The 60,968-nt window shown below is 38.2% G+C and overlaps 3 protein-coding genes, 1 long non-coding RNA gene and 1 other non-coding gene across 5 annotated transcripts; all 5 read right to left on the bottom strand.

The window, feature by feature from the left end:
• Window positions 1-1,980: 1,980 nt before the first annotated feature.
• LOC103423934 (AP-2 complex subunit alpha-1-like) lies at window positions 1,981-15,384 on the bottom strand. Its single transcript, XM_070819004.1, has 27 exons — window positions 14,653-15,384; window positions 11,832-11,963; window positions 11,010-11,135; window positions 10,675-10,737; window positions 10,500-10,597; window positions 10,189-10,396; window positions 9,450-9,521; window positions 9,276-9,368; window positions 8,591-8,692; window positions 8,299-8,396; window positions 8,046-8,127; window positions 7,848-7,936; window positions 6,931-7,036; window positions 6,783-6,848; window positions 5,867-5,973; window positions 5,668-5,772; window positions 5,345-5,465; window positions 5,051-5,233; window positions 4,673-4,909; window positions 4,334-4,414; window positions 4,035-4,199; window positions 3,841-3,927; window positions 3,615-3,740; window positions 3,148-3,228; window positions 2,994-3,065; window positions 2,665-2,744; window positions 1,981-2,593 (listed from the first exon to the last, which is right to left on the bottom strand). Exons 1-27 carry the CDS (start codon window positions 14,782-14,784, stop codon window positions 2,446-2,448), a joined length of 3,060 nt encoding a protein of 1,019 aa, XP_070675105.1. The 5' UTR covers window positions 14,785-15,384; the 3' UTR covers window positions 1,981-2,445.
• A 10,977-nt stretch (window positions 15,385-26,361) lies between these two features.
• On the bottom strand, window positions 26,362-30,928 carry LOC103423945 (protein RETICULATA-RELATED 1, chloroplastic-like). Its single transcript, XM_008362020.4, has 7 exons — window positions 30,347-30,928; window positions 30,131-30,229; window positions 29,716-29,936; window positions 29,122-29,191; window positions 28,776-28,855; window positions 27,653-27,717; window positions 26,362-26,889 (listed from the first exon to the last, which is right to left on the bottom strand). Exons 1-7 carry the CDS (start codon window positions 30,863-30,865, stop codon window positions 26,696-26,698), a joined length of 1,248 nt encoding a protein of 415 aa, XP_008360242.3. The 5' UTR covers window positions 30,866-30,928; the 3' UTR covers window positions 26,362-26,695.
• Window positions 30,929-31,136: 208 nt separating this feature from the next.
• TRNAS-GCU (transfer RNA serine (anticodon GCU)) lies at window positions 31,137-31,218 on the bottom strand. Its single transcript has one exon. It is a non-coding gene; the product is annotated as a tRNA-Ser (tRNA).
• A 3,334-nt stretch (window positions 31,219-34,552) lies between these two features.
• Window positions 34,553-39,294, bottom strand: LOC103407814 (BTB/POZ domain-containing protein At3g44820-like). Its single transcript, XM_008346687.4, has 3 exons — window positions 38,478-39,294; window positions 37,336-37,405; window positions 34,553-36,821 (listed from the first exon to the last, which is right to left on the bottom strand). Exons 1-3 carry the CDS (start codon window positions 38,525-38,527, stop codon window positions 35,043-35,045), a joined length of 1,899 nt encoding a protein of 632 aa, XP_008344909.3. The 5' UTR covers window positions 38,528-39,294; the 3' UTR covers window positions 34,553-35,042.
• Window positions 39,295-41,013: 1,719 nt separating this feature from the next.
• LOC139194192 (uncharacterized) lies at window positions 41,014-43,315 on the bottom strand. Its single transcript, XR_011578960.1, has 2 exons — window positions 43,174-43,315; window positions 41,014-41,933 (listed from the first exon to the last, which is right to left on the bottom strand). It is a non-coding gene; the product is annotated as an uncharacterized lncRNA (long non-coding RNA).
• Between the last annotated feature and the right edge of the window lie 17,653 nt (window positions 43,316-60,968).

Raw genomic sequence — 60,968 nt, 5'->3', positions numbered from 1 at the left:
CTCATGTAACCTCTTTCTATACCCAACTTATTCTCTACACTCATATTATTTTTAATTAAAGAATTAATATCTCTTTAAACCCAAGTTTATTACCTAAACTACCTTCTCAAACCCAAATCAAAATGTGAAGTTATCTTTACACCCATTTATAAAATAAAATCCCAAATTGAATTGGACTTAACAGAAGAAAAAACAAATATCCCCTCATAGCTAACTAGCTTGAATTTGGGTACATAAGAAAACGTTCTATATGTTATTGGCTTATTGAACGTTAATAATTTGAAGAACTGATCAGTTTAATTTTTCAGTTGAAGGTATATCTGTATATCTATCTATACATCATGTCCACAAGAACCCTAAAATTATAATTATGACAATCGAGACTTAGTTGAACTTTATTTAACGTGGATCTGAAGTGTTGGTTTTGAATTCTATACGTACATTTACTGATTCGTGAGTGATTGACTCGCCAAATGCATTTTTGCCAAATACAGTTACGTCGCTATTTAGCATAAGCAGTGTTGTAAACCCTCTTAATGGTGCATAAATTGAGAATGCCCAATAGCTCGTTGTTGCTAGTGCATATAGGGGTCCTAAACTGACTCGTTGCAAACCCATTTTTTATGAATTGTTCCCAAATTTTCTTGAAAGTTCCCTTCTCCACAATTCAAAGCTCAAGAGGGCCGATCGAATTGCTTCTCCTCGAGACCACATAGCAATGATCCAAAAATGATGCATCCATTTCTCTACAACATTCACTAAGAACTCTCTCTCTCAACTTCCCAGTGGTTGATCAGACCCTTTCTGGGCCACCATTTGAAGGTCATTTTCAGTGTTTTTGTCAATGTTTACTGTCAGTATTGATAGTGTTTTGTAAAAATGGTGATTTTGTATGGTAGGGTTTGAATATTAGGTGTGGGTCTATTGATAAATTTTAGTTTTAAAGTTAATTTTGTTTTCTACTCGATGGTAATTATGTGATAGGGTAAAAAATATAATTTTCATTTACAATTTAAGTTGGGTGTAGAGAGAGGTTATATGGGTTCAAATAAAATTTCTCTAAATGTTATTATAACCCTTTTTTCTCGTCAAATGTCTGTAAAAAATAAAATGAAAGCCCGCAATGTCTTAACAGTTTATCAAAATATATTTTTGAAAAGTTTTAGACAACATATCTCATAAGATATATAATTTTGTCACTACACTTGTTCCTTAAGATATTAAAGGAAACTAAAAAATCCTCTCAAGTTAGGTTTATTCGAAATAGTATTGCACAGTCAATAATCGAAAGAAAAAGAGAGCGGACTATTTGTTTTTTCTTTGATCCAATAGCTTTCGGAATCTCCCAATTTATTTAGAGCATCTCCACCACTGTTGAATTTCTAATTGTCTTTTAATCTGGACCATTGGTTTTCGAATCTGAACGTTTAATCTAAACTCCTCCAACGCAAAAAAGAAATTGTTCTTTTGTGGTCAGCTGCCACATGGTAGAATCCTGACCTTCCGAAGGTTATAATTTTGAAAATCAACAGCTTGGATTATGTTTACAGTAAAAAATTCAGAAAATTACTAAAAATAACCAATTTTTTTCTATAAATACCCAACCATATTCTTCTTTCTTCACACCACAACTGAATTTTTGTTTTACTACATTTCTATTATTGGAATTAGACTTTAATTAGGTTTGTTGTAATGCCCACGTTCAGTAAAAAAATTTAAAAAAATGTATATGCGAATAGTAATCGCCCTTACCCTTCCTCCTTCCAGACTGATCAACTTGCACAAAGGCAATTACTGTTTGAAATGAATGATAAGAGCAATTGTACTGCCCTGGCCTTCTAATTACGATTGCCAATGCTCTTATAATCTTGCAAAAGTCATCCACCTAAATTATTACTCCCGTACAAGGACAAGTTGTGGTAAATCTATAGCTTACAAACTAATTGGGGTTCTACAGAAAGAAACATATCACACTGCACATCACCCAATCGTTTGTATTACTGAGAAAAACAAATTTATGCATCAACAACAAACAAATACAAGCTTCCACTACAACTAATCTACTTCATGTTATCTTACATTCTCCTGCCAAGTCCCCGTAACTACAGAAACCAATCCGCTGCCGCTGGGAAGGGGAAAAAAAATGTGAAACGAGAACGAAAAAAGAAAAATACCCTCACCCCAAAACCGAGAAAATTTCTCACGCAGGCACAATTGCATTGTACATAAAGAATCTAAAAACCCCGACCAACCACCCGTGGAGATATCCACTCACACTAAAGCTGCCCGCACAAATCAGCTCACACTTCAATTCCGCCAGCCCTTGCAGTGGGATTTTCTTTATCCACCACTTGAACTTTGCGCGAGAGAGACCACTGGGCGGGTTGTATAAATCAGATTTACGAGTGTATAATGAACAAATCCTCACACACCACCTTCACTTTGTCACAGCAAGCCGGCCAGCATAGCCCCAGGGTCCGTTAATGCTGAAACTGGACTGGTAGGTTGAGCTACTGGAGGTGCTGGTGGCACCGGTCCAGGTGCGCGAGCTGTAGGCATGATAACTAATTGTTCCTTGATGAACTCCTTCAACCTACACATCACTCAGAGGTCAGAGGATTCTATCTTCCAAAAGCTGAAAAATTTAACGTTAGCAATACATACTCGAGCGTTAATGTAGGGTCCCCTGAAGCAACTGTCATACGCAACTGTGTTCTGTCTGCTGGATCTGTTTCTATTCTAACCTGAGGAGCATAAACAAGCAAATTTCAGTAACCTGTTGCAATTCTAAAGTGTCATTTTGTCATAAAGTTATGGATAATTCCTAAAGCTTAATAAAATTCCTATACAAGGGAAAGGCCAAGCAACGTAGTTTTGTATCTATAACAATAAACCGACAATTGGGGTTTCAGCTGTGCCATAATAGCGAAAGTGGTGGAATCAAATCCACCAATTAAATTCTATAGTCCTGGAAACAAACATAAAATTCTTACCAAGCAAAGCATGGCCCGTGTACTTTCTGAGTAAAACGTTGTACTTGCAACAAGATTATTTGGATTTGGGTCCTAAAATAGAGAATAAATTAGCCACCACCTTAAATAACTGGCAGACTAGCAAGTAGAATTTAAACATAGGAAGGGAACTTACAAGTGCCGGACAAACCAGCAACCGAAAACTGTTAAGTAGATTCGCCATTTCTACAAGTGGCATTGGTTTGACACCTCTAACCTGCACCGTTTACTGGAAAATATCACCACATTGCTAAATAAAGTAGCTAGCCAATGCATAGGAATTTAACCTCAACCTGGGATTAGCGATAAACCGACTGAACAATGCTAAAAATTTACTACAAAATGGTTAGCATGTGTTTCCTATTCTGATGTGTAACAGTTAACAGGTTCTATCATCCTGCTTTCCAGTAGATTATGACACTTCACCATAAACAATTATATTAATTATTCAGAAAAGGATGAACTGAGAGAGACTAATAAACAATTATGTCATCAGAATTCACTCTGTCAATATAAATGGTTGTCAATCATTTTCAACAAGTAAAAGGAATTTCTTCTTCAACACAAATATAACAAAATTTTACAAATCCTTGACAGACATACCACTTCTTGAAGCTTCAGAGGTGGCCCTGAAAGTGATCTCCACTGAGGAAAGAACTCTTCAGCAGACACTGGAATAGGCTGAAGAAATTTATTTAAGACAGCTGGGAGGCGAAGCTTGACATTGACCTACAAAAGGGTTACTATAAGTATCCACAACAAATATCATACGACCTATGGTCTGCTTCATAGGACACTAAAAAACACAAGAAATTTTTAGTGTAAGTACCATATTGTTACCAAACTTGTAGGAAAAATCAAGAACTGCTACATCCCTGCTAGGTCTGAGATTCACAAGTTCAAGCGGGCATTGTACCTACAGAACCGGAAAAAAAAAAGAAAAAAGAAATACACAAAGCTAATAAATATGAGAAAGAGAGAGATCAACCACCAAAGCTTAATTACAAGAGTAACATTTAATACCTGTGCCCTGGGAGGAATAGTATCCGGTACTAGTGAGAGCTCCATTTTCAAATGAGAGGGAGGTAATATTATAGCCTGAACTGACACAAGTGGTGAAGTATTTTTGTTTCCCAAGAAAAGAACAAGACATCCTTGATGTAGCCGCCACTCGGCTTTAATTCCAATCTGGCATAACATCACATGAATGTCACTAAAAGCCTAATAAGGCCTTGATGAATTTTCATAATCTCTCTTGAAGAAAAAGTGGAAACTATCACATCTATAAACAAGAAAAATAAGGTTATAATTTGGGGGAAAACCTGAATATTAGGATCTTCGTATAGAACACCACTATCTTTCAAGCAGAGAGCATGAAACCTTTCAGCAATATTTCCTATTGGCTGCATTTAAGAATTGTAAAATTAGTTACACGTATTAGAAAATAAGTATAACCGACAAAAAACAAGAATCAAAGGCAAACACATTTATCTAATAGTTAGCGCATTAAGCTACTCACAAAACACAATTACTGATTGATAGTCCAATTTAGAGAGCATAATACACTGCATTTGGAACACTTTCAAGTTCCACCTACATCTTAGAACTTAGAAGGAATACAGCACACAGAAATGATTGCAGACAATGTTTACAGAAAGTACCTGAACAGAATTTTGCTCCTCATCAACAGGCACAATTGCTGAAGCATCCACGGCATCTGGATCACCTCCTAATCCAGGGATTACATTCTGCTGAGGCTGACCAGCAGTAGCAGGAGGGCCTTCAATAGCCAGGGGACCCAATAGATCACCAAGGATATCTGCTGAAGGTGCCTGAGGATCAACTTTACTCAAAGTACCATTTTCCTGAGACGACCCTTGGTCAGTTGAATTGTGATCCTGTAACAATACCCAAACATGCATCAATATTCACTCAAAATGAGACATAATATTTGTATGTGAAACTACAATATGCATACCTTATATACACAGAATGAAAGAAAAATCAGAATCGTTATTGAAAAGATAAACAATACTAACCGCATTACTGCTCATGCTGGGCATCTTGACAAGATCAAACTGGTTGACAGGCGGGGTCCCATTAGCAGGGCGTTGGTCGGTCACAACCAAAGCACTCGATGTTTGCTGCTGGGCCCGCAACTTGATAGCACTTTGTTCCGCTGTATCAACTTCTGTATCTTCAGCCTTCTTGATCAATGCAGACTACATATTAAACAAAAATACATGTATTAAAGTTTGTTTCAATAATTTCCTAGAAATTGATAGTGTTGTGAACTAGCTGATCATCTGAAGGAAAGTGCAAAACAAATGTACCTGCCGCTCAGGAAATTTAGGCATTTCAGCCAAAATATCCACCAGAGCTGCACCTCTCCTACTTAAGGCAAGGTATTCAGCAGCTCTTTGTTGTATCTCAACATCAATGCAACTCTCATATCTGAATGGAAGAAATTATGAGCCAAGGAAAAGCATAGAATTTAATAGCAAAAGAGAACCAAGTCATGAAAGTAAAGATGCAAAATACAACCCCACTTGTTGCTGAATATTGCTCAAATCAACCATGCAAGAAAGAAAAACACAGAATTTGAAAACAAAAAATAACCAATTCATGAAAGTAGAAGTGCAGAGGGCAATCTCACTTGTTGAAAATTGACCAGATCTGATTCTGTAGTTCCTGATCTGGAGGTTGAGTGTGCATAAAGATCTTAGCATATGTTGAAAGAAGAATAGGTACCGTAGATGTCCTGCAAATACATCATACAGTCTGTAAGATATATACATAAATGATAACTGGATTTAGCAAGACTAAGAAACAGAGAAAAATTTAAGTTCCCTTACGTCACAGCAGGAAGCTTCTCATGTATGACGCTAAATAATTCCTTTGGACTGCACCCAGGCCGTCTGGCCAAAAGGTGGCCAAATTCTCCAATGATATATGCACTGACCTGTTGCATGTGTATTGATTCCAAGCAGATCAAGACATTTATTTTATTTAGATGGTTAAATTTGGTAGAAAAATATGCAAGAGAAATAATGAACACTAAAGATTGGAACATTGAAATTGAAATGATACTCTTGAAAATCAGGTGTTACATATATATTCTGCCCCAAGACGAATTTGCAACTTAGAACCCAAAACCATAGGACTCTTTTTAGAACATAATGAGAATCTCCATCAAGAACGATCTTACAATTCTCAACCTCCCTATCTTTCTATTTTTTTATATAAGACATGCTAATTTTATTTATTACAGAAAGAGAAGTAAAAAAGGTACAATATCAGTGGACAAGTAGTGACCTTATTAAATACCTATTGGCAGCACGGCGTATGACATCATGCCAATGAAATTTCTAATGTAACTCCTAGCAAAGCCAATTCTGACTTCCTTGTGTAAGCTAAGCTCTCCTGTATGACATCATGCCAATGAAATTTCTAAAGAAACTCCTAGCAAAGCCAATTCTAACTTCCACTTCCTTATGTAAGCTAAGCTAAGCTAAGCTAAGCTCTCTCTCTCTCTCTCTCTCTCTCTCTCTCTCTCTCTCTCTCTCTCGTATGCCAGAAAATATTCTTTTTCAAGACTGAACTTGGGACATCGATCATGTTGATTTTGGCCAGAATGTCAATGTGTAGTCCAGATTCACATTCTGACAACACGAGTCTTACAGAGAACATGTTACTTAACCCAGCATACAATAATCTCTTTCGTATTTAATTAAAGCTTGTCTGGAAAATCAAATCATAGTCTATACGCACCTTAACCATAGTCTCATGTATAGCAGGTTTGTCTAGATACTCCCTAGCTTTTGCTGCTGCATAAGGCTGATCAAGTGAATACCATGTCAGTCATATAGTTACTAAGATGAACATATGTATAAATAAAATTGCACTAAAGCACTCTAACCTGTAAGTCTTCGTTATTTGTAACAAATTGCACAACACGAAACCATATATCATCACTAACAAAGTCTCCAGCCTTGTCAATTAATTGAAGAATCACATCTACATACCTGGACAATATCATTATGCAAACCATTGGCAAAGGTTTACTTCCCATAATACATTTACTTCAAGAGTCCACAAATAACAAAAGAGATGCCCAGAATGATCCAGAAGAATAGAAGTAATTAACAGAATCAACCACCCAGTCAAAAAATTGATTGATACTAACTTTTCAAATATATGTGTGTGCGCAAGTGCGTGTGTGTAATAAACTCAATAAAGCCTAACCCTATCTAACCCGAGTAGCAAAGTAGAATACAACGTAAACAAGAAACAAAGAAGCTAGGTAAGTTGATCTGTTTTCACCATTCAGTCACATCTTAGGTCATCTTAGGTATATTTTGTACTAGACATTGATGGAAATAGTAAATGTAGTTTCAGAGTAAAACGTCACATAATGAGTCAAAGATATGTCAAAACAAAAACGGAAACACATTTTCAAAAGGTCATGAAAATCACCACTTTTATAACAGTAACCTACATATCTCATATATCCTCATAAGCAAAACATGAGTTTAAATTAAAACAAGAGTCACCATACATGTTATGAACCTCATGCTTCTCTGTCTCTTCACCTATTATTCCCTGAGTATCTACTCATCTTCTCTTTGTTTTTCACTGTCAGCTGCCTACCAGGTTCTACATCACATTGGATATTTTAGTTAATTCTATCCCCAGTTGGTTAATAACTCAGAATCATAGACCTGTTTTCAGATTTCTTCACGGGCGTATTTATCCAATATCGTATTCCTTTCAGAGAAGGACCATGCTTTTCAAACGAATTGGATATATGAAGAACAAAATGAGATCGACTCTTACCAAGAAAGATCAGGGGCAAACTTTTCTGCAAGAATGGCAGCCTTAAGAGACAATTCTTCACGCATGGCAAAATCTGCTGTGCTAAGATACTGAAATGCAAATGAAATTTAGAGAAAATAAATGTGTGCTAATATACACAAGAGACAATCTACCAAAATCCTATAAAACCAACTAGACCACACCAAGCATTGGATGTACCTGCAATAATTCTTCGACTATATCTTTTGCATTTGAAACATCACACATACCATAAAGCAAGTCTAGAGCACGCCTACGTATACTGAGCATATAATTCAATGTCAGTAAGCAAAAATGGTTTAAGATATAGAAAAAGGGAGCACTAAAATAAGAGCGGGTACAAAACAAAACAAAAAAAAATGATGTTTTTTACAGAAAAAAATCCAGATATCTAACATGTTCAGCAAGTATCCAAACAGATAACAATTGAAACCTGATATCTGGATCCTTCAATGAGGTGATGATCTGAGCCTGATGTCTCTTGATGATATCTTGCACATCAGTCACCATTAACATGCGGGTCATATTTTCCTACACAAGCAATGTGACTTCAAATCATGCACATATCCAGCAGCAACATGTTTACTCTTCTAAGCTATAGTCACAGTTTCCTTTGTTTTCTTCAGTCAAGGTTTGCATTAAAATGAATGAAAAAAAATGTATGATTTATCAATTGATAATTTTTTAATAAGAATTAAGAAACCATAAGTGTTTTCACCACTTACCAAACCAAGATATCGGATATTTGGTTCTCGGACAGCAATAAATTTTCCAAGAAGGGCAACACACTGAGACATCATCTCCTTTTCAGCATCAAGATGCATGACCTAAAATTGGGCAATGATAATGCAAAGTACATAAGAATTACTTGTCTTTAAAAAAATTATAGATGAAACACGTGTTGTGTGTGCTCTGGAGAAAAGGAAACAGAGTTGCAAAGATAGCTAGCAAAGAAAATATTCTGAACTAATTTAAGTAAAAGTGTCATAATCTCGGATGACTGCACAAACGCAAATTTATAAACATTTAAAAAATATTGATTAACCTTCAAAGGGGACGGGAGGAATAATCAAGAGTAAACCAATTTTACAAATTTATAAGGGAAACTGTTCATATGATTCCACGCACATACATGCATGGCATGCCTGCAAATAATAAATGCTTTATAGACGTATGCACAGGGACCATATTTTGTTGCTTTCATTTGCAGCACAAAAGGCTTGAATTTAGTGGAAGTCAATGCCAAAAACAACCAGACGATACAGGAATTACAAAGGAATTAAAAACAGTCAGTCAAATAGGTGTACCTATATGCAAGTATAACTTTCTAAGCACATATTAAAAGGAAACTCTCAATAAATGGTGCCTGAATACCACAATCATATATAAAAAGTACTGCAGAAAGCTTACAAGAGCGAGGGCTTCAAAGAGAACAGCATGTGATGCATTGTTCTTATTAACATTTTTCACAACATCAGTACCCATCAAAATCCGCTGTAAGACCTGAAATCACCAGTACAAGGTTTAATAGATGAAAAAAATATAACACCAAAACTGATAATAAGTTATTGACAGAAAATGGACCTCAAACAATGATCTTCTGGTATTTGGATCTTCGACGGTTGGAAAATACTGAAGAGCCCTCATTGTCCTGACCTGTCCTAACAAAAATTATAGTATAACACAAATTCGTTTATACGCACCCAATGCTACAAACTACTGAATGCATTACATTCCAGCTCACCATTTCACCCGAGCAATGCCTAAAGCCAAGCCTTATGGGGTGTAGTGACTATCCAACAAAGTTAAATGATAAAGACAATGCCCCAGTAAATTGTCCAGGCACAGCAAGAAAATAAAAATATTCTCAAGTACTGGCCGATGCCACTTAAAGATGATTCAATATCATCGGAGTTTTGAACCCCAGAAAAAGCTTTTGCCTAAAAAACTACAATTAAATCCGAAGAAGACAAAATGATGCCACATCTGCTAAATTTTTCTTTTATTAGGATGCTCTAGAAGTTTAAGCTGTCAGGCTGGTTGAGTTATAATCTAAAGTAGCAAGGATCATGCTGGGTATATGGTACTCTGCCCCATGCAAGAAGAAAATGACAACGTCCACTGTAATTGGTGGAAGGTTCAACAACAAGAGGAGATGGCACAGAAAAAAGACATAAAGCAGAGGTAGCTACAATCATTTTAATAAAATAGATTTGACAGGATAAATCTGAATCAGAAGGATAGGCGGCTGAATTTATTTGATATCCAGTACATGCAAAGAAGTCTGACAAATAAAACAAAATAAAATGTATATATTATGAACCTGAAGCCAGGGAGATGGGATGCCATAGTAGGTGTACTCTTGTGGAATATCCTGGTTCCTAGCAAGTCGTTCTAATATTTTAACGCATTTTGGCAGACAACTCCAGTAAGCATCATAGTGGTTTGATACAAGGGCAACAAGAAGGCTCATAGATGATGTTAACACACCAAGATCACGTTCATCTAAAAGTTGTGCCATCCGGTCAGCCCTAAAATAATAGAAAAAGAGAGACCCATCAAATAAGCTCAAAAGGCAATAGTATTGGAAATTGGAATAAATCCTGTAGTGAAGAAAATCCCATGTTCACGTACCAGCCATCTACGTTCACAACATCAGGATTTTTTCTATACAAGCGCAATAAACATAGTGCAGCCTTTTTTCTCACAAGTGGTCTGTAGCTGCTAGAAATCTGAATAAAAAACACTTAGTCAACAGCATAATTTTCTATTAATTTCAACCAAACATAAACAATCCACTTCCCCTTACAAGCAATTTTTGAACATCAGGTGCTAATGACTCCGCAAATTCTCGGCCACCAATATTCCCAACCTACAGAGCAGAATACAAATGAAATAATGATTGGTACATTAGGGACACAAGAATAATAAGACAAACAAAAGACAGCATGGAAGCAATAGGTTCAGAAAAAACCTACACAAATAAAATGTGCAAGATATTACTCAAAAAATAGTTATTTAAATTGTATATTATTATGGAAGACAAATAGAAGATAAAATCATATCTCATCATTATCACTAACAATTTCAACATAAAATTGATTAATATGTTCTGAACACCTAACAGAATTTCTATGGCCATACCATAGTCAACGCCAAACATTGGAAAGTCTCATTCCGACCAATGATGTCATTGCGCACCGTATTTATCGCTATTCTCAGAAAATCATGGTTCTCATTGAGCAAGCATGCTGTTACAATGTATCCAACCTGCAATAAATGTTCGCATAATTGAAAGTCAATTAGAGTGTGAGATTAACTTTTTTTTTTGGGAGACGGAAGATAAAGCAGTATAATAGAATTAAAGGTTTTGGTTACTATCATTGAAAATTAATCACATGAGAAGAAAACTATGCATTTTTTTAAAATTTTATATTATAAAAAAGGCATGCAGAAGTACCATATAATACTATATTCTTATAAGTATAAAACTGGACATGGGAGTCCAGGTCAGCAGGTGAACTTTGAGCAGCATGGTGTTCACAAAGTTAACCCACTCGGGGTCTTGGCATGAGAGCAAGAGGTAATATTGTAGAAAACAATTCATAGCACCTCAAATTCAAACACCAGACCTACTTGGTATATGAGTGACGAATGGTGACACTGAAACACGTCTATCACTGTTTCCATTGGTTAATATACAAGAAAAGAAAATGAAGAGGATGGGTTTACTTCCTAGACTTGCAAGCTATATTTCTATACATGCAAGCACAGTGGAAAAATAGTGCTGGAGCTCATTTGGGAACAGCTTTTAAATGACTTAAACTGCTTTTAATCCTGGAATAGCACTTCAAGTGCTTTGGGAACCCAAAAATATTTTCTCTAGAAGCGCTTTCAATCATTTAAAAGCACTTCCCAAACTAGCCCCTAGTCTATTTTTAGATTAATATGAAAAGAATGTATCACCTGCTTTTCTGGATACTTAGGCGCAGATATTAGAGAAACTGCTTCCATGTGCCCAAAATCCACATCATAGCCCAGCATATAAATGTAAAGCATTTTCCAGACATATTTCTTCTTTTCATAAGGTGTCAAACCCTGTTGATAAAATTAAAGATAATTTTCATTAACCAGTCACCCTTTTGGTTAGCTAAATAGCATGAGCACGCAGTAAAAAAACAGATACAGTGTTGAGTAATATAGTGATTTTCATATGGAAATAGACCTCTCCCAATTAAGAAAAAGATACAATATCCATCTATGTCCCAACCTATGCCACAGAATCTATGCAAAACCAAAGAGAAGACAGTATAGGATTTGTGTTGCAAGATAACTAATGTCAAAAACATTATTGAGAGAGAGACAGAAAAGACAAAAGAGAACAATGTATTTGCTATTTTTTTATTATATAACATTAAATTAAAATAAAAAGGTACAAATCAGAGCAAAAGATAATTGATGTCAAATGACCATTGACAAGAGAGAGAGAACAATAATTTAGCAACTTTTTATGAGCAACGAGTAATTAAAATGAAAAAAGTACAATGCAGAGGACAAGATAACCACCATATAAAGATCCGAAATCCACAAACTGCCAAAAAACATTTAAAAACAACACTAATCCACCTAATTAACAGCACATAACAGTACCAAAAGACAAACTTAATCTTCAGCTCCTCTTCCCCAAATGTATGAAACACCCGCCTATGTCCTCCAAGCAAATTGCCCAAAACACAGTCATCACACAACATCTCCCTCAACCTTCACTCTTCTTCCTCTGACCAAAAACTTGTGTCATTCACAAAAAAAATGATGTACAGGGAGCTGGAACAGCAGCACCAATAGCTAACAGAAGTCGTCAACAAGGCAGTACAATAATTGTTCCCAAACACAGAATAATAACTTTTGATTGACACCATGAAGAAAGAATCAGAAGATAGAAAAATGCTTCAAATTTTCATGAGTTAAAAATGAGTCAATATAAGTGCACATCTTTGCTGGCCAAACCTAAAATCCACAGATGCTGCGACAATCTTTGGTATAAGGCTAAAACAGACAACATACAACAATTAGCTGCTCCACAGCCGATGATTTAAGTTGCCAAATTTACAGTCCAAGAATAGATCATTAAATCTATGGTAAGTTGAAAAAATGTAGAGAAATTATATTGCTCACTGACTCAACAGAAATACAAGAGTGGTGGTGACACATAACATATGACGTGAGTGTGCAGAACTACTAGAAAAGGTCAACAACAAATCAAAATCGCTTCAACCATAGTCAATATCCAACCACAATTTTGAATTATAATAGACAACCCAAGAAGAAGAAAAAAAGACAGTAAATGCCCCCTGTGTCATATCATCCCTTGAAAAAAGAATAACAGATGCATTAACATAACTGACTGTTTGGTCATGCAAATGAACTTCAATAGAATCTATGACATGGTACTATATAGAAGGGATGAATGTAGATCAGGGAGTGTATTCCGGAATAAGACATGGATACATGACACTTTCTAAGACTAGCCCATGTACAGCGGTACCCTTGTGGAATACCACCCCATGGTCCCTCACATTTCTTTAAACTTTAGGGTCTGACAACATGTTGATAACATTTTATCTTCAACACAGGAAAGATTAAGCTTTAATAAAAATATTTATATCTCTGATTTAATACAAACATCCATTTTACAGTGATAGTAGTTTAAAGATGACAGGTGACATTTATCTACTTTTAAATCCTTTACAGTATATTTGCCGACATGTAAAAGATTTAGTCAGTCATCAAGTTCAGTTCAATGGATAGAAACAATTCATGTTCTAATCACAAGGGTACCAAAATGTGATTACAGATTGAGTCTTAAATTCAGTATAAGAACAACAAGGTATACGTTATTAAATGGATGAATTTCAATCCAACTTGACATTTTCAAAATGGATGTTGTGTGACCTTAGAACTACAAACAATAGAATTTAAATGAGGGAACACTGACACATTTTAGCTGAAGCAATGCCACAAAACGTCAAGACTATCCCCATGTGTTCTCCAATCTCCCTAGGCACAGACTAGGTTTCACTTCCCATCTTATTCCCTCTCATAACAAGAATTCAGTTCGAGATTACAAAACCTATCATATTTACTAGATAAACATTAACTAAAACTCCATAAGGTTCTATGTTATTCATCAGAAAGACTAAAAGCAAAGCAAGTGAAGGCGAACACCTCTGGATTTTCATGCCTATCATTTGAAGCCCATCAACTGCAACTCTCCCTTCATTGAGCTGATTATATTAACCTCAATGGTATTTATAAAACCAAGGAATATATGCGGTACAAAATTCCTATTGCCTCTCTCGAATAACGAGTCCACATCAAAGCTATTTCTAAATAAGTTTGAAAGCCAAAAGGGGAATGCCGATGCCACCAAATTCACCGCAAACGCCAATAATTGTATACACTATGTAACCTTTATTTTGGAATCAGAATCCACCTCAAGCTCACTTCACATTTTCCCTTCCACATACTAATAGAAACCCAAAATTGCAAATTTTAAGTTTCCTACCCAAAATTCCAAAATCTCAGTTTCCTTTCATTTCTCAGACTTTCTCAGCAGCCAAGCAAACACCTAGAAAAACCCAAATACCTAATTCAAACAATGAACCAATTCCTCCATGCCCCAGATCAAAATCCTCATTCGTTTCCCAAGCCCCGAACTTAACAAGAACGAATTTTGCAACGCAACAATACACTCGAAGAGTGAAAACCCTAAACCTAAATGACTAACCTTTTCGTTTTTGAAGCGTGTACGGACATTCCCCAGCTCCTTATCGACCCGGAGCCTCTCCTGCTCTTTGTTCTGACAATTCCGAATGTCGCTGATGAAAACAGAGAGGCCTCGCATGCCTGACAACGCCATGGCCGCCCAGATCCAGCCCTACCGATACGCACCCAGAGAGAAAGCCGCCACTCCTCAGCTCCCCCAAATCCAATCGAGATCCTCCTGGGTCCTGCTTTGGATCAAAGGAGCAGCAGAAATCGAACACTGTCAGGGAAGATCAGCAACTCCTCCAAATACGAAATCGGAAAAATGGGTTTGATCTAATTGTATGTGCTGGTCTTTTTAGATAGAGAAAGTGGAGGGAGTGAGAGAGAGAGGGAGAGAGAGAGGGAAGGTGGACTGAGAGGAAAATCGAGAAGAGAAAAGCCGTCGGTCAGTGCTGGAAGGGAGACGACTTTTATTCAGCGTTGCCCAATTGAAATCATTTCAGTTATACCACCTAATACTTCCATCTTCTTTCTTCATTTTTCCCCATTGCAATTACTTTTGCCCAAAAACAAATATGCAATTACATAATCAGTTTATCAAAATTCTTTGTTTTCTAGTATCGCGATAATGCTAGAGTTAAATAGTTAGTTGTTAAAATAAAGAAAATCGGTGAAGATTGAATTAACAAAAAGGTCTATAAGTATGATTGTTTTTCGTTACAGTTGTAAAACATCACCGGCATTTAAATTCTTTTTTAATTATTCATCCTAAATTTGGGTTTTTATAATTTTTTTTTATAATTTTGGAGGTTTTTTTTTTTAACACTTTTTGCTAAATGCCCAATTATGCATGTGATTCCTTGTAGGGGCCTACAACCGCAAGGTTCAAACTTATGGGTATATTTTTCCAAATCTGACACGACATCGAATTGTCTAGTCCAAATTACTTATTAATAGCTACTTAGTACTACAGTTTAGAAAAATATTATTAGGTTACAAAATAAAATCATAGACAATAATATAATTTTGCACTAACTATTTTGCGGTTTGTTTCTCTCATTCACATGTTATCATAGCATATTTTCACTTTAGAAAATAAAATATAAACATCTTCCACATTCTCTCTCTCCCCTTTCACATTTCTCTCTTACATATATTTTTTTCCCATCTAAATCTTTTATATTTACTCACACTAAGAAAATTGCTCAAGACTTAACTGCACTAACAGATAAGTTTTTTATCCATCAATTTTTAAATTAATTTTCTCTTTTCTCTACTGGTATTGCTTTAGACCATCTCCAATCCATGGGGTTAAAACCTAAAATTTTTAACCCATAAACAATTTTTTGCTTCAACCCTTTTGGGTTAAAATTTCAACTCGAGATTTAAAAAAAAAAAATTAATACTTTTTTTCTTAAAGTAACTTTCAAAAAATATATATATGTGGACTCTCCTAATTTAATTTATGAACATTTTAACGTAAAAATATATAGATTCAGATAAATATTGAAAAATCACTAATCCGACAACTATGAAATAATATGGAACACATGAAGAAAAAAAATTAATTATTTAGCTGATGGACATAAATTTGGACCGCTAGATTTTTTTTTTTTATTCAATAAATATATAAATATAAAACTAAAACAAAATACACATATATGGTGGGTCGGCCCATTAACCCAGGAAGAATTTTGGGCTAAATTTGCCCCAAATATGAGTTTGGGTTAAAACTCATATTTGGCCCAAGGATTGGAGCAAGTTGAGGTAGATTTAGAAGCTTAAATTTGAGTATTACTTCAAGGGTTGGAGTAGGTCTTACAAATGCTAACTTGGTAACTAAAGGTATTCGCCGATTACTCTTTAAATTTGTAAATTATTTTCAATTTTATCCTCAATTTTTTATTTAGCCAATTGTGCCTTAAACTTATATAAATAGTCAATTTCTTCCTCACTATCATATATTAAAAAAATTTCACCTATTATTTCGTCCCTATTTATCACGTAAACAACAAACGTAAGCCACTAAAGAAGGCAAAATGACTTTGTTTCCCTCACCAATGCCCACCACCGCAAACAATTCTATTTTCCCTCTGAGTGATATAGGTCTAATAGCAACTACTCATCTAAAGTACGGCAAAGTGACGTTCAAATTTTGTCCACATGACGAATAAAATTTTGGATGTAATTTTGAGTATTCTAACAACAAGGAGATAAGTGGCTATTTATAAAATATCAGGGATTAATTGATTGAAAAAAAATAGTTATGGATAAAAATTGACAGTGTTTCACATTTCCAAAGAGTAAATTGGCTAAAATTTGTTTAAGTGAGACTCAACTAGAAATGTTACTAAATTAGGATTAAGTACAAAAACACAATTGAGACTAGTTGAGTTTTATAGGGATGTTGATGTAGTTAAGCCTAAAAATTAAGGGCTTATTTGGAAATACATTTAAAATAGTGATACCATTTTTTGTGAATATGTTTTTGGAACCAATCCTTAGTAAAAATGTAAATGATCGTAGAAAAGCACTTGAAGTGTTTTCTGGAACCCAAATTCTTTCCTTTAAAAGTACTTTTAATCATTTTAAAAACACTTCTCAACGAGCCTTGAGACCTTACTATATAAATAATTTAAAAAAAGTTACAAATTCTTGCAATATTGGTGCCTCTATCAAATCTAACCCTCAAATCAAATCTAGCCCTCAGGTTAACTTTATATTTTTGACTTAGCACTTAGTCGGCCCATTTTTTGCACGCATGTATAGGATTAAATGGACAAAAAATGCCATATTGATAGCGAATACAAACTTTTGTTATGGCAAAACATAGTGGTCATTTAATAACTACTCGTTTTTAGTTTTTGGGTTTTGGTTTTCACTTTTTCCTTGTTAAAAACTAAAAACTGAAATATTGTTTGTAACTACTTTCAGTTTTCATTCAATAAAATGAAAATTGATATCCAAAAAGTGAAAATTCAAGGCCAAATTTTGAATACTCAAGAAAGTAGTATTTAGTTTTTGGGTTTTTTTATAACTGACTGAAAATAGTTACCAACAAGATTTCAGATCTCAAAAAAGTGAGAACAAAAAAAGTGAAAACGTAATTGTTATCAAGCGGCCCCTAAGAAAGTAGATTTTGTTATAGCTTTATTTTAATGTGACAAGGGAGAGAGGGAGCATGGCAGAGAGAGTAGAGAGAGATGTGTTTGTAAGGTTGTGTAGAGGATGTATTATTTCTCCTACGCAATGCCTTTATTTATAGTAATAATGGGGGAAGAATCCTTCTCCTCCAAAGAATACAAGTCCTAATAGGGAAGAATGATTAGTATCGAATCTAATATAGGATTTACATAAACACACTTAAATACAATGTTTATAACACTCCCCCTTGAGTGTGTAAATACTCAAGTAGATTCGGCATCATGTAGAGTTGTCGGCACTAATTATGGGAACACGCTAGTCTCAAAGTAAAGTAGGAACTTACACATGGAACTAAGTCTCACAAAAAACCCAATGGCTATGGTAAAACCCGAGTAGGAAAAAAAAATCCATAGTCTAAGGAAAAATGCATGAGTAATGCAAAGTCAAAGAAAACGTCTATGAGACGTCATCAGGGATATGATCAACCCAAGGTGGGTGATTCATCAAAACCTCATTAGGTAGCAAAAACCCAATGGGAAAAATGCTCCTAAACGTAGGGAAAAATAGTACATTAAGATCAAGCAAGTATGTTTCATGATACTCGTTTGAGACATAACTCGTTTGAGAACGCGCCTTGTGCGGATTAGATAAGTATCCTACATTGGCATAACCAAAAAGGCGAGGTTTGACTCGAGATAAGGGGGTGTAGCATCATTCGAGGACCTATAGAGATAAAACAAGCCCAGATTTGTAGTACCCTTAAGGTAACGGAAGATGTCTTTAACACCAGTCCAGTGTTTGCGCGTTGGTGCATTACTGTATCTTGCCAAAAGATTAACATCAAAGGAGATGTCGGGTCTAATGCATTGAGCTAAGTACAATAAAGTGCATATCGCACTTAGATAAGGAACTTCAGGCTCCAAAATCTCTTCATCATCCTCTTTCAGACTAAAGGGATCTCGTTCCGCATCTAGTGATCTAATGACCATAGGAGTACTCGAAGGCTTCGCTTCATCCTTGTTAAAGTGGCTCAACAACTTCTGGGCGTAGTTCGATTAATGTACTAAGATTTCATCTGAACAGTGCTCTATCTCAAGATTGAGACATTATCAAGTCTTTCCTAGATCTTTCATCTCAAATTCTGACTTTAGGTGCCCGACAGTTCTCTCGAGATCTTCAGGAGTTCTGATGAGGTTCATGTCGTCGACATAAACTGCAAAAATTGTAAAATCGGAATGTGACTTCTTAATGAACACATAAGGGTATAGTTCATTGTTCACATATCCCTGACTAGTCAAATACTCACTTAAACGGTTATATCACATTCTTTCGGATTGCTTCAAACAATAGAGTAAGTGTAAGTCATTCGGAAACTTTCATATGAATTTCCGTATCAAGATCCTTATAAAGATACACAGTTACTACGTCCATCAGTTGTATACTTAGTTTTTTAGAAACTACCAAACTGATAAGGTAGTGAAAAGTAATCACATCTATAACAAGTGAATAAGTTTCTTCATAGTCAATCCCATGGCATTGTGAGAAGCCTTGCGCAACAAGACGAGCTTTGTAACACACAATTTCATTCTTCTTATTACGCTTCTAAACGAAAACCCACTTGTAGCCAACGGGTTTGACATATGGAGGAGTATGAGCTACAAGTCCAAACACCTTATGTTTTGCAAATGAATCGAGTTCGACTTAGATTGCTTGTTTCCAGTTTGACCAATCAATTCTACGTCGACATTCATCAACGAAATGAGGTTCAATGTCAACGCTTAACATGATCTCAGTAGCTACTGCATATGCTAATGCATCATCGATGATCATCTAATTTCTACACCAAACATCATCCAAGCTAGCATAATAAACCGAAATCTCACAATTTTCGAGAAGTGGATTCATCTCTTCAAGGACGCTTCCGTAATATAGAATTTCCCCATGAGTTGGATAAAATGAGTAGGCGACAGTCGGATTCACGGTAGGCTCAGCAAGAGCCTGTGCCTTGGGTTTTCTCTTATGGGAGTGTGAATCCTTTAAACCAAGCGGTTTACCACGCTTTTGTGTAGGGGCAGAGGATTGGCTAGCTGTTAATGTACGTGGATTGACCAAAGTGGCATCCCAGGCCTCCAGGAGGGAAGTTCGTCGTACATTTGGTACATCTATCTTTGCAAGCACATTCGCAGCTAGAATATGTGATCTTGTCACTCGCGCTAGATCGGTGAAAGCATTCGACATACTCTGAGCTACGCTCTGAAGATCTAATATGTGCTACACTTCAGTTTTAGACTGAATGGTGTGAGGTTTTAAATGAGACAAAGTGGGAATTGTCCATGATAATTCGCATCAATCTTCAAGAACGGTGACGTTCTTTTCTCCCTCTAACGACGGGAAGACTGTCTTATAGAAGTAACAATCCACGAAATGAGCGGTAAACAAATCGTCTGTCAAAGGTTCTAAGTAACGAATAATTAAAGGAGAATCATATCCGACATAGATTATCATCATTCACTAAAGCCCCATTTTTGTACGTAAAGGCAGTGAAATCGGCACATAAATTGCATAACCAAAAACGCGCAGATGCAATATGTCAGGTTCGTATCCGGTAAGCAACTGAACGGCGTTATACGGTTGGGTCGCAACAGGCCTCAGGCGGACCAACATGGCTACGTGCAATATTGCATGGCCTCAAGCAGTGATCATGAGCTTGGTATGTATGACCAACGATCAAGCAATCATTTGTAAACGCTTAATGAATGCCTCTACCAGGCTGTTCTGGGTGTGAACATGGGGTATTGGATGTTCAACTTCAACCGTAACCGACATGCAATAGTCATCAAAAGTTTTAGATGTGAAATCTCCAACATTATACAATCGAATAGATTTGATTAGATAATCAGGGTGGTGAGCCCTGAGTTTGATAACATGAGTCAACAGTTTAAAGAATGCATCGTTCCTTGCAGACAACAAGCACACGTGTGGAAGCGTCAACCAACAACAACAACAACAACAACAAAGCCTTTTCCCACTAAGTGGGGTCGGCTATATGAATCCTAGAACGCCATTGCGCTCATTTGTGTCATGTCCTCCGTTAGATTCAAGTACTCAAGTCTTTTCTTAGGGTCTCTTCCAAAGTTTTCCTAGGTCTTCCTCTACTCCTTCGGCCCCGAACCTCTGTCCCGTAGTCACATTTTCGAACCGGAGCGTCAGTAGGCCTTCTTTGCACATGTCCAAACCACCGGGACCGATTTTCTCTCATATTTTCTTCAATTTTGGCTACTCCTACTTTACCTCGGATATCCTAATTCCCAATCTTATCCTTTCTCGTGTGCCCATACATCCCACGAAGCATCCTCATCTCCGCTACACCCATTTTGTGTACGTTGATGCTTCACCGCCCAACATTCTGTGCCATACAACATCGCTGGCCTTATTGCCGTCCTATAAAATTTTCCCTTGAGCTTCAGTGGCCTACGACGGTCACACAACACGCCGGATGCACTCTTACACTTCATCCATCCAGCTTGTATTCTATGGTTGAGATCTCCATCTAATTCTCCGTTCTCTTGCAAGATAGATCCTAGGTAGCGAAAACGGTCACTTTTTGTGATCTTCGCTAGATTGCTCCGGTCATTAGTGTGGATAAGTATATAAATTGATAGAGATAGAAAAGCAAACACAAGATGTACGTGGTTCACCCAGATTGGCTACGTCCACGGAATAGAGGAGTTCTCATTAATTGTGAAGGGTTTACACAAGTACATAGGTTCAAGCTCTCCTTTAGTGAGTACAAGTGAATGATTTAATACAAATGACATTAGGAAAAATTGTGGGAGAATGATCTCGTAGCCACGAAACTTCTAAGTACCGGAGTGTGGTATCGTCTTGACTTGCCTTATCTGTCTCATAGGTAGATGTGACATCTTCTCTGGAAGTACTCTTCCTCCATCCAGGGGTAGTATCTGTAACTGGTGGAGATGCACAAGGTAATGTATCAATTTCACTTGAAGCTTACTTGTAGTTTCATGCTTGGTCAAGCGAGATACAAACCATGTAGTAGGAGTCCCCCAAGTCGCCGAGCTGGGGGATCTGCTAAAAGAGGTGACAGACAAGGTAAGCAATCAGAGCTCCGACTGATTGTTCACATTCTCCCTATCTTGCAGGCAGCATGAAGGATAAAGAGAAGAAAAATGAGGAGAGATGATATGGGATACTTTTGCTTTTGAATAAGTAACTTTCCACAAGCTTATTCTTGAACTGGGCTGGAGGGTTTTCTGGTTTCCTCCAGAGTATAAGGCCGACTGAAGAATTTGAGGGTCAAAACAAGTCCATCAAATCTAGAGTACGTTCGACCCTGCTGATATGGGATACTTTTGCTTTTGATAGAGTAGTGGATGTATCGGCACGTGTGCTGTTACACTTGTCTCCACATGCTTCCTTGTATCCTTCTCATTTGCCTTATCTGTTCCTCAGGCAGATGCGGTATCTTCCCTGGAAGCATAAGATGTTGAAGATGAGTACTCGAGAGCAATGCCAGGTAAGTAATCAGGTAAGGGGTTCCAGGCAGTCAGTTCCTGGCTGGAAGCTTGATTCCAAGTGGTGACTGATTGCTCTCTTTCTCCTTATCTTGCAGGTAAGAACAAGGCCAAAGGGAAAGACAGGGAAAAAACATGATATGGGATACTCTTGCTTTTAACCCTGATGATATGAGATATTCTTGCTCTAGTATAGCTTGTTTACAGAGGTATTATCGGGGGGAAAAAAAGCTGAATATTTCGAAAGGCTTTGTTGGGAGTGCCCTCTCAGATAAGAGAAAGGGTTGAGCATTTTTGCAGGTCTGCCTGTCCGTTAGGGATGGAAGTCGACATATATAGGAGTCTCCCTAACATCAAGTAATAATGCTATTCCTTTACCCTGCTTGGTTATAGCACGGTAGTGGGAGCTGCCAGCTTCACATGTTTTAACTCTGTCAGAGCACTTTGAAAAAGTGGTTTGTGGTATCTGGAAAGCTGATGTTGCGTGTGAAGATTACAGACCTGTCGGGGGTCTGGCTCTCGAGATTCGGAAAACGATGCCTCTTCGATTTTTGAGAAAGCAATCCTGCTGGGGGTCTGGCTCTCGAGATTCGGAGAGCGGTGTCTCTTCGATTTTTGAGAAAGTAATCATGTTGGGAGTCTGTCTCTCGAGATTCGGAGGACGGTGCCTCTTCGATTTTGGAGCAAGCAATCTTGTTGGGAGTGTTTTCTCGAATGAGAGTAAAGGTTGGGCATGTTTGCTAGTCTACCTTGCCACGAAGCACAGAGGTTGACACACAGGGACTTTCCAATTATCCAGCAGTGGTACTGTTCCTTTACCCTATCTTCGATTTTTGAGAAAGTAATCATGTTGGGAGTCTGGCTCTCGAGATTCGGAGGGCGGTGCCTCTTCGATTTTGGAGCAAGCAATCTTGTTAGGAGTGTTTTCTCGAATGTGAGTAAAGGTTGGGCATGTTTGCTAGTCTACCTTGCCACGAAGCACAGAGGTTGACACACCGGGACTTTCCAATTATCCAGCAGTGGTACTGTTCCTTTACCCTTGTGGGTAATAATATGGTAGCTAGACCTTCAAAATTTATGTGTCTAAACTTTGTTAGTGTTGTTTCTTTGCAATTCTTTTACCCTTCTTGGTCAGAGCGGTGTAGTGGGAGCTGCAAGCTTCACGTGTCTCAACTTTGTCAGAGAACTTTGGCAAAGTTATCTGTGGTACCCATGAGCTACTGTTGCGTGTGGGAAGTGGGTGATTGAACAGTACGATTCATGTGCTTTCTACTTCGCCAGAAATCTTCGACAGAATGCCCATAATTTCCGCAAAGCTGAGTGTGCGTGTGACAGGTGCTGACAAGGCTGGAAAAGTAGGTGCCTCTTCGATTTCTGAAATCGGCCCTCGTGGTCTCTGAGCAGCCCAGCTTTCGAGAAAGCAAGCCTCTTCGATTTCTGAGATCGGCCTTTGTGGTCTTTGAGCAGCCCAGCTTTTGAGAATCTCTTAGCAGCCCAGCTTTTGAGAAAGCAAACGCCTCTTCGATTTCTGAGCAGGCGCCTCTTCGATTTCTGAAGCTTCATCGAGTGCAGATTTTTATAGGGGCTGACATTAAGTTCCAAAGCACACTTGAATATCCACCAGTAGAAGCTCCATTCTTGCACTTCTAAGATCTTGATTTGTCCGACCTCTTATCTCTTCAACACCTTTGAAAATGTCTGGCCCTTCCGACCGTCGTTTTGATTTGAACCTTGTTGAAGAGGCAGCCCCGCCTTCTCCAGACAACATATGGCGCCCATCCTTCGTCTCCCCTACTGGTCCTCTTACCGTTGGGGATTCCGTGATGAAGAATGATATGACCGCTGCGGTAGTGGCCAGGAACCTTCTCACTCCCAAAGATAACAGACTACTTTCCAAACGGTCTGATGAGTTGTCTGTTAAGGATTCTCTGGCTCTCAGTGTTCAGTGTGCAGGTTCTGTGTCTAATATGGCCCAACGCCTATTTGCTCGAACCCGCCAAGTAGAATCATTGGCGGCTGAAGTGATGAGTCTCAAACAGGAGATTAGAGGGCTCAATCATGAGAATAAACAGTTGCACCGGCTCGCACATGACTATGCTACAAACATGAAGAGGAAGCTTGACCAGATGAAGGAATCTGATGGTCAGGTTTTACTTGATCATCAGAGATTTGTGGGTTTGTTCCAAAGGCATTTATTGCCTTCGTCTTCTGGGGCTGTACCGCGTAATGAAGCTCCAAATGATCAATCTCTGATGCCTCATCCTTCTAGGGTTTTGTCCAATACTGAGGCTCCGAATGATCCCCCTCCGGTGCCTTCTCTTTCTGGGGCTCTACCGACTGCTGAGACTTCTCTTAAGCAACCTTTGTGAAGGCTCCCTCTTGTTTGTTTATTTTGACTCAAGTATATGTACATATTTGTAACTTATCGGGGATATCAATAAATAAGCTTTCCTTCATTTCAACGTATTGTGTTAAATACACCAAAGCCTTCTTCGCTAAGTTCTTTGAATTTTCTTTTGTTGAAGCTTGTATGTTGAAGCTTTGTGAGTGGAGCATATAGGTTGAGGTAGTGTTCCCTTAATTTCCCGAGTGAGGAAAACTTCTCGGTTGGAGACTTGGAAAATCCAAGTCACTGAGTGGGATCGGCTATATGAATCTTAGAACGCCATTGTGTTCTGTCCTGTGTCATGTCCTCCGTTCGATCCAAGTACTCTAAGTCTTTTCTTAGGGTCTCTTCCAAAGTTTTCCTAGGTCTTCCTCTGCCCCTTCGGCCCTGAACCTCTGTCCCATAGTCGCATCTTCTAATCGGAGCGTCAGTAGGCCTTCTTTGCACATGTCCAAACCACCGTAACCGATTTTCTCTCATCTTTCCTTCAATTTCGGCTACTCCTACTTTACCCCGGATATCCTCATTCCTAATCTTATCCTTTCTCGTGTGCCCACACATCCAACGAAGCATCCTCATCTCCGCTACACCCATTTTGTGTACGTGTTGATGCTTCACCGCCCAACATTCTGTGCCATACAGCATCGCCGGCCTTATTGCCGTCCTATAAAATTTTCCCTTGAGCTTCAGTGGCATACGGCGGTCACACAATACGCCGGATGCACTCTTCCACTTCATCCATCCAGCTTGTATTCTATGGTTGAGATCTCCATCTAATTCTCCGTTCTTTTGCAAGATAGATCCTAGGTAACGAAAACGGTCGCTCTTTGGTATTTCTTGATCTCCGATCCTCACCCCTAACTCGTTTTGGCCTCCATTTGCACTGAACTTGCACTCCATATATTCTGTCTTTGATCGGCTTAGGCGAAGACCTTTAGATTCCAACACTTCTCTCCAAAGGTTAAGCTTTGCATTTACCCCTTCCTGAGTTTCATCTATCAACACTATATCGTCTGCGAAAAGCATACACCAAGGAATATCACCTTGAATATGTCCTGTTAACTCATCCATTACCAACGCAAAAAGGTAAGGACTTAAGGATGAGCCTTGATGTAATCCTACAGTTATGGGAAAGCTTTCGGTTTGTCCTTCATGAGTTCTTACGGCAATCTTTGCTCCTTCAAGGATTCGAACGAATCTTGTCATAAGAAGGCTTAATAATAAGCTTTCCCATGAAGCAGGTTTGACATGCGATTCCTATGTAGAAAAGCAGGGGAAATGGGCTTCACGTTTGAGACTAGGGTTTTGAAAAGGATGCATAAATTAAAATGAAGACAAGAAGGCAATAGAAGAGGAAATACGACGATGGATGCCGAATTCCCATGCTGGCGGCTCTCAAAAGCTCGAGCGAAGCCAAACCAGATTTGAAAAGGGGGCGAGGGAAGGAACTCTCACACAGGAGAGGAAAACTCTCACAAAAGGCAGTGGTTTCCCGATTGTTAACCAGTCATCATAGATACAAAGCACAATAGCACCATTGTCAAATGAAATTACATCCTTCAGTCGCCTCCACATGCATCAACTGTAAAAAATCGCTCAAAAATCAGTCACTCATGGGGTTGAGCATTACCATTATTTAATAAGATAGTAAAAGATCATGTAGTAGACGAGAGGCATGCCATTGCTAGCACGAGAATTCTTATATATGGATGCTGCATACGGCAGCCCTTTCACAACTTATAGGTCCACTCATGTGGGTCCCACTATCTGTGAGAGGGCAGCCATATATGAGTTCATTACCACTAACATTACCAAATCAAGTACTAACAAAATGTTTTACTTTCACATTAAATCACTGAAATTGCCCGGAAAAAAGATCTATCCCCCTATTGAAATGATCTATAGCTGAAAAAATCTGAGCCAAATTGTAAAAGAACGTATCGTCCGATTGACATTTAAAAACTGGGGAGCATGTTGGCAATCGGTATGCATTGCTGCTATTGCACTCCACTCAATTTAGCCCAGTCTACAAATTGCATACCACCGTATATATTGTTGGCGAATCGTACACCTATAGTGAATGCCATTGCAACAGGCGGAATGCGCTTTGCCAAAGGTGATGCTTCAACCAGCCCTTCCAGACCATTTACAATCTGATATCGAGTGTTGGACGAGACAGCAAGGAACACACCTGATTAACAGATCAAAACAGTTGGTGTAAAGTCAATGGTTATGTGTACAATAATATCCCCCTAACCACAACCTGACCCGGTTGTTACATTCAAACTACCGAGATGAACCCACATTTGAATTGCACCATACAATCAACACACTTGACATAACTAATCAGTTTAATCACTGAGGTTCGCAGGTTGCACATGCATTCATATACACAAATAATCAAAGTGACAAGTGCATTAGTGTATCCTATGAATAAAGCGTAAACAACTTGCAGTGACAAGTACATTAACATATCTTTTAGGTTTGGGACAAGAATACACATCCGCTCTGTTGACGATCTCAGAAACAATTGGTATAGCTAATATACTATTCTTTCAGCTGCAAAAACAAAAGCTGTGTCCTCAAATCTCACATTATTCCTATATCATAAGATTCCACTTCGTATCAGATAGAAAATGTACCCTATAACCCATATATTCTGAGCCTTTTTTTCTTTCTTGTAGAACTGTGAAAGTTACAGGCTCATTATTTCAGTTTCTTTACAGACAAAAAAAAAAAAAAAAAAAAAAAAGTTCCACACAAATTTACACCAGTACCAGGAATTAATTTTGTGAGATAGCATTTGTTAAAATAGTATTTATGCATATCCTTTAGTTTACATTTATTCCATGACTTCACAACTAAGACACAGGGAAACTTGCTTAACAGATACACAGTAGTACATGGTACAATGAGGAAAATAATTGAAATCTGAACAAGAGAGCAGGACCTACCCCAAAGAGCAGCACTTTTCACAAGAGGAGGCACGGGTATGTCCCCTTCTGACTTTTTTACGCTCCTGATGACACATAAGAATAAGAGAGTGAAGAATTATCATTAATAAAGAAATCTTTTCTTTTTGGTTTTGGTTCGGTGGAAGTTTTTGGCGATCCTTATATTTGATACTATTCAAAACACCCAATTCAGGTTGTCAGTACCAATTAAAAAAGCAAAAGAAATAGAAAACACACACACACACACACAAATTTTCACCGTTGTGCCCAAAAACAAATTAACAGTGGAAGGATCTTTATGTTTAGGCAGGCAACTTGATCAGCCTTTCATCAAGGAACTTCATGGTAAGATGCACATTCATGCATGATTCCAGAGGAAGTTCCGTTTAATGCTTCCTAAAGTTCACAAGATAATCAATCTGTGTAGCTATAACATAGAAGACTTAAGCCCCCTTTCCCTGCAGGTCAGGGAAAGACCTTCATCTAACCACCTGACTCTCAATTTAAAATATCATTACATATGTTTCCAATGACATCAAAGTTACGTAATAATATAAATTTCATTTTCTGCTCAACCTGGAAATGTGGTAGATGAAACCTCCTCAAATAAAATAAAATAAAATGTAGGTCTCATGTTTCATGTGTTTTACTTTCTAATGAGTACATAACTATATAAGTATAAAAAGTTAGGGACAGTTTGACAACCATTTCATTTTTCTGTTACAAATAGAGAAGATATTACATGAGAGAAAGGAGAGATGGAGACGGGGGGGAGGAAGGATGACAGGAGAGATGTGGAAGATATGCATATAGAATGGTACATAAAATGAAAACTCAAAACGGAATACACATTCAAGTTGTTTTCACTTCAAGTTTTGTTTCATACACTCCTTCATTGCTCCCTCCTCTCTCCCTCTACCCTTCTTCGTCCCTCTTTTCACCATATGCTTTCCCTCTACCTCTCGCACAAAAAGAAAAAAAAAAGAGACAACTATACCCTAAAAATGAAAGGGATATCAATGGGCCCTTAAAAACACATTTAATAGCTGATATCCAAACAAGAGGGAATGACATCAGACAAAGAAACTGAAATAACATGAAAATTATATAGATAAAAGCATACCTTTTGGCATTCATGATCATATTTGCAATTCCTTGTCCAATAAGACCACATACAAACCCAACTGATCCGTACAACACACCCTGGACCAACATGTTCCAATCAATTAATGAGAACCAGAACCCATATTTTGGTCTAGAAAATTAAAATAGTACAGCTGGTAAAGAAACCTAATTTGAAGAGAGAATAGTTAAAAAGAACCACATTTGAAAAACTAAAGACAGTGAAAAACTCCACCCCTTCTCATCTTGATGAAGCATTTGTCATTAACATTTACAGTCCAGAGGGCAACTACCTATCTATCCGTTACAAGAAAAAACTTAACAACATCACTAATAAGATGTTGTACCTTGTAGAAGTATGTGGCGGTTCTCTGCTTAACTGTGAATTTACATCCTGGCCTTTCGGCTTCAAAGACGCTGCAAAAGAGGAATGGTGAATTTCATTGGAGCCAAAAATAGATATCGTACATGTAAATGATGATCATGACCTCTTAAACAAGAGAACCTAACTAACCTAAAAAACGAATGATAAGAATAACTTTTACGCTGGTCAACCTAAATGGATAAGAGACTGAAATTGATAAGAAGATATGGATAAAAAAATACAGATATAGACTAGTATAGATGAATACAGGCAGAAATAGTGAAACAGAATATGATGTTAAAGGTTTAACATTTCTAGCTATCTAAGAAGAGCAGAATGATGAAGAATTATGTTTCCTAAGAATTTAGCAGTCCTTACCCTGACTTGAGTAACAATGAAACAAATTAAAAATATAAAATGAGATGACTGGAAAGATGGAGTACAATCAGAGTAAACAATACGAGTACTTGTTGAGCTCTTACCAAATGCAAATTTAACGCAGTAACTACTGATAGATAACATTAAATGACCTACAGCAGAATACGAGTATCATAAAATGCTGCGTTGTAGTGCTAACCTGCTAGGAAGAGCGGCACAAGCCTTCTGCACGCTTCCTAATAAACCCTGTGATACTGACGGCTTTCCAATCCGAGCATAGGGTGCCAACATGCCAACCAAAGCAATGTCAACCACTATTCCAACCAAAAGATCAGCAGCATACAACTCAAACTCAGCCCAGAAATCCTTTCCTCTTTTCTGAACTTCTGCAAATGTTGCACAACAAGAATCTATGACTATCTGCATTACAAAGGTGGACGAGGAAAAATCTATTCAGTAGTTAACAAGAGCAGAAATTGTAAACCAGTCCAGATTCAACGCAAGGTATACATGTAATCTAGCTCATAGAATTATCACCAACGCCACCAATCACTCAAAATAATAAAAACCACTCAAAAACTATAAACCGAAACGGAAAACGGACAAAAACAAACCTCTGTCCCAACTTTGAAAAGAAAGGAAGGATCAGCCATCATCCGATTACGTAGCATTGAGCAGTACTTCATCAAAAAACCCAATGGCCAAACTGACCCCTGAATTTCAATTATCAAAACACAAAATAACCAAAATTCAATCACAAACCCGATAAAAATCGTAGCGTAAAAGATTTTTCAACAGAAATGACGACCAGATTAAGCAAAAATTCAAACCTGCAAATCCAAGTAGCGGAGAAGAAACACTTCCCGGAGCCCGGTAGTCTTTGCAGCCTCAACCATGTCTAGAGGGAGCTTCACACCCCGAGCTTCGCTCTCCTTCATCACCTCATCAAACTTCAGCAATGGCCCAAACTCCTCTTCCTCTCCACCATCCTCTTTACCCCCGCCGTCTCCTTCTCCTCTTCCTCCGCCACCAAATGAATCGCCGCCATCACCACCGTCATTTCCTCCGCCCGAACCGTCGATTTTCGGGTCAAAAACCATCGCTTTCGCCTCCGTGAAATCACCATTTTTTCCCGCGACGGAGGTAGTCTCTGATCCCGCGCAATTGAGATGGAAACGGCGGTTGCGAGACGGCAAATGGTGCGAAGCCACCAGCTTTAACGAGTTTGTGAGTTCGGAATGGGATTTAGGGTTTTGGAGACATTGCAGAGGAACTCTGCCTTCGGAGGCGGAGCTGGAAACGACGGCGTTTGGGAGGTGGGCATGCGATGGTGGCGAACAAACTGACATTCTGTGTAACTGGCACAAAGGGAAGTCGCAGACTCACTGTTCCAAAACAACTTGACTGCAGGGATCGTAATCACCTGCGGATGAGAACGTGAAAACGTAATAGGTGGCAGAAATTGATTGGCTGTAAAACAGTTTGGGAAATATAAGAAAATAGAGGATAAAACTCAGGCGGGCAATCTATCCCAGGGGTTTATTACGTGGAAAATAACCACGTGGCAGAAAGTGATTGGCTGTAATACAGTTTAAAATATCAAAAAATGAAAAAAATTCTCGACGCCTGAGAGATTCGAACTCTCGCGGGGAAACCCCATGTACTTAGCAGGCACACGCCTTAACCACTCGGCCAAAGCGTCGGCTGATGTTATGCTTGCTTCGGCTTTTTATTTACTCTAGTAAAATAAAGTTAGATAGACCATTGCCAACGCACTCAAGATTGAATCTGTCTTTGTTTAGTTTAAAAGGAAAACTAATGAAAAGGGCTTGAAAACTTTGAGTTTTAATGATAAGGACAAAATAAAGGGTAAAGTGAATAGTAACATGATTGACTTTTTAGTGTAAAAATGTGGTTTTTCGTTAAAGTGAACAGTACCGGGTGCTTTTCGTTAAAGTTCCCTAGTTTAAATGAATTTAGTGTAATTATTGTATTGTGAGATTTTCTATAGTGCGCCAGAGAATTTCAAGTGTTTTACTGTTATATTTTTGTTTAAAAATACAAAAACGAAAATCTAAACGTTAAAAAGCTAGAAATATTCTATAGTCCATAGGACTATAGATTTTTGTCGTATTATTTGTTAGGGAAATACCCCAAAATGGGACAATTCTTTAATCTTAGGACAGAAGTAGGACAAACCGGCCATGCACAAAATTGAAATTATTAACCACATATAAATACAAAAAATCATCAGCTCATTTCATCACTGTTCTCATTTGGAAGAGGGGGATGTCAAGAGAGCTCTGTGAGCCCTAATTTATGGGTTGAGCTTAGATCTCTGAGCTCCAATTTTGAAGAGAGGAAAGTTCAAAGAGAAGCGAGAAGAATGAGCTGGGTTTTGGGTTGACCTCATACCTCTGATTTCAAACAAATGGATGCAAGAGAGGTGAGAAGATTGAGTTGGATTTTGTACTATATTTTTTGTTTTGGCCGGAAAGTTTCATTTTTTCCGACAACTAAAGCTTCGGTAGACATAGTAAGGTAGAGTATTTAGTTCCAAGTGCCTTCATCAATGATTTATGGAATAAATGAGTTGTTTGTAAGATGAATTAATACTTAGAAGTTAAATTACAGTTTGTGTTTCATGATGGGGGATATAGGTTGTGGAATAAATTTCAAGTTTTGATGTGCAACAAAACAGGGATGGAACAATTTTTGGTTCATGTGCTCAATCGCAGAAATTTGTGAAATTTTTTCCGTAATGTGCATGTGATGTGCATATGGTCTACGAGAATGTTCACTAGTTATGATGCATGTATGTTGTGCTATGAAATTTAGCGAGTATGACCATAACCTAGTTGGCCTCAATGAAAAACAAAATTAAGAAAAAGATTAGAAAGATTAGAAGACGTTAAGAGTCATGCGTGTCCATGAAATAAAGATAACGAGTATCATGTTTTCCACGTGCACGGTTAGATGGTGGTTGATATACGTAACAAGATTTTTCAAATTGTCACTGTAACCTTATATGCGTAACAAATATGTTTTAATTGTATCCACTATATCAATATGTTGCCGTTAAAGTTTCTCCAATTTTGTGCATATCATGTGCATGTGGTGTGCATATAGTGTATATGGTGCGTATTTACATCTTGGATACTTTTTGCATTAACTTTGTTTATTACTTTTTCCTTTGATTCAAAAGCAGGCCCTCCAAATATGAAAAAAGCGAACGAGTTCGTGAAACAACTTCCTTTGATTCATTTGGGTTTTTTGTGCCCATTCAAACTGCAATTTTCAAATCCTTGAAATATTTGAACACAATCAAATTTGATACCAAATTCAAATGAATGAATCTTCAATTTTCATATAAAGTTTAAGGTCATTTATTTGATTGCGTCATTTTTTTCTTCTTCAGATTTTGAGGAGAAAGTTGTGAGCTATGAGTTTTGGGGTTGAGCTCAGATCTGTGAGCATTACATGTGCATGTCGTGTACATACAGTGTATGAGCGAGCTTAATACGAAGAGAGCAAATGAGTACGCGAAACAATTTTGTGCATATCCTTCTCTCTTCCTTCTTTCCACTCTGATTTCTCTCTCTTTCACTCAAATTTATCTTTTCTCCAAAAGGCAACTGACCTTCAATACATTTTTTCATTTCATTGTAGTAAAAGCCAAATCCTATTTTAGTGCTTGTAAATTTGGATCGAGAGAGGCAGCAGAGGAAGGGAGAAGACATAAGAAATGAAAATCCACATATAAGTAAGAGAAATGATAAAAATAAAATAAAAAATAAAAAATGAAGGATTTGAGTCTTCTCCAAGAAACACCAAACCAATCACTTCAACTAAAAAAATTCATCAATCAAAAAGCAAAATTAAGCAAATCCAGTTCACAAAACTTACAAATGAAAAAGTAAAAATCGAAGAAGAGGGGTGGGTTAGAGAGAGAGAGAGAGAGAGAGAGCTTGGATGAAGAATATGAGTGGGTTAGAGAGAGAGATCTTGGATGCAGAAGATGGGTGGGTTAGAGTCCTTCAAACTGAAATTGGGTGAGAGAGATTTTTTTTTTCTCTCTCTCTCCTCTTTGTTTCTCTCTCTACAAAATGAAAAATTAGGGTTGGAACTTCTAGATAACCCATTTATATGGGAGGACAATTTGGTCATTTCAAGATGTATGAAAAATTCTATTTCTGTTGGATTGTTATGCAAGCATGTGCATATTCAAAATGTCCTATTTCTATCACAAGATTAAAAAATTATCCTATTTCTAAACATTTCCCTGAAAAAATGACAACCGGATTACATTTCTTGCCAAATTTCACTTTGTTGCTCGAATCACAAATTTAAAGAAACACTTCAAACTCAACAATTAAAAAAAAAAAAAAAAACTCCAACTGAAATGATAATGGGAGAATGATTGAACAACTATATCCATTAGAGCATGAAAAATTAACAGATGACGAGCTATACTTATAATAACAGGAAATGCGATGGAGGAAGCCAAGTTGAAGAGGCGCAAGGGGCAGAGACGCGAGCAGCAGGTAGGAAGGGTCAAGAGGAAAGAGAACGCAAAAGCAAAAGTCAGTTCTAATAGTATTTTAAATTTAACTTCTGCTATTTTTTTTTATCTCCATTCAGGCTACATTTATCTAGCAACTGTTCATTTGCCAATTTGGAAACAAATTTTTGTCATTTTTACGCTAAAGTAGCTATAAACAGGCTGGGCCGGCCGGCCAGCCTAGCAAAAACGAAACATTGATAAATGCTGCCCGTGCAAACTTTGTTGTCTATGCAGAACGATGAAACTTTTGGCTCTCTGCCTAGAATTTGAATGAATTAGCTCCACAATATTTAAACAGAAGGATGTAACCGGTTATTTCTCCTTTTCTATCTCTCACATCACGTAACATAGTAGAATCCCCCACTTAAAAGAGACTCGTATATTCCCTATGCTTTCCTCGATTACAATCCTTCATTTACAGATACTCTCCACTGTTTAATGAACAGAAATTCAAAATCAAGACACCTCAAAGGAAGGCAAACAAATTCAAATTCATATATTACCAATATTTTCCACTATTTCACAACCTATAAGTTACAATTCGGGTCATAAACATGTACATGTATAAACCCATAAACATGCTAACTGAAAAAAAAAAAAAATCCGTGTAAAACAAGGTGTATTTACGTGTAACAAACCTCCGTATCAAGATGCAGAGCACAGATTTCTGATTTCGAATCTCGGATGGGACTAGCATCCTGTAACAGGTAAGGTAAGAGTAACTTCTTAAAATATAATGGTTCCTCCTGATATTGGCCAAGTTCCAACCGTTGCCCTATAACTTGGAAACTATTCTGGTTGGTTAACAGAAATATGAAGAAAATAAACTTTCTCAAAAACATGGAATTGTTTCGAGGCTGTTGAGTACGCATGAACTATCCATTCCTTGCTCGGGTACTTTCTGTTAACCAACCAGAGCCTCTACGTACTGAGGCAGACTTCAATTGCTTATAGACTGGCTCTCAAAACAACGAGGAACTTTTTTTGTGTCTAATATGCAAGGTCGAAGGGCGTCCCTGCTCAACTGATGATCTTGGGGAGGGCCGCGTACTTTGAATAGTATCTGGTTTAGCATCAGATGGTTGTGAAAGAAGACTGCACCCAATTCTCCTGCCAACCACACGAGGAGAACTGAGGGAGCTGTGTGATTTGCTCACCTTTTTCATCTCTTGCTTTATTTGACTGAACTCTTCTTCGAGTTCACCGACTCTAGATCTCATCTTTTCCATATCCACCTTTAGAACCCGGTTCTCACGCACCATAGTCACCCACCCATCCCTCTGTATAATCTGGCCAGTCATGTCACCTTGGACAGTCGTAGGACCTGCAGGGCCACTATGAGTTTCCAAGCCATGAAGACAACCAGCTAGAGCCGTTCTCAAATGCATCTGCTCAAAGAACAGTACTTGAAGAACAACTCTGAGTGGCAACCTTTCATTTTGGGATGCATGGGAACAGGCATCAATAGATAGCTTCTGGAAGTCGACAATGCTGCAGAGATCTTCCTTCTCTTTATCTGTGAGCCAAGGGTGTGCCTTGAAGTATATATCCAGCGACCTATACAGCCCATCATATAGAGTTCTTGAAGATTCCGGGAGGGCCTCTGCAAGAGAGCGTATCTTTCCTGGTTTTAAAGTCACATCTGAAGCAACCTCCGCAATATAGCTATCTACCAACTTCGCAACTTTCTGTAAAGGTCTTGACCAAGGTGACGTTTCCATGTTGACAGATGACAGAGAAAGTGGAACCTTTGATTCTGACGACATAAAATGATGGATTATCCGTTCAACACAGTCAGTATCGTACAATGCGTCAGCATCTGAATAAGTAGGAATTAGAAGACCATCTAGGGTTGCCAATTCCAGCTGCATCCCTATTCTCCTCTCCAAAGCATCCTTGCAGGTTTGACTGACACCCAATATTAATGCAACACGAAGAAGACCAAGTAGAAAACGGCAAAACGATTTCCCCTTCTTTCGGGGAAGAAGTTTTTCAATGCTTTCTAAAACTACCTTTTGATCAAGGGCAATGGGTGTCAAACTGAAACTTGTAACTGTTCTGGGTATACCATGTTGTCCACCCTGCCATCGTCCTAGGCCAGGTAGGTACTTTCTGGCATAGTGCATTACAGCACCCACTAGGTTTTCAGGTCTAATGCCCCTTGTTTCCATTGCCTTCATAAGCCTCTCAAACAAACTCACACTGAGGTATGAGATGTCTTCAAACCACCAGTCAGACTCAGAGCTTCGAATTCTCGCTCCGGTGTTAATTCCGTTCCACAGGATGCTTCCACCAGGACTCTGTAAGCTACCATACATCATCATGGGCCATCCAAACAAACTAGGATCTGTACAAACCATCACTGATATAGCATTTACACACTTGTTTACTATGTGAAGCTTTTCTGCCCAGTGGATAACAGGCTCGCAACTTTGAAGAGCCAAGATAGAGTCTTTCCAGTTGTGAAGTACATTGTTATGGAAGAAACTCTCCGACTTTGAGAGCAAGTTTCCTTCTCCATACTCATCTGTCATTTCAAGGTAGTCCGCTGCACAGTACACCATCACTACATTTCTTGGAGTCAATTCCACTCGCATACCATAGCAGAATTTAGCTGCAATCAGGAACATGTCAGGGCCACCAGGAAGTTCCTCCAGAACTGCAGTGAAAATGCTCCTGCTTGTGCTTTCGAACTCTTCATACATATGTGATATCTTCCCACATTTTGATATGAGAGGAAACTGGAGAGTAAAGAATTGTCATAAGTAATAATTCCAAGAATTCACCATAACAACTGTGATATGATTACAGAAATATCCTTAACAAAAGTGACAACAATGAGAGCAATGCCAGAACAGACACAAATATAGAAAAAATCCAGAATATAAATCTACGAAACATGATAACTACTATTAGTGAAATGAAGCAATAATGCTCAAAGCTTTGATTTCAGAATACAGACATCCTTACATATTCCACACTCCACATTAACGCGGCTTTCATTAGAAAAATACCTTCTTTCGTTATAGAAACATATATTGAAAGTTTGTGAGTTATGATGCACCACCAACTACCAGGGAAACTGAAATGCTTTTTACAATCTTAAAAAGCCAGTCAACAATTAATTTCTGAGTTTTGGGAATAACCTAAACCTTGTTATTAGTATTTACCCAAAAAAGAAACCTTGGTACTGGTTTATATCCACTTTTAATCACAAAATTCCATAATCCACCATAGCAAATGATAGGCGCATACCTTGTGAAGGTGGAAGTTCACGCCATCCACCACGACAGTTATATCACTCAGCAATCGCGCTTTGCAAAACCTGACAGAGAAAAGAAGAAAACACCACATCAATTACAAAGCCTCTCCAATTCCATACATTAAGTCAATGAAACAATCAATTTCCATTGTACCAAAAAAGGGTTTGTAAGAACATCTCCAATGGAAGATGCAAAATACCTTGAAATTGCGTTTTACATATTTAATTGGCCAGAAAACACTCCAATGGCGGGATGTAAAATATCCATCTTTGCCAGAAGATATAGATAAAAATGTAAAATTACATCTTGTATTACATCTGTTAGATGTGGGCCCCACCAATTAAAGGGAGAACAATAAATGTAATCCCAAATTTACATCTCTCCCAGTGGAGTAGAACTAACATTTACACTTCCCCGGAAATGTAAAATGGGATGTAAATGAGGCTTTTACATCTCAAATTTGCATCTCTCCATCAGAGATGCTCTAAGAGATTAAGTTATAAAACTCTATCTGAAGTTCTGAACTGAATCATGGAATTGAAAGCTGTAATTTAAATATAACAAATTCTGGCCCTCTGTCCTTAAAGGCCATAAATTCGATATCGCATTAAATTTAAGTCCCAAAGGACAATAATTGGGAGGATTAAACTTAGAAAACTTAGAAAAGGGGTCATATTACTGTTCATGAAAGTGTACATACACCAATGAAATAATCAATTTGAGCTCTTACAAATAGGGTCTATTTACTATTGAATTATAAAATTCTATCTGAATTCAATTATGCAATTGAAGGCTATGGTTGAATATAATCAGAGTCTGATTAAGTCCCAAATTACTGTGAAGATTGAAATCTTGAAGAAAAGGGGTTGTATAGTATTACTGTGTTCATCAATTGTATAAACCAATGAAATAAACAATTTGCAATTTAACAAAAAGGGTATTATTTGAAACTGATTAATAGAATTTTATCTGAATTCAAACTGAAATATAATAAGAATTTGGCCTTAAAGGGTCATGAATTCAATCCCAAGAACAATAATTTAGAAAGTTGAAGAACTGAAGAAAAGGTGTTGTACTTCTGTTCATGAAACTGGTGTGGGGTGGGGGGGGGGGGGGGGGAGAGAGAGAGATTACCAATCATTGCCTTCGCTGCAAAACTCAGAAACCTTCCCAGGTGGAGCCATGGCTGAGGTGGGAAGAGAGAACCTTCCACCCTCTCTCTGTCTAGGAAAAGGAAAACAAGAGCTTCATGAAATCGGGTGGAGAGAAGAACACAGACACAGACACAAACTAGTTGTTTAATCAAAAGTGACAAAGAAGGGGATAAAGATGGCACCAATCAACGTAAGTAGGAATCCAAGTCCAACTTATTAGTCAAAACAAATGCCGTGTTGCCCTTTATCTCTCTCTCTCTCTCTCATCAATTCACAAAACCCCAAAACCCCACACCCACCACCACCACACCACCAAACACCATAAGATGGGATGAGACCATAAATAAACAAAAAAAAAAAAAACCAACACAAATTCAAATTTAATCAAACACCCAGAAAAGAGTGCACAGATCACGACGCCCCCAATACGTGCGCAAGGCAAAGGATATATAAAACTGGGACACCCAGAAGAGGCCGGCATGTGTGGGAACAATTCCATGGGGTAGAAGCAAGCAAAAGCATCAGTCAGTGATTGCAGAGGGGGCCTTCTTTTTACTCTTTAGCCGGTCGAGTAAATAATTGGGTATTTTTTTATTGTTGGAGACGGGATAATTATGTGTTTGTTAACTCTCTCTCCCCGAGGCTTTTTGTCAAACACCTTCCCTGCAATCATTCTCCGAGACGCGTGGTGTCTGACCGTGGTGGTAGCTTTTGGATGCGATCGATTTTCATTAGGGTTATTTAGTAAACTTGGGTTTTTCAGGGAGACTGAAAATTTGAAAGAAAGGCGAAAGAACAGTGAAATAAAGAGGGATGGGATTAGCAATCATTTACTTTTTGGGGTCTCATTAAGACCGGCTGGCGAGACATTTAGTTGGCGTGAGTCTCTCGTAATCTCATTAAAACTAGTTCATATATACATAACGAAAACGAAAGTGCCTAATCCTTAGTCTAGTCAGTTCAATCTGGTTCAGTCCTACTTAGTAAAGCCTAGTGATATTTTTTGTACCATCCAATGTTACATAATATTGAAAAAAAAAGTCCCCATATATTATTTACACATTAATTTTCGAGTATTACTATTTTTACCATAATTTTATACCATATTTCTTTACCTTCTTAAGTGGTAGATGAGTTGGACAAGCCATATCATTTAATTTCAATTTCAATTTTCTTATTAGTTAAAACACTTAAATAAGGAAACTTGCGGGCTTCAAGATCTCCTTATGGCGTTAATAACTTAATTGGGTATGAACTCTAATCCGATAGACAAATTTGATTTTGACTCCTAATTCTCATGAAAGCTAATAGGCTTTATTTAGTGAAATAATCAGATGAAATCCTTCTTTTAAACCACCAAAAGAAAATTTTGAAAAGAAAAAAAAATCACGAGATGAACAACCATGGAGTACCAATGAGGATTGGAGACAGAAATACTTGAAGGGGAATGAGGATTGGGGCTACGAGGCATGAGTTTGGAGATAGAAGTCAATGGTGATTGTGGTATACGAGTGAATTCTATAAAGTTTGATCATAATAATGGAAATCAATAAAAAAAACTGGCATGAAAAAGAAAGGGAAAGGAAGAAGAAGCATAATTGAAGGGGGAATGAAGGAGGAGACTCTTTGTATACCGTAATCACCATTTAATTAACCATATTTTTATTAATTATTGATTAAAATTTTAAAATTAAATGCTAATTAATTTAGATAATATGGTTGTCCACATCAGATGCCACATAAGAGCATCTCCAAAGGAGATGTCAAATATAGTATCTCAAAATTTTATTTGATAGCTAATGTAGCAAATTGAATACAAATGCTAAATTTTCTTCTTTTCTAATGGATGTGTCAAATATTTATTTTATTGAGCCTAGAGTTACATTAACTATTAAAAAATAATCTAAATTAGTTTTAATTTTTATTCTATTGGTTGTTAATAGGACCGGACCTGTGCATTAAAAATTAAATTAAACATATTTGACTCACTATTTGTTTGCTGTAAAAAAAGGTAGCTATAAAACATGGAGAACACTTAGACCATCTCCTAAGGAGATGTCAAATTTTAAATCTAAAATTTAAATATGTAGGCTTATGTGGCACTTTGACATCTTTTAAAGTTTTGCTCTCCAATCAATATGCCAAATTTTAAACATAAAATAAAAATTCATATGTATTTTATTTGCATTGGGAATGAAAAGAAACAAAAGGATAATGCTTTAAAAAAAAAAAAAACTAATAAAAAGCATTTAATAATTAATTAAAAAATCTGAAGGTGCTGTCAAATTTGGCAACAAGGAAAAGAGATGTCATTCTATGTCATGCCACATCAGATTTGACTTCTCAATTGGAAAACATTAATGCTGTCTTTTGTTACCATTATTGTTGATTTGGACATTTTGATATCTCCATTGGAGATGCTCTTAAATGTCTTTTAATCCTATTTGGCATATTTGACATCTCATTTGGATATGGTGTAAAGTGATATACAATTGTGATACAAAAAGACATCATAATTCGTTTATAATTAACAATGGGTTGTCAAAATGTGCAATCAGTGCAGATTTGGTAACAACAGCTAGAAAACTCTGGCTGTACTTTCAATCATTCTAAATCATTTACATGACAGAGTACTTGCTTCGATCTATCCTACATAACATCGTCCAGATTGACCAAGTGGGTCATCGAATTAGGATAATACGAAATCATCTATCGGTGCAAGATTTCAATTAAAGCCCAAGCACTTGCCGACTCAGTCACCGAGTTTACTCCAGTTGGACAAGATGTCTCATCCTTCGCAGATCCACAAAAAAAAAACACTCGAGAATCCTCGTTGCTAGAAAATCCATGTGGATGGATCATCAAATGTGAACAAAGCAGTGTCAAACTGAAACTTGTAACTTCAAACCACCAGTCAGACTCAGAGCTTCGAATTCTCGCTCCGGTGTAATTCCGTTCCATATGATGCTTCCACCAGGACTCTGTAAGCTACCAGACATCATCATGGGCCATCCAAACAAACTAGGATCTGCACAAACCGTCACCAATATAGCATTTACACACTTGTTTACCATGTGAAGCTTTTCTGCCCAGTGGATAACAGGCTCGCAACTTTGAAGAGCCAAGATTGAGTCTATCCAGTTGTGAAGTACATTCTTATGGAAGAAACTCTCCGACTTTGAGAGCAAGTTTCCTTCTCCATACTCATCTGTCATTTCAAGGTAGTCCGCTGCACAGTACACCATTACTACATTTCTTGGAGTCAATTCCACTACCATAGCAGAACTTAGCTGCAATAAGGAACATGTCAGGGCCACCGGGAAGTTCCTCCAGAACTGCAGTGAAAATGCTCCCGCGTGTGCTTATCATACATATGCGATATCTTCCCACATTTTGATATGAGAGAGTTGAATATCAGAGTGCGCAACGAACAAGACTAACAAAATAGAAAGAATATTATTAAAAGAACAAGAATGCCAAAAAGACTACAAAACCCTAAGAGACTACATTGTGATTAGCTTGATTCTCAAACTAAATTACAAGCTCTATTTATAGAGCAATAAACCTAAGAAACCCTAATGCGTAAATGCCAAAAATACCCTACTACAAAATCAAATCAAATCTCTAATTAATTTCCTAAATGAACCTAATAAATTCCAACACCCCCGTCAAACTCATGGCAGTACACGTCATGAGGTTGCCAACAAGCAAATTTAGATGCAAGCTCCGGTACGCGGACACGACAAGACAAGCTCCGTTAGGTGGACACGACAAGACAAGCGGACAATCAAGCGAACAAACGAACAATCCAAGCGAGCAGGCAAGCAAACAAGCCATTCTAGCAATTAACAAATTCTTATCACTCGAGTGGTCACAATTCCAAGCAGGCCAACCAACAATTCCTGCAGGCCTAAAACAAACATCTAAAAATAATTTCTTTTTTCTTTTTTTTTTCTTTTCTCCTTCTTCCTCTTTTTTCTTCTCGTGGTTTTTTTTTTCTTCTTTTCTTCTTCGTCCCCTTTTTTTCATTTGCTGGGTTCTCCTTTGCAAGCAAAACCTTTTCTTTCTTTTTCTTTTTCTCTTTCATTTTTCTTTTCCTTACAAACAATCAATACCAACTAACAAATCTAAAACGAACGACGACAGAGGCAAACAAATTGATACCAACGAGAACGGATTGAACCCTAAGGATCGAACCCGTTCTGATACTAAGTTGAATATTAAAGTGTGCAACGAACAAGACTAACAAAATAGAAAGAATATTATTAAAAGAACGAGAATGCCGAAACGGCTACAAAACCCTAAGAGACTACATTGTGACTAGTTTGATTCTCAAACTAAATTACAAGCTCTATTTATAGAGCAATAAACCTAAGAAACCATAATGCGTAAATGCCAAAAAATACCCTACTACAAAATCAAATCAAATCTCTAATTAATTTCTTAAATAAACCTAATAAATTCAAACAGAAAGGAAGCTGGAGAGTTAAGAATTGTCATAAGTAATAATTCCAAGAATTCACCATAACTGTGATTTGATTACAGAAATATCCTTAACAAAAGTGACAACAATGAGAGCAACGCCAGAACAGACACAACTATAGAAAAAAATCCAGAATATAAATCTACGAAACATGATAACTACTATTAGTGACATGAAGCAATAATGCTCTAACCTTTGATTTCCAGAATACAGACATCCTTACATATTCCACAGTCCACATTAACGCGCCTTTCATTAGACAAATACCTTCTTTCGTTATAGAAACATATATTGAAAGTTTGTGAGTTATATTGCACCACCAACAACCAGGGTAACTGAAATGCTTTTGACAATCTTAAAAAGCCAGTCAACAATTTATTTCTGGGGTTTGGGAATAACCTAAATCTTGTTATTAGTATTTACCCAAAAAAGAAACCTTGGTACTGGTTTATATCCACTCTTAATCACAAAATTCCATAATCCACGCTTTCCAAAAAAAAAAAAAAAAAAATCCATAATCCACCATAGAAAATGATAGGTGCATACCTTGTGAAGGTGGAAGTTCACGCCGTCCACCACGATAGTTATATCACTCGGCAATCGCGCTTTGCAAAACCTGACAGAGAAAAGAAGAAAACACCACATCAATTACATAGCTTCTCCAATTCCATACATTAAGTCAATGAAACAATCAATTTCCATTGTACCAAAAAAGGGTTTGTAAGAACATAAGATGCAAAATACCTTGAAATTGCGTTTCACATTTTTAATTGGCCAGAAAACACTCCTATGACAATATGTAAAATATCCATCTTCGCCAAAAGATATAGATAAAAATGTAAATTTACATATTCTATTACATCTTTTAGATGTGGGCCCCATCAATCAAAGAGAACAATAAATGTAATCCTAAATTTACATCTCTCCCAGTGGAGTAGAACTAACATTCACACGTCCCCAGAAATGCATGTCCTCGGAAATGTAAAATGAGATGTAAATAAGGCTTTTACATCTGAAATTTGCATGTCTCCATTGGAGATGCTGTAAGAGACTGAGTTATAAAACTCTATCTGAAGTTCTGAACTGAATCATAGAATTGAATTTAAATATCACAAACTCTGGCCCTCTGTCCTTAAAGACTATAAATTCGATATCAAATTAAATTTAAATCCCTAAAGAACAATAATTTGGAGGATTAAACTTAGAAAACTTAGAAAAGGGGTTCATGAAAGTGTACATACACCAATGCAATAATCAATTTGAGCTCTAACTAAGAGGGTCTACTTCCTATTGAATTATAAAATTCTATCTGAATTCAAATATGCAATTGAAGGGCTGTGGTTGAATATAATCAGAGTCTGATTAAGTCCCAAATAAATGTGAGAATTGAAGTCTTGAAGATAAGGGGTTGTATTAATGTTCATCAATTGCACAAACCAATGAAATAAACAATTTGCAATTTAACAAAAAGGGAATTATTTGAAACTGATTAACAGAATTCTATCTGTATTCAAACTGATATATAATAAGAATTTGGCCTTAAAGAACAATAATTAAGAGAATTGAAGAAAAGGTGTTGACTTCTGTTCATGAAACCGATGTAGGGGAGTGGGAGGGAGGGGGAGAGAGAGAGATTACCAGTCAATGCCTTTTATGCAAAACTCAGAAACCTTCCCAGCTGGAGCCATGGTTGGTATGGGAAGAGAGAACCTTCCACCCTCTCTCTTTAGGAAAAGGAAAACACGAGCTTCATGAAATTGGGTGGAGAGGAGAACACAGACACGGACATAAACTAGTTGTTTAATCAAAAGTGAAAAGAAGGGGATAAAGATGGCATGGCACCTGTTTGGGTTGAAATTTAAACTTTGGGCTTAGAAGGGAGTTGGCCCAAAAAGAGAAGGAAAAGCCCGAAGCTCAGCCCAGACCTAGAAAGCAGAAAGGGCCTTTCCCGACTAGGTGCAGATCATTTGCACCACTTGCTCACCTACCCAAGGGTCAAGTTATATAGACCAGCCAGCTAATCAGCCTAAAAGTACTTTATGATGGCAGTACAAGTAAATAGCTGATGAGTCACTATCCTTCAAACTGCATTCGGGCAAGATTATTTCTACAGGAGGCCAAGCTAAGGTGGCTATAAAAGGAGAAAGAGAAGTCAGAATCAAAGACACTCAAACAAACAAACAAAAGCACAAACTCTGCTCAAAGCCAGATTTGCCTTCAAAACGAAGCTGTAGTCAGCCCAAGCCTTCATCCCTTTCGGGACACTCAAACAAACAAACAAAAGCACAAACTCTGCTCAAAGCCATATTTGCCTTCAAAACGAAGCTGTAGTCAGCCTAAGCCTTCATCCCTTTCGGGACAAACCCTTTGTAATAGCTCTGCTACCCTGTTCAACGCCTGCTGTAGTATCGATTTTCTTTCTACAAACTCACCTCCCAACCCCTTTTCTAAGCTTTCAAACCTTCTGTTAACCCACAAAGATAGGAAGTTGTAAGACGATCAGCCTTGCCCGACAAGGTTAAACCTTGCCCGACCTTCTTTGTTTTTTGTCTTTTCATTCATTAGCCTAGCAATATGTTGTATACTTCAAGTGGTATCCAAGTTATTTCTAGTAATATGGCTATTAAAAGACTCTCTCAGCGCTTGAATCCAATTTGAATATGTCTTCACAGTTTAAGCCAGATCTAAGTTCTAAGCCCTCGGGCATATAAGATTTGATCACCCTAAAAAGTCCTTGGCCTCAAGGCATAAAAAAGAACCTGATGTGGACTTAACCCATCCACGACAAGCTTTGATAAACAAGAAGTCCGAAGTTACTTGGGGCGCAAGTAATCGACCTGCCACTTAGTTTTATTTCTGTTATATTATGATAACCATATAACGTTCGAGTACGAGATGAATTCTGATGGGAAGCCTCAAGGCCTATTCAAGGCCCCACAAAGGCACCTATTTGGATTCATCCTATTTCTCGGGCAAGAACATTGAGTACAGAAGGGGTTATGATGGGAAGCCTCAAGGCCTATTCAAGGCCCCACAAAGGCACCTATTTGGATTTATTCTGCTCTTTGAGCTCAGGTAATCAGAAGTATGATGGTTATAAGACCCATATAACCAACAAAAGGAACCTTATGTGTTTGAGTACTAAGTTAGTTATTTATGGGAAGCTTCAAGGCCTACACCTAAGGCCCCACAAAGGCACCTGTCAATAACTAACATAGTCTCTCGAATATATATAATTAAAACTCAAACATCCGTTCTACATCTGTCATGCTGAAGATGGTAGTGGCACGCCTGAGCAATTCAAAGTTAATCTTGATCGTGAGCCTCAAGGCCTACACCTAAGGCCTCACAAAGGCACATTTCAAAGTTAACTCTGTCCTTCTCTTTCAGCCTTGCCTGACAGGCTTTGCCCGACAAGCCCGCCAGTAATGCAGAAGCCCAACATAAAGCATCAACTGGCGGCAACCTCTCGGGGAGCTGTGTGCTCGTCGGCCAGGAAGCATTCCCCACGGAAATTCCCGCCACGAACAGCACCAAGCAACGTAAGCAGGAATTCAAGTCCAACTTAGTCAAAAAAATACCATGTGGCTCTTTCTCTCTCTCATCAAATGAAAAAACCCCAAAACCCCACACCCACTCCCACGACCACCACACCACCACACCACCAAACACCAGAAGACAGGATGCGACCATAAATAAACAAAAAAACCCAACACAAATTCAAATTTAATCAAACACCCAGAAAAGGGTGCACAGATCACAACGCCCCCAATGCGTGAGCAAAGCAAAGTATATATAAAATTGGGACACCCAGAAGAGGCCGGCATGTGTGGGTACAATGCCATGGGGTTGAAGCGATCAAAAACATCAATCAGTGATTGCAGAGGGGGCCTTTTTTTTACTCTTTAGCCGGCCGAGTAAATAATTGAGTTTTTTTGTCGTTGGATACGGGATAATTATGCGTTTGTTTACTCTCTCTCTCCGAGGCTTTTTGTCAAACACCTTCCTGCAATCATTTTTCGAGATGCGTGCCGTCGTGGTAGTTTTTGGATGAGATCGATTTTTATTAGGGTTATTTATTAAGCTTGGGCTTTTCAAGAAGATTGAAAATTTGAAGGAAGGGCGAAAGAACAGTGAGATAAAGAGGGATGGGATTGGCAGTCATTTACTTTTTTGGGGTCTCATTAAGAGCAAGTCCACCCCCACACAATTTAGCCCAGTACTCAGTCCAAAAAGCAGCCCAGCACTCAGTCCAAAAAGCAGCCCAGCACCCTGTCAATTTGGTCCAGCCCGCAAAACAGCCTGGCACCCAGCCCAAGCTAGGCAACAGACTAGCCCATTTCGGACAGACCCAGAGGCTGGCCTATTTGGCTGGCGCGTGCAGCACACTTGCGACTGGGCGCGAGTAGGAGACAAGGGTGCAGGCGGCGGGGCCAGCTTGTCAGCCCACTTGTGTTCACCCGGATTAGGGCTACGTGGCGCTCCTTAGTGCCGTTGGATTTCCAACGGTTATTTTTTGTAGATCGCTGGATTTCCAACGGTAAAAAAAATTTAAATTTGACTTTTAAAATGGACCGTCTGATCACAAATCAACGATCCACATTTTTTTTCACAAAAAATAAAAATAAAAATAATAAAAAGGCCCAACGGTCAGAAATATGACCGTTGGCCATGGGGCAACTCCTTGGCCTTTGGACTTGAATATTTTTCAAATCCAACGGTCCAGATTAATTAACTATATTAAAATTTATTAAAAATTATAAAAAAATACAGAAATTTTTTAAAAATGTTAATTTTTTTTCTATAAATACCTAACCCTCATCTTCCACCTTACACCACATTTCAATATTTTCTACACTTTCTATTTTATCTACATTTCAATATTTTCTATACTTTAAGAGAAAAAAATGTCTTCATGGAAGCTCATTGAAGATGTTACGTTGTGTGAATGTTGGGTTCACACTACTCATGACCTGATTATGGGTAATGAGATGGATAAGCGAGAAATGTGGAGTAAAATTACAAAAGCGTTTTGCGATGTACATGGAAAAGACACCAAAACTAGTCAAGGTCTTCAAGGTCGTTGGAAAAAACTCAACGCATCCTTTACTTGTTGGAAAAACGCCATCTCTCATGCTTCCGGTAACCTCCGTAGTGGGACAAGTTTAGCGGATCAGGTGACAATATTTTTATTTATTTATACGCATTCCACCTACATCAATATTTTAATTTATTTAATTTCATATGTAATTTTTATGTTATTTCTTATGTAATTTTTATATGCATTCCACCCGCATCAAAATTTTAATTTATTTAATTTCTTATGTAATTTTTATTTAATTTCTTATGTCATTTTATGTAATTTATATGCATTCCACCCGCATAAATATTTGAATTTATTTATTTGTGTTACACCAGCATTTTTTAACACTATCTTATCCCACATTTTTATAGACACTACAAGCTCAAGCATTCTACAATTCAAAGAACCAGAACAAATCATTCAACAAATGGGAATGTTGGGAAATTGTCAAAGATTGCCCTAAATACAAAATTGTGGCAACCGGTCCAGAAGTTGTCATGCATGGCTTGGGTCTACATAGTTCGCCAGAACCAGACATGGTTGAACAAGAAGCCGACACATTTCAAGACACGGAAGGGATGCCTAAACAAGTGCCCGAGACCCAACCAACTCGTCAGTCCCTCAGGCCTCAAGGTAAAAAGGCATCAAAGAAAAAAGGTAGTTCTTCCAAAAATGACTACACTAAATATATGGAGGAACTTGCTCGCCAAGGTGAACTGAACATGGCATGGGAAAAGGCTAGAGATGAGGAACAAGTTGCTGCTATGGCAGCAATAATAGTAGCTAATAAGGCCCGTGATGCGGCGGTTGAAAGACAAAGAGAAATAGTTAATCGAGAGAACGAGCTAGTTAGACAAACACTTCATCGAGAAAATGAAATGCTTAGAGAAGAAAGGATGGCTCAAGTAGATCGTGACACTATGAGCAAGTCTCTAGTAGGACTGGCTCCGAATTCAAAATATTTTTGGACATCGGAAAAAAGAGATGTCGTTCGAAGGAGGCGTGCAAGAGATGCGGAAACAAGTCAAGGGGGTTCTAGCTACACAAATCATAGCAACCAAGATCCTAGCACCACATATCCTAGCTCCAGAGACTTTGTATAATTTTTATGTAATTTCTTATTTTTTTAGAATTTTATTTAATTTCTTATGTAATTTTTATGTTTTTTCTTTTTTTTTCTTTTGAACTTTATTTAATTTCTTATGTTTTTTCTTTTTTTTTCTTTTGAACTTTATTTAATTTCTTATGTAATTGTTATGTTATTTCTTATTTATTTCTTATTTAATTTATTATGCAATTTTAATGTGATTATTTATTTATTTTTGTACTTTATTTAAACTCATGAAATAAGATTACATAAACTCACCAAATAAGATTACATAAACTCACCAAATACACTTAAAAACAAAACACACTACATAGAATTACATAAACTTAAAAAAAAAAAAAAACACTTTATTCTTCAACCACTAGCCTCATTTTAATTATCTTCGCCTTCATGCAATCCCCACTAGTGCTCAATCAAGTCATTCTGGCGGGTTACGTGCCAGTATGGCTTTTGCACATCAGTGTACCGCTGAACGATCAATTCATTGTAACGTCCATCGCGTTCCAATGGCTCTTGTTGCACATGATCTTTGGTCCGGTCATGAGCACAGTAGATACGTGTTCTTGAGTTGTTCATCGGATCCGGCTCATATTCATCGATAACATCATAATCATACTCATCTTCAACAATCATGTTGTGGAGAATAATACACATCATCATGATGGATCAAAGAGCCTCGACATCAAACATTCTAGCTGCAGCCTTGACAATCGCCCAACGAGCTTACAAGATACCAAAACAACGCTCGACATCTTTCCTACACCCTTCTTGACATTTTGCGAAGTGTTTTTCCTTTTCAGTCTATGGATGTGGCACTGTTTTGACAAATGTTGACCTCCTTGGGTAAATGCCATTTGCAAGGTAGTATGATCCCTCGTATTGGGTACCATTAACCCAATATATGCATCTCGGCGATTTTCCTTGCAGCATTTCGTCGAACACTGGGGATTGGGCAAGGACATTTAAGTCATTCTGAGCTCCTGGAACACCAAAAAAAGCATGCCAAATCCATGTATCAAATGAAGCCATCGCTTCCAAAATGATGCTTTTGGCTTATTTTCTATCGCCATAAGCTCCTTGCCACGCACTTGGACAGTTTTTCCAAGTCCAGTGCATGCAGTCGATGCTTTAAATCATGCCAGGGAAGCCTCGCATCTCACCTTTCCTCAGAAGCCTTCGCATGTCCCTTGGCATGGGTGTCTGGAGGTACTCATTGGTGTAGAGGACTTCAATTGTAGAGCAAAACCACATCAGGGACTCCAAAACAGTTGTTCTTCCCATCATTGCGATCTCATCCACTTGATCTGCAGATGCTCCATATGCAAGCATTTGCAAGGAGGCCGTACTTTTTTGCTCGGGAATAAGACCTAGAACATGAAAAGCATCATCTTTTTGCACAAAGTATGGATCATGGTTGCAAATAGCACTTATGATTTTGTCAAACAAATTTTGTTGCATTCTAAAACGACGTCTAAAAACATGATCAGGGAATATGCTGTTGGGAATAAAATAATCTTCCAAGAGATCTTTACCTCGCATTTCCCTTTTTCTATTGAGGTTTGCAGCACGTCTTGGTTTGGCTATCTAGCCCACGGCTTCCATGACACGGCGGGAATGTGAGGCCCTCTGCCTTCTATGGTGATCATCTTCATCCTCCTCCATGAAGAAAGCCTCATCTCCACCTCCACCTTCCTCGAGATTGGCCAATTTTGCCTGTTGTGCCAACAACCTTTTCTGTTGCTCCTGCAACTGTTTATACACTCTCTTTGAAGAAGACATTGTAATAAGAACTCAAGATTTGAAAACGATGAACAAGGATTTTGAGCTAAAAAGAATGATTGAGCTTGGTGTGAGGATGAATGTAGGGATGTAGGGTTTATATGGAAAAAAAAAGAAAGGATGAGGTTTTGGACAATGCCACGTGGCATTACGTGATTGGTTGAAAATCTTATCGAAATCTTGGCTAAATTATTGTAAACCGGAAGTGACACGTGGCGTGTCGGGATTGGTTGAAAATATTATCGGAAATCTATCCACAAAATAGTACATTCGGATAATGACACGTGGCATGACCTGATTGGTTGAAAATCTTATTGAAATCTTGGCTAAATTATTGTAAAATGGAAGTGACACGTGGCACGTCGGGATTGGCTGAAAATCTTAGCGGAAATCTATTCACAAAATAGTACGTTCGGATAATGACACGTGGCGTGATGAGATTGGTTAAAAATCCTATCCGAAATTAAAACTATTTTAGTTTGTTTTTATTCTTTTAGAAAAAATTTAAAAATATTTTAAATGGGTTGGGTGCCAGCACATTTTGTAGGGGTGGAGATCGTTTGTGCAAGCGTATTTTTTTAGGGGTGGAGATGCATTGGCTTATTACTATTTATTGGAGTATGTTACTGTTCATTGGAGTGGATAAATGGGCTGGGTGCTGGCACAAAGTCCTTAGGGGTGGACTTGCTCTAAGGGAGGCAGATTGTCCGCTCTCTTGTTATGGTGTCATTCTCATCCCCTTCTATTTGTACAGTCATAGTTAAACCACGTTAACATTTTATATTGATTTTTTTTTTATAGAGATAATAATGTACATATACATGAGTCAAAATAAGCACACAAGAGGGAGCCTTCACAAAGGTTGCTTAGGAGAAGTCTCAGCAGTCGGTAGAGCCCCAGAAAGAGAAGGCACCGGAGGGGTATCATTTGGAGCCTCAGTACTGGACAGAACCCTAGAAGGAGGAGGCATCAGAGGTTGATCATTTGGAGCTTCATTACGCGGTACAGCCCCAGAAGACGAAGGCAATAAATGCCTTTGGAACAAACCCACAAATCTCTGATGATCAAGTAAAACCTGACCATCAGTTTCCTTCATCTGGTCAAGCTTCCTCTTCATGTTTGTAGCATAGTCATGTGCGAGCCGGTGCAACTGTTTATTCTCATGCTTGAGCCCTCTAATCTCCTGTTTGAGACTCATCACTTCAGCCGCCAATGATTCAACTTGGCGGGTTCGAGCAAATAGGCGTTGGGCCATATTAGACACAGAACCTGCACACTGAACACTGAGAGCCAGCGAATCCTTAACAGCTAACTCATCAGACCGTTTGGAAAGTAGTCTGTTATCTTTGGGAGTGAGAAGGTTCCTGGCCACCACCGCAGCGGTCATATCATTCTTCATCACGGAATCCCCAACGGTAAGAGGACCAGTAGGGGAGACGAAGGATGGGCGCCATATGTTGTCTGGAGAAGGTGGGGCTGCCTCTTCAACAAGGTTCAAGTCAAAACGACGGTCGGAGGGGCCAGACATTTTCAAAGGTGTTGAAGAGAGAAGAGGTCGGACAAATCAAGATCTTAGAAGTGCAAGAATGAAGCTTCTACTGGTGGAGATTTAAGTGTGCTTTGGAACTTAATGCCAGCCCCTATAAAAATCTGCACTCGACGAAGCTTCAGAAATCGAAGAGGCGCCTGCTCAGAAATCGAAGAGGCGTTTGCTTTCTCAAAAGCTGGGCTGCTTAGAGATCACGAGGGTTGATCTCAGAAATCGAAGAGGCGTTTGCTTTCTCAAAAGTTGGGCTGCTCAAAGACCACGAAGGCCAATCTCAAAAATCGAAGAGGCGCTCGCTTTCTCAAAAGCTGGGCTCCCTAGAGACCACGAGGGCCGATATCAGAAATCGAAGAGGCACCTACTTTTCCAACCTTTTCCAGCCTTGTCAGCACCTGTCACACGCACACTCAGTTTTGCGGAAATTATGGGCATTCTGTCAAAGACTTCTGGGGAAGTAGAAAACACATGAATCTTACTGTTCAATCACCCACTTCCTACACGCAACAATAGCTCATGGGTACCACAGATAACTTTGCCAAAGTTCTCTGCCAAAGTTGAGCACGTGAAGCTTGCAGCTCCCACTACATCGCTCTGACCAAGAAGGGTAAAAGAATAGCAAAGAAACAGCACTAACAAAGTTTAGACCCATAAATTTTGAAGGTCTAGGTACCATATTATTACCCACAAGGGTAAAGGAACAGTACCACTGCTGGATAATTGGAAAGTCCCTGTGTGTCAACCTCTGTGCTTCGTGGCAAGGTAGACTAGCAAACATGCCCAACCTTTACTCACATTCGAGAAAACACTCCCAATAAGATTGCTTGCTCCAAAATCGAAGAGGCACCGTCCTCCGAATCTCGAGAGCCAGACTCCCAACATGACTACTTTCTTAAAAATCGAAGAGAGGGTAAAGGAACAGTACCATTGCTGGATAATTGGAAAGTCCCTGTGTGTCAACCTCTGTGCTTCGTGGCAAGGTAGACTAGCAAACATGCCCAACCTTTACTCACATTCGAGAAAACACTCCCAACAAGATTGCTTGCTCCAAAATCGAAGAGGCACCGCCCTCCGAATCTCGAGAGCCAGACTCCCAACATGATTACTTTCTCAAAAATCGAAGAGACACTGCTCCCCGAATCTCGAGAGCCAGACCCCCAGCATGATTGCTTTCTCAAAAATCGATGAGGCATCGTTCTCCGAATCAATCGAAGAGGCGCTCGCTTTCTCAAAAGCTGGGCTGCTCAGAGACCACGAGGGCCGATCTCAGAAATCGAAGAGGCACCTACTTTTCTAGCCTTGTCAACACCTGTCACACGCACACTCAGCTTTGCAGAAATTATGGGCATTCTGTCGAAGACTTCTGTTGAAGTAGAAAGCACATGAATCTTACTGTTCAATCACCCACTTCCCACACGCAACAATAGCTCATGGGTACCACAAATAACTTTGCCAAAGTTCTCTGCCAAAGTTGAGCACGTGAAGCTTGCAGCTCCCACTACATCGCTCTGACCAAGAAAGGTAAAAGAATAGCAAAGAAACAGCACTAACAAAAGTTTAGACACATAAATTTTGAAGGTCTAGCTACCATATTATTACCCACAACTGTAAAGGAACAGTACCACTGCTGGATAATTGGAAAGTCCCGGTGTGTCAACCTCTGTGCTTCGTGGCAAGGTAGACTAGCAAACATGCCCAACCTTTACTCACATTCGAGAAAACACTCCCAATAAGATTGCTTGCTCCAAAATCGAAGAGGCACCGTCCTCCGAATCTCGAGAGCCAGACTCCCAACATGACTACTTTCTCAAAATCGAAGAGAGGGTAAAGGAACAGTACCATTGCTGGATAATTGGAAAGTCCCTGTGTGTCAACCTTTGTGCTTCGTGGCAAGGTAGACTAGCAAACATGCCCAACCTTTACTCACATTCGAGACAACACTCCCAACAAGATTGCTTGCTCCAAAATCGAAGAGGCACCACCCTCCGAATCTCGAGAGCCAGACTCCCAACATGATTACTTCCTCAAAAATCGAAGAGACACTGCTCTCCGAATCTCGAGAGTCATACCCCCAGCATGATTGCTTTCTCAAAAATCGAAGAGGCATCGTTCTCCGAATCTCGAGAGCCAGATACCACAGACCACTTTTTCAAAGTGCTCTGACAGAGTTAAAACATGTGAAACTGGCAGCTCCCACTACCGTGCTATGACCAAGCAGGGTAAAGGAATAGCATTACTACTTGTTAGGGAGACTCCTATATATGTCGACCTCCATCCCCAACGGACAGGCAGACCTGCAAAAATGCTCAACCCTTCATCATATCTGAGAGGGCACTCCCAACGAAGCCTTTCGAAATATTCAGCTTTCTTTCCCCCCGATAATACCTCTGCAAACAAGCTATACTAGAGCAAGAATATCTCATATCATCAGGGTTAAAAGCAAGAGTATCCCATATCATGCTTTTTCCCTGTCTTTTCTTTTGGCCTTGTTTTTACCTGCAAGACAAGGAGAAAGAGAGCAATTAGTCAGCACTTGGAATCAAGCTTCCAGCCAGGAACTGACTGCCTGGAACCCCTTACCTGATTACTTACCTGGCATTGCTCTCGAGTACTCATCTTCAACATCTTATGTTTCCAGGGAAGATTCCGCATCTGCTTGAGGAACAGATAGGGCAAGTGCGAAGGATACAAGGAAGCATGTGGAGACAAGCGTAACAGCACACGTGCCGATACATTCATTACTCTGTCAAAAGCAAAAGTATCCCATATCAGCAGGGTGGAACGTACTCTAGATTTGATGGACTTGTTTTGACCCTCAAATTCTTCAGTCGGCCTTATACTCTGGAGGAAACCAGAAAACCCTCCAGCTCAGTTCAAGAATAAGCCTGTGGAAAGTTACTTCTTCAAAAGCAAAAGTATCTCATATCATCTCTTCTCATTTTTCTTCTCTTTATCCTTCATGCTGCTGCAAGATGGGGAGAAGGTGAACAATCAGTCGGAGCTCTGATTGCTTACCTTGTCTGTCACCTCTTTCAGCAGACCCCCTAGCTCGGCGACTTGGGGGACTCCTACTACATGGTTTGTATCGCGCTTGACCAAGCCTGAAACTACAAGTAAGCTTCAAGTGAAATTGATACATTACCTTGTGCATCTCCACCAGTTAAAGATACCACCCCTGGATGGAGGAAGAGTACTTCCAGAGAAGATGCCACATCTACCTATGAGACAGATAAGGCAAGTCAAGACGACACCACACTCCGATACTTAGAAGTTTCGTGATTACGAGATCATTCTCCCACAATATTTCCTAATGTCATTTGTACTAAATCATTCACTTGTACTCACTAAATGAGAGCTTGAACCTATGTACTTGTGTAAACCCTTCACAATTAATGAGAACTCTTCTATTCCGTGGACGTAGCCAATCTGGGTGAACCACGTACATCTTGTGTTTGCTTTCCTATCTCTATCCATTTATATACTTATCCACACTAATGACTGGAGCAATCTAGCGAAGATCACAAAAAGCGATCGTTTTCGCTACCTAGGATCTATCTTGCAAGAGAACGGAGAATTAGATGGAGATCTCAACCATAGAATACGAGCTGGATGGAAAGAGTGCATCCGGCGTGTTGTGTGACCGTCGTAGGCCACTGAAGCTCAAGGGAAAATTTTATAGGACGGCAATAAGGCTAGCGATGTTGTATGGCACAGAATGTTGGGTGGTGAAGCATCAACACGTACACAAAATGGGTGTAGCGGAGATGAGGATGCTTCGTGGGATGTGTGGGCACACGAGAAAGGATAAGATTGGGAATGAGGATATCCGAGGTAAAGTAGGAGTAGCCGAAATTGTAGGAAAGATGAGAGAAAATCGGCTCCGGTGATTTTGAACATGTGCAAAGAAGGCCGACTGACGCTCCGGTTAGAAGATGTGACTACGGGACAGAGGTTCAGGGCCGAAGGGGTAGAGGAAGACCTAGGACAACTTTGGAAGAGACTCTAAGAAAAGACTTAGAGTACTTGGATCTAACGGAGGACATGACACAAAACCGAGCGCAATGGCGTTCTAGGATTCATATAGCCGACCCCACTTAGTGGGAAAAGGCTTTGTTGTTGTTGTTGTTGTAGAGATAATAAGGCAAAAAGCAATAGGAATATAAAATATTAACGTGACTTAATCGTGACCGCACAAATAAGAGGGGATGTGAATGACACCATAACAGGAGGGCAGACAATCTGCCTCCCTCATTAAGACCGGCTAGCTAGACATTTAAACCATCTTCAAATGAGATTATAAATTTTGAACATAAAATTTGATGACATTTTTTAAGTTTTATTCTCCACCTGATATGTCAAATTAAATTATTATTTTATTTATATAACATAAATGGTTAAATTAATAAAAAAATTAATAAATGACATTTAATTAATTATTAAATTGGTAGGAAAACTAATGAAAATAACTTGAAAACTTTGAGTTTTAACGATAAGAACAAAATAAAGGGTAAAATGAATAATACCATGATTGACTTTTTAGTGTAAAAATGTGGTTTTTCGTTAAAGTAAACAGTACCAGGAGCTTTTCTCCCTAAATTGGCACCAACAGGAGAGATAGGATCTAAACAAATGCATGATCACCATTCAACATTAATTACTATAATGATTAAATCAATAAAAAAAATTAATAAAAGATATTTAATAATTAATTAAAAATATTTGAAGCTGCTGTCAAATTTGACAACAACCTCTTTGCTGCTACTCCATGTCAGCGCCACATTGGAATTGATATTTCGGTTGGAGAATATTAGTGTGGTCTTTTATTACTGTTATAGTTTATGTGGACATTTTGACATCTTCTTTGGAGATGCTTAGGTGAGGCTCTCCTAATTTCATTAAAGTTAGTCCATATAGATAACGATTACAAGATTACTTATGGCTCATTTGGATGTTGTAACATCCCACATCGCCCAGGGGAGTGATCCTTAAATGTATATTCCCATCCCTACCTAACACGAGGCCTTTTGGGAGCTCACTGGCTTCGGGTTCCGTAGGAACTCCGAAGTTAAGCGAGAAGGATGCCAGAGCAGTCCCAGGATGGGTGACCTACTAGAAGTTGCTCGTGAGTTCCCAAAAACAAAACCGTGAGGGAATGGTAAGCCCAAAGCGGACAATATCATGCTACGGTGGTGGAGCGGGCCTGAGAAATGATCCGCCCCGGGCCGGGATGTGACAGATGTGCTTTTAAAATGATTGAAAGCACTTTTAGAGAAAATATTTTTAGGTTCCAAAAGCACTTGAAATTCTTTCTGCAATAAGTACTAGTTATGTGCTTCTTTTAGGAAGCACTTAAAGTGTTTTTTTAGTATTCACTTTCATTTTTACTATGAATTGGTTTCAAAAATATTTTCACTAAAAACGCTTTCAGTCATTTCAAAAGCACATCCAAACGAGCTCTTAATCCTTAGGGCTAGTTTGGTATTGCTGTGTTTTTTTTAAACTTCTTTTGCTGTGTTGTGAGAATAAACAGTTGTAAAATAAAGTTGTTGAGTGTTTGGTAAATTCTTTTTTTTTTGTAAAAATGTTTTTAATAAAAAAAACCAATGTCTTAGCGTTTGATAAATTTTTATATAAATTGTATTGAATATGTTAAATGACTAAAAATGATATGGTATGTAATGTGATATAATAATTGTCAAAGACAATAATGTAGGGGCAAAAATTGTAATTTAGTAAAACATGTGAGGGTATACTTGCCATTTGAAAATTTTATTAAATGAACATTGATTACGATGCTTTGAAAAAAAAAGTGTTTTTTTAGAAGCATGGTAGATCCCATTTCTGATTTTCTACTTTCATTGACAGTAGTTTTTAATTTTTTTTTGTTTTACCAAACATAGTTAATGTTCAAGATTTTTTAATAAAGTTTTTTTTTTTTTTTTTTTTTTTTTAAAGCACTACAATCCCAAACCAAACCTTTAGTCTAGTCAATCCAGTCTAGTCCAGTCCAATCTAGTAAAGTGCAGTGACATTTCCTGTATCATTTAATGCTACATAACATTGAAAAAAAATGTTGCTCAAACTTCCAAACTTCCAAATATTATTTACACATTAATTTTCTTGATATGGCATTGTGAGAGGAAAAAGACATCATGAATCGTTTATTATTCCATAATTGGAATTGAAGTAATTTGATGGAGAATGAATTGAATTAAGGAAAATTAGAATCTAGAAAGCTGCTTACTAAAATTTCTAAAAATTAGAGTATGAGTTAGTTTGAGATGAGGTCAATTGAGAGCATTACCACGTCTAGAAGAGAGAACGCGAGAGTCCCACTTTAAGTTGAGAAATTAACAAGACTTGATCTACCTTAGCAAACTGTTCTTGTTCTACCCATTCTTGTTCTTGTGGACATAGTCACACGTTACTAAACCATGTTTTTTTATGAACAAACGATATTATCTATACTGTGTTACTAAGGGATGGGGGAGTGGGCTATTAGGAAAATTATCCTTTCATTTCATTACTTCAACAAGATTACATAATGATGTCTTAGATACTAGTTACTCACTAGTATTAGATAACTAACTAATTACATCTTCATCAACTAATCACTCACTAATTACAAAACTACCATAACAACCTTAACTGTTTACAGTTTTACCCTTATTATTAGGAAAATTATCCTTTCATTTCATTACTTCAATAAGATTACACAATGATGTCTAATATACTAGTTACTCACTAGTATTAGATAACTAACTAATTACATCTTCATCAACTAATCACTCACTAATTACAAAACTACCATAACAACCTTAACTGTTTACACTGTCAAGGTACCATGCAAAAAAGCATTGCTAACATCAAGTTGATTGAGAAACCAATCAAACTTGGCAGCCAAAGTGAGAAGTAACCTAATAGTAACAGGCTTGGCAACTGGACTAAATGTCTCAGTATAATCAATGCCGTGCTGCTGATGGAAGCCTTTGGCAACAAGCCGAGCTTTGTACTTATCAATAGTACCATATGGTTTTCTTTTGATTCTAAACACCCATTTTGCACCAACCAAGTTCTGAGTGGGATTAGCAGGAACTAGAGACCAAGTGCCAGTTTGAATGAGAGCATTGAACTCTTCCTGCATTGCTTGACGCCAATGATGATGTTTGGAGGCTTGAAGATAGGTAGATAGGGTATAATCGGGAGAGAGATCAGAAGAGATAGGATACTTGGTTGCCAGGAGTGCTTTGGGTTTAAAAATGCCCGATTTGGATCTGGTGTGCATGGTATGAGTATTGAAAGGTATTGAGGGTCCAGAAAGTGGATGAGGGAGAGAGGGATGAGGAGGGTTAGGTAAGGCAATAGAAGAGGGGACATGAAGAGATTGGGATGGAGAGGGTGAAGATGGAGTTGGAGATAAGATAGAAGATGAAGAGGGAGAAGGCTAAGATAGAGGAGGAAAAGTCAATGTGGTTGGAATAGAATTGGATGGCTGTAAATGAGAAGAACTAGAGCTTGAATGTGATGGCTGAGGATGGTCATTTTGAGCAAAAGGAAATGTATCTTCATAAAAAATAACATGCCTCGAAAGATACACTCTGCCATTGGAAGGATCAAGACATTTATAGCCTTTATGGTTCAAACTGTACAAAAAAAAAAAAAAAAATACACATTCCTTGCTTTTGGGATCAAGCTTGGAAGTTGTATAAGGTTTCAACCATGGGAAACATCGACATCCAAAAATTTTCAGTGAGATGTAATCTGGAGATATGTGAAATAGTAGTTCCCAAGGTGAGAAGTTGGTGGTTGTTGGCATCCGATTGATGAGATAGATAGCTGTGGCAAAAGCTTTAACCCAATAGGAATGAGGAACCTTGGATGCTGCTAGGAGAGTTCGAGCAGTTTCAACTAAATGCTTGTTCTTGCGCCCAGCACAATCATTTTGCTCAGGTGTGTGAGGGTAGCTTAATTGATGGGAAATGCCATGTTCTTGAAGAAACTTGATAAACTTGAGACTAAGAAATTCCCCACCAGAATCAGATAGCAAGATAACAATCTTAGTACTGAGTAAAGTTTCCACCAACACTTTGAATTGCACAAATGTATCAAAGACATCAGATTTAGACTTGAGAGGAAAAAACCAAGTATACTTGGTGTAGTCATCAACAAAAATGAGATAATATCGATATCCATTAACAGAAATGAGTGGTGCAGGACCCCATACATCAGTGTGCAGGAGCTCTCGAGGCCTACTGGATGTACAAGAAACAGAAACAAAAGACAATTTGGAACTCTTGCCTAGAACACAACTGGAGCACACAGATTTATTTAAAGCATTATAAACTGAAATACAAGACTGAGATGCTAGTTTATTAAGTATTTTGAGTGCAGGGTGACCCAATTTGTGATGCCAAGTCAGCTGTGAAGCTTTAGCAGAAGTTGCAAATGCCTTTTGATTACCAGCAATAGAGGATG

The sequence above is a fragment of the Malus domestica genome, chromosome 03, assembly GCF_042453785.1.
Source record: "Malus domestica chromosome 03, GDT2T_hap1".
NCBI lineage: Eukaryota > Viridiplantae > Streptophyta > Magnoliopsida > Rosales > Rosaceae > Malus > Malus domestica.
The sequence above is the reverse complement of the archived record's forward strand: the minus strand, read 5'-3'. Positions and strand labels throughout refer to the sequence as shown.

Excerpts from the sequence above, each read along its gene's own strand:
- LOC103423934 (XM_070819004.1), bottom strand. The coding sequence starts at position 14,784 with ATGGCGTTGTCAGGCATGCGAGGCCTCTCTGTTTTCATCAGCGACATT. Across the intron at positions 10,598-10,674 it reads CTGATGTTCAAAAATTGCTT|ATTTCTAGCAGCTACAGACC; the intron begins GTAAGGGGAAGT and ends TTTTTTATTCAG. Across the intron at positions 3,066-3,147 it reads TGCTGGTTTGTCCGGCACTT|GACCCAAATCCAAATAATCT; the intron begins GTAAGTTCCCTT and ends TCTCTATTTTAG.
- LOC103423945 (XM_008362020.4), bottom strand. The coding sequence starts at position 30,865 with ATGTCAGTTTGTTCGCCACCATCGCATGCCCACCTCCCAAACGCCGTC. Across the intron at positions 30,230-30,346 it reads TCCGCTACTTGGATTTGCAG|GGGTCAGTTTGGCCATTGGG; the intron begins GTTTGAATTTTT and ends ATTGAAATTCAG. Across the intron at positions 27,718-28,775 it reads ATGATCATGAATGCCAAAAG|GAGCGTAAAAAAGTCAGAAG; the intron begins GTATGCTTTTAT and ends ATGTGTCATCAG.
- LOC103407814 (XM_008346687.4), bottom strand. The coding sequence starts at position 38,527 with ATGGCTCCACCTGGGAAGGTTTCTGAGTTTTGCAGCGAAGGCAATGAT. Across the intron at positions 37,406-38,477 it reads TGCAGCGAAGGCAATGATTG|GTTTTGCAAAGCGCGATTGC; the intron begins GTAATCTCTCTC and ends TTTCTCTGTCAG. Across the intron at positions 36,822-37,335 it reads TGAACTTCCACCTTCACAAG|TTTCCTCTCATATCAAAATG; the intron begins GTATGCGCCTAT and ends TTTACTCTCCAG.